The 72,089-nt window shown below is 42.7% G+C and overlaps 1 protein-coding gene and 1 long non-coding RNA gene across 2 annotated transcripts; both read left to right on the top strand.

The window, feature by feature from the left end:
* The first annotated feature begins 18,324 nt into the window (after positions 1-18,324).
* Positions 18,325-24,790, top strand: MSX2 (msh homeobox 2). Its single transcript, XM_007066299.4, has 2 exons — positions 18,325-18,802; positions 22,850-24,790. The coding sequence occupies exons 1-2, from the start codon at positions 18,451-18,453 to the stop codon at positions 23,272-23,274; spliced, it is 777 nt and encodes a 258-aa protein (XP_007066361.1). The 5' UTR covers positions 18,325-18,450; the 3' UTR covers positions 23,275-24,790.
* A 7,727-nt stretch (positions 24,791-32,517) lies between these two features.
* LOC122461520 lies at positions 32,518-60,987 on the top strand. The gene is made up of 3 exons (XR_006283462.1): positions 32,518-32,702; positions 57,865-57,926; positions 59,277-60,987. It is a non-coding gene; the product is annotated as an uncharacterized LOC122461520 (long non-coding RNA).
* Positions 60,988-72,089: the final 11,102 nt, after the last annotated feature.

Raw genomic sequence — 72,089 nt, 5'->3', positions numbered from 1 at the left:
CCCCCAAGGTGTTTAAAGAAAACCAATTACCTTGGTGATGACACTTAGTACGCCAAGATTCAGCCTGGAGCAAATTTTTACTGCTGAGTTATAAACTCCAGAAAATACAGTTTATAATGGATACAATGAAACATTTTTCACTGTAGCAGTTCTAACAGGAACATGATGCTTTCATTGGCATCTGAATATTTGTTTGAACAAAATACAAATAAGCACGCAAAATAGGGGATTACACAAAAAGGCTGCCTTATTGATTACCAAGTTGTAGTAAAGGGATTGACTTTTGTTTCATTTTTCAAGCTTATCTTTATTTGTTTTCTGAGCAGATTTCCCCCTAATTCTTCTTGGGTTTTTTTGTTAACAATGAAAATGGCATCCACCAACTGGGAAAAAAGGGAGTGCTGGTCTCTCTAAATTGTATTGTGCCATGTGGTTAAAGTCACTGAACCATAATATTGTAAGCAACAGCAGTTTATTCTCAGCAGTGCTCTGCTTAGCTAAGGGTACGGTCATGGCTGAGGGCCTGATCCTGCATGGTACATCTTGACGTCAGTCCAAATCCTATCCTCCTCTGAACCATCAGAAGGGTGGTTCAGAGAAGGATAGGAGTTATACAATGTAAGATTGCGAGGTATTTGCTTGTGGAACCATATTAGCTACTATTTATATCAATGATTGATTATTAATACTAACTCTATTGGTTCAGGAATTGGGGGCAACACTGAATAGCTAGCAACTATATTAGGCCTAGAGGAGGGGATTTAATTTGTTCTGGGGTGGTCCCCCCCCCCCCACAAAAATTAGAGGTGGGTTACTGTCCAAAATTAGATTTAGAATGGAAATCTCTCTCTTCCATGAAACCATGACCTTGACTCTACAATCCACCCTCCCTGAATATCTTGATCAATATTCCTGACTTCCTTGTGTTATTTTAAGTAACCATAATTACAAATAATGTGTCACTCTAAGAACCCACAAGTTGCAACACTTAATAGCCACTTTTTTTCACCTGTGCTTATACTGTTTACTTAAAGGATATATTTAAGTGTATCCTTCTAATTGCTTCACAGAAAAACAAGCTTACTTAATTATTGGAGGATGTAAGTATGTATGTATCATGTTACCTGTATACTCCTATTAGCGTAACTAGCCAAATGGGTGTGATAAGCTACTGAGAATGCAGAAAGAAAAGGAGGACTTGTGGCACCTTAGAGACTAACAAATTTGTTTGAGCATAAGCTTTCGTGAGCTACAGCTCACTTCATCGGATGCATTCAGATGAGAATGCAGAGTTTCTGTTAGATGTTTCTAGAAGCTTGGGCCATCTCAGTCAGAGCAAGGGCATAGTTTTTAAAAGGGATTCAGGTGCCTAACTCACAGTGGTTATCTGGAACAGAGGCCTTGTCTACACTACCGCGGTAAGTCTATCTAAGTTACGCTACTCCAGCTATGTGAATAATGTAACTGGAGTCGACGTAGATTAGGTCGATTTACTGCAGTGTCTACATCATGCTGTGTCGATGGGAGACACTCTCCCATTGACTTACCTTACTCTTCTCATTCTAATGAAGTACCAAAGTTGACTGGAGAGCGCTCTGCCATTGATTTAGAGGGTCTTCACCAGACCTGCTAATCGACCCCCACTGCATCGATCACCACAGTGTCCATCTCCGGTATAGACATGGCCAAAGAAGTCATTCCAGATTCAAGAGACAGGCCTTTCTTTTTCCCTTAGCTTAATAAATTACACCAAGCAATTTGCCACATGAGATACCATGGGATTTAAGCACCTAATCTGGGCCTATGTTCTCACACATTTCATAGAAGTGCTGCATAGTGCTAGCTGAAATTTTTCAAATGAAATATTTTTTGTTGAAAAATGGACATTTTTCAACATCAAATAGTTTTGTTTTGTTAAATGTTCTGGACATTGTAATTTTTTTTAATAAAAATGTGAATATAAATATTTTGGAGTTTATCAGTTCCTACTTTTGAAATTAAAAAGTCGCATTTAAGAAAAATTGAAATATATTTTTAAAATCCCACTGTATGACTAAAGTGAAAAAGTCAATCATAGAATCATAGAATATCGGAGTTGGAAGGGACCTCAGGAGGTCATCTAGTCCAACCCCCTGCTCAAAGCAGGACCAATCCCCAACTGAATCATCCCAGCCAGGGCTTTGTCAAGCCTGACCTTAAAAACTTCAAAGGAAGGAGATTCCACCACCTCCCTAGGTAACGCATTCTAGTGCTTCACCACCCTCCTAGTGAAAAAGTATTTCCTAATATCCAACCTAAACCTCCACCACTGCAACTTGAGACCATTACTCCTCGTTCTGTCATCTGCTACCACTGAGAACAGTCTAGATCCATCCTCTTTGGAACCCTCCTTCAGGTATTTGAAAGCAGCTATCAAATCCCCCCACATTCTTCTCTTCTGCAGACTAAACAATCCCAGTTCCCTCAGCCTCTCCTCATAAGTCATGTGTTCCAGTCCCCTAATCATTTTTGTTGCCCTCCGCTGGAGGTTTTCTAATTTTTCCACATCCTTCTTGTAGTGTGGGACCCAAAACTGGACACAGTACTCCAGATGAGGCCTCACCAATGTTGAATAGAGGGGAATGATCACGTCCCTCGATCTGCTGGCAATGCCCCTACTTATACATCCCAAAATGCCATTGGCCTTCTTGGCAACAAGGGACACTGTTGACTCATATCCAGCTTCTCGTCCACTGTAACCCATAGGTCCTTTTCTGCAGAAAATGTTTTTTAAATTCTTGTTTCAAAAAGAAAATAAATTATAAAATGAATTGATAATCAAATTCATTAAAATATTTAAAAAGACAGGTAAATGGTGGAACTTTTTTAAAAAAGAGAAAATGATTTTGAAATTTTTAACATTTCTGGGATAAAAGAAAATTTAAAACTATCTTTGTGGTGCTGTTGCTTTAAACCAGCCTGCTTCCCAAATATTTTCTAAACATTATTCAGGTTTCAGGCTTCCTGATGTAGTCAGACAAAACCGAGCTGGACTCATTCAGCACTTCAGCAAATAAAGCCATTATGCATGAGATTAACCCATTAATTTTCAAGAGGCTTTATTGTCAAATGCATCAGAACAAATGAGCATTAAATGAAGCAAAGTTACTAATTATTGCATTGCATGAAGAACTCATTCCAGATTAAAGTGGCAGACCTTATTTTTCCCTTTAGGTTAACAATGCATAAATTGCACCCAGTGATTTGCTACATGAAATGCAAATTATATACCAGTGCTGCTAAAACTATGAAGAAATTTGGTCTGATGGCAGAGTACACTTGTAAAATTGCAGTACTGTATCAAACTACTTCACTTGAAATACTGTTAGTTGACCAAGTGTTGCATTTCCTTTTGGCTTAAAATCAAACTGAGATTAAATTGGCACGTTCCTCTCCTGTTATTGACTGATCAAAGGGAATGTGATGCCGCAGTTCAAGAAGAGGAGTGGATTCTATTCCTGTTTCAACCACTGATTTGCTGTGTGACCTTGATAAAGTCACTTTATCCCTCTGTGCCTTAGTTTGCCTGACTGTAAAATAGATATAATAAAATTTGTCTACTTCAGGGTTTTGGTTTTTTTAATATTTATTTAGTTAACTCTTAATAAATTCATGGTTTAAATGCTTTGAGAGCCTAGTATAGGAGATTCTTTACAGTGCAACTGAAAAATATTTTATAAAAATATAGGGGACCAGGTTTCAGATTGTGTCTCCTGTCATTTCATTGTGATTCACACTGAGGCTGTAATACTGATGTCATTTTGGGAACATAATTGGAGATTCCTTGTTTGAAGGTAACCAAAGGAACCCTGGAACTATCCATCTTTTAACTCATAAAGGGACCTTGAACCTAGATAGTATGGCAAATGTTTGCAGAAAGTGGCCACTGATACTGGGTGCCTCAATATTGAGGTAACAGTGACTCAAGTTGCATATCCAAAATAAATTCCACTTTTCAAAACTCTGGCCTCTGTTGCTATTATAGTATTAACATGATGGATGGATGGATAAAACTGTCTCTCTCCTCTTTTATATGATTATAAGTATTTTATCATTCTTTATTGCATTGATCCAAAAACTTCAAAGAAACACTGTAAGCTTGAAAAGTATATATGGTAACAAACACATCTTTATTTATGTTTTTACTAATAATGTGAAATAATTAAAACGTTTCACTCTTTATGCTGTCTGGCTTTTTGGCATTTCTCTAGTTTGGATTATGAATAAAGTTGCCTGCATTTTTATTTGTACTTCCTAGTTCTGAATGCTGCTAGATTCCAGTTGCAATTGCAAGCATTTGGGGATGTTTAGTTGTTTAGAAATCTCTTTCATTTGGAATCTTAAAGCACAAACATGGAAATATTTCTGAAGTTCTTAGGTTTGAGAAGGAAAGTCTTGTTTTTACTTAATATGAATTTTGGTCCAAATAAGCAATTAGCAAATTCCTTTAATAAATTATTAGAATCTCAGGGAGAAGCATAAATATAAAATTTTGCAGCTCTCCCCACCCCCACCCCTGAGTGACATAAGTTACACCGACCTAAGTGCCGGTGTGGACAGCACTATGTCAGCGGGAGAAGCTCTCCCACCAACATAGCTACCACCACTCATGGGGGCTGGAGTAGTTAAGTCAATGGGAGAGCTCTTTCCTGACAGCTTAGAGTATCCACTGAGAGCATCTGCAGTAGCAGCCCTACAGTGGCACAGCTGCATCGGTGCAGCCGTAAGCTCTAGTGTTGCCATAGCCTGAATGCCTTCCAACAGAGCAGTAAGCAACATGACAAATATCTGTTGTATGTGGTTCTCTCATCCTGTGCCAGGGCAGAGAATTGTATGTGCAGTGGAGTGTTTTGTTTTGGCAGGGTTTTGTTCTTGGGCTGGTTTGTTTTTCGGTTAGAAGTGAGTCAGAAGACTTTAAAGCCATCTTTGTGCCTTCCATATCCTCAAGCCAGCTATAGGTTTACCCAGCCCCTCAGTGTCAATCCCAGAACACTCTAAGGGTATGTCTACACAGTAATGTAAGCCCATGGTTAGTAGAACTCGAGTTAGTAGACGCAGATTTTGTTAACCTAGCGCTTGACTATCTACACATGTTTGTAACCCCAGGTTAGGAACGGTTGAACCCTGTGTCCCAGCCTGGGCCTCCAGCATCTACACTGCATTATACGGGCCCAAGTCCAGCCACACATATCCCAGACTTCCTAGTGCCCTCCCAAAATATGGCCACTCTAGCCCTTTCTTCGTGGTGCAAAAACACTTGGCAATTAACCAAACTTCTCTGTCGAGAGGACAAAGAAAGTTGGCCTGTGGGATTGGGGGATACTGTGAGCATAAGTCCAGTCGGGCTGCATCTACACTGCAAATCAATGGGCTTGAACGCTGAGTCCTGGCTTGACTCAGTCTTGGACCCTCCACCTACTTGGGGTCCTGGGACTCTGCACGTGAGCCCTAGTTTAGCACGATTTATGTGGAGATGGCTTGAGCCTGAGTTCAAAACCTGGGCTTACACTACAGTGTAGATATACCCTAACATACACTCTGCTTCAGTCAAGAAGAGCCAGAGTGCAGCATGCTCTGGTCATGCCCCCTTCCCAGTATGCTCTCTGTATTGGGTGCTTTGATTGGAGGAAGGAGGCAATGTAGAGAAATTATAGACAGTACTGTGCTGCCCCCTTATGCAGGGAATATTGCCTAGGGGCCATTTCTACTCCTGCATAATCCTTTTACACTACCAGAATAGCATAAAGCAGCCAGGATAGAAATTAGAATTGGCCCCTTTGTTTCTTTAGCCCACGTTGCTTCGGCCACACCTTAAGCAATAGTCCATATATTATATCTGGAACATCAGCTCATGTTAATGGGCATTCCATTTGTGAATCAAGGTCACCTTACGTTGTCTGACTCATATTGTTCTGTTTGTAGCCCGGTTCCTATAAAAGAGGACTGTAATGAATTGTTCTCCATGTCCACTGAAGATAGGGCAAGAAGCAATTGGCTTAGAATGCAGCAAGGGAGATTTAGGTACGATAGTAGGAAAATCTTTCTTACTATAAGGATAGTTAAGCACTGAGACAGGTTACCTGGGGAGGCTGTGGAATCCCCGTCATTGGAGGTTTTTAGGAACAGGTTAGACAAACATCTATATGAGATGGTCTAGGCATATTTAATCCTGCCTCTTTGTGGGGGGGTGCACTAGATTACCCTTTGAGGCCCCTTCCTGCCCTACATTTCTATGAGTTCTATGTTTATCACCTAAAAAGGGATTTTGAATTCAGTTGTAAATTGATCAGCTGTACAAAAGGTACTCTTAACAAAAACAACCAGCTTTTATTCCATGCCCTGGTAATAAAAATGAGTGGTAATCCCCAAAATTGTTATATTGCCAGAGAATGGTTTCTAAGTACAATGTTTTTCAACATTTCCCAGAACGTGTCAGAAGTTCTGGTATATACTGAGCATAATATGCCCCTTACATGATCTCCTTTGAATTCTTCCATGCCGACAATAACTCTAATTGTGTGATTAGCAAGGTCTCCTCCCAGCTCTCCTTTATTATTAGCTAATAAATGTTCACAAAAAGGCAGGCTTCTTCCCTTCCTATAATCATGCATATCACCTATGGTTGACATATCTGAAGCATGAGTAAAGAGATCAAAATCCCAGCAAAGAAGCACTAGGTGTTTAGCAACACAAGGGGAGGAGATGTATTTATGCATACAACAATAACATTATCTGGAGCATAAGTGAGAGCACTCAGAGATGGACTGTGCACCATCTTTCTGACTACATCTGTGCTATGGCTTTGCAAAGGCTGGGGATGTGTTATGTCATTTTTTTCCCACAGCTGCTAATACTGGTCCTGCTCCACCAATACTAGTAAGATTGGGAACTCTAGTGTACACAAGACCTCTGGACTAGTCTTTTAGACTCTCTTCTTTAGCCCTGCTCTGATTAGATTTAAATGAGATGCTGACAAAAATAAAGGTGGCTCTGTGAGCACACACTGTAGGACCTACAGTGGTAATGCCAGAGGAGATGAACCAGCGTTAACAATTATAGGTAATATATAAAGTAGACCAAGGCTGCTAGTCCAATTCTGGCTAAGCATTAACCTATTTCTCTCCCTCAAAGTGCAAACATGGTTTCAATATGATTTTCCTGCCCTGTGTAGACCTGGCTTTTAAAAGTGTTCTAGAGATGGATTAGAACAACAACAACATCATCTATCACTGAAATGAGCCTCTGTACCAAATGACCAAAGGGATCTGATGTAACACTGATTTTTAAAAGGGCTCCAGAGGAGATCCTAGCTGTACCAGGTAAATTGGTAGAAACTATAGTAAAGAACAGAATTATGAGACACAGAGATAAACATGATTTGTTGGCGAAAAGTAACATGGCTTTTTAAAGGAAAGTCATGCATCACCAAACTATTAGAATTCTTTGAGGATAAGGGTGGATAAGGGTAATTCAGTCAATATAGTGTACTTGGATTTCAGAAAACCTTTGACTATATCCCTCATCAAAGGCTCTAAGGAAACAAAGTAGCCATGGGATAAGAGGGAAGGTCCTCTCATGGATCACTAAATGGTTGAAAGATAGGAAGCAAAGGGTAGGAATAAATGGTGAGTTTTCACAATAGAAAGAGGTGAAGAACAGGGTCCCCCTAGGGTCTGTACTGGGACCTGTGCTGCTCAACATATTAATTAATGATCTGGAAAAGGGGCTGAACAGTGAAATAGCAAAGTTTGCAGATGGTACAAAATTATCCGAGATAGTTAACGCCAAAGCTATCTGCAAGGAGTTACAGATCTCACAAAACTGGTGACTGAGCAACAAAATGGCCGATTAAATTCAATGTTGATAAGTGCAAAGTAATGCCCATTGGGAAAAAAATCACAACTATACAGGTTCTAAATTAGCTATTGCAATCAAAGGAAAGAAACTTGAAGTCATGGTAGATAGTTTTCTGAAACTTCTGCTCAATGCCCAGCAGTGGTCAAAAAAGGCTAACAGTATGTTATGGAAAGGGATAGAACATAAGACAGAAAATACCATAATGCCACTAGCTAAATCCATGATGAGCCCTCACTGTGAATACTGTGTCCAGTTCTGATTGCCCCACCTCAAAAAGGATATAGTGGAAATGGAACAGGTTCAGAGAAGGGCAACAAAAGATGATCAAGGATATGGAACGACTTCCATATGAGGAGAGGCTAAAAGTGAGGGCTGTTCATCTTAGAAAAAGAGACCACTAAAGAAGGCTATGACAGAGGTCTATAAAGCAATGAATGATGTGGCAAAGGTGAATAGAGAAGTGGTATTTACCCTTTCATATAATACAAAAACAGTGGTCACACAGTGAAATTAATAGGCATCCGGTTTAATAAAAACAACAGGAAGTACTTTTTCACACAACACACAACTAACCTGTGGAACTCATTGCCATGGGATGTTGTGATGGCAAAAAACATAACTGGATAAGTTTGTGGAGGATAGGTCCATCGGTGGCTATTAGTCAGTATGGTCAGGGCTGCAACCAATGCTAGAGGCGACCATAAGCCTCTGCCAGCCAGGAGTGGAAGAGAGGGATAGATTACTCCATAATTGCCCTGATCTGTATACTCCCCTTGAAATTCTGGTATGAGCCACTGTTGAAGATTATGCTGGGCAACATGGACCATGGTTTGACCCAGTATGACAGCTCTTATATGTGGGTTGTGGGTTTGGAATACCAACTCCAATTCAGATCCAAATTTTACAGTAGCCCTCTCTCTGTAAAGAACCAAACTAAAACTCATGATTCAAATGCTCCTGAGCTTTCCAGTGCTTGAAATCCAGATCTGAATTTTGTGGCTGAGGTTCATCTGTAGTTATAAAACAGAACCTCCATTAACCTAACCTTTATCCAAAACTCCCCATTATCAGAAACAGAGTCATGTCCCCAGTATATATTATGAACACTGAAAATTCCTTGATTACTACAAATATTGATTGTCTGCATGTCATGGAGGCTGTGGAATAAGACTGGATAATCAAGGCTGAGCTGTAAACTATTTTTACAAACCATGGCCCCAGTCCTGCAAATTGTTGAAGTCAATTGAACATAGCTCAACCATAATGGGTCAGCCCACACCAAACCACTTGCAGAATCATGGCCCAAATTATAATCTAAATTGGTAATATTTGCCAGAGTTCTCATATGCTAATCACAATCTTTAGTCAGCCACTCTGATTTCCTTCACCAGACCTGCAGAAGAGCTGTGAGTAGCTCGAAAGCTAGTACCATCTGCCAACAGAAGTGGTTCCGTAAAATATACGACCTCACCTACCTTCTCTTTCTCATATTCTGGAACCAACAAGACGACAAAAACATTGTGCAAGCCACCATTGGCCTGGGAAGCCCTGTTAGCACCTTTCTGGAAATAACTGGTGTTTAAACAGCACAGTTTTGGCCAGTGTGGTATGTCTGTAGAGTAGTCAAGATCTCTGAAAGACAGGAATTGTGATAAATTGTAATCTGAGTCCAAGAAACATTCAAGATAAACAAACTTGGATTGTAAACACGGGAAGATTTACTGCAAAAGTGTGCATCAATCTATCAGAGAGTTAACTGGTCACATTTTTTTTGTAAGAACACAGACAAAAGTAATACTTTCTCCATAAACATGGATATTCTCCCAAGGGAAGTGGTGGACCTACTGCTGCTTGGGACATTTATAACTAGTTCGGACAAAGCACTGGGAAAGGAATAGTAGGAGGCAAATCTGCATTGGCAGGGAGTGGAGAAATGTGCACTAGGTTTGACCAATCAGTTCTTTCCCTCTCTAATTCCTATGGTTTGATGCTAAATAAGACTATAAAATTGCAGCTTGTTTTTTTCCCTCTTGGGTTTAATTTGATCATTTGTTGTATGAATTCATTCCAGCATCAGTCATAGTCCAAAGGATGACTCATTTTGATTATTACAGCACAACAGTTCCCTGAGCTCTCCAAAAATACAAATACAAAATGTTGCCCTCCTTAAAAAGATTAGGTGGAAAACACCCTTCATCTGATGAGAAACTTCAAAACAAGTATACCCCGAGCAGTTTAATAGTTCCTGTACCTTGATAGTATTCCCCCCTGGATCTAATATCATCAAATGTAATGGGTTTGAATTAGTCTATAATAATTGTGAAAATCATGGATCACCTTGAGGGAGTTCTGAATACAATTAAATGAGGAATGGTTCAAAGAAAAAGTTTGTAACTTTGGACAGCTGTCTGGAATCCAATCTGTAGGTGCTGGATAATGTATAAACTATACATCTAGCTAAGATACTAAATGGGTAAAGGGCTGTCACTGACCAGGACAATAGAATTTACCAGACAAATGCCAGGTTGGGATGTAAAATCAGCTGTGGGGTGTGAATTCTGAGTGCGCCTGTTCCTTGGATGGAAATCAGTTACCAGAGCATCTCAGGAGCTTGGCATCCAACCCCTGTGCCACGCAGGACAGCTTCCAGGAACCACAAGAGGGTTAAAAACAGGATCACACAGGAAGTGAATTCCCCCAGTTGGAAGCTCAGGCTGAAATAGCCCCGAGAGCACACAGTGAAATAAACGAGTTAAATCCCTCCCTTTCCCAAGGCTTAGAAAAGTATTTCATAACAGAATTTAATGTTCATACTATCCCACTTTCCCCGACAAGTATGGGAGAATCAGCTAACTTGCCTTATTATGCCAGTTAATAATAGTCTTTGATTGCAGTGGTAAAAAAGCGAGATTTGCTGCTACTTGAAACGCACAAGTGGGTGGGTGGGTGTAGATATAGATCCAGTTTATGACGAGGTTACCAAAACAAGCAATTGGTCTGATAGTTTATCCCTAGAGTCGGGTTCAGTCGGAGTCAGTCTGTATAAAATTTACTCTGTAGTTATATATATATAGACACACACACGCCAAAAAGGAGTGGGCAGCTACAGAAAAAGCTGCCACAATCAGGATTTGAATTTCCTTTTGCAAAATGAAGATTAGAAACAGTTGAGGATAATACAAGGTAAAAGCGCTGGGAAGGGCAGAGGCTGTGTCCTTAATTTCTGATGGCTGTATTAACCCTGGAATATGTCTCTATATTTCAAAGTAAATAAGAAATGTATTGGGACCATTACGTGATCCGAGTGTGAAGGAGGGGCCTTTATTTTTGCTCCAAACCATTCTGTATTTCTAATGTTGAGGGTGGGAATATGCGGGGCGTGTAAAAATGAAAGTATATGAAAACTGACAGCAAAAAATAGAAAGTAAATATGTATATCAATACACACACGTTTGTGTGTGTGTGGATGGCTACAGCTTCAGCTCGATATAACAGGTTGTACGAATCTAAATCAATGCACCGCCTTTTCGCCTCGTTTTAAAGGGTGGTAATACTTGCTTCGAACAACTTGCTTCGCAGGGATTGTTAATTAAGTCATTTTAATGGTAGAATGTGTCTATACGAGTTAAAAGTGTGGTAGGGCAAGTTCGGATGGAAACGAGCAAATCGCTGGCGTACAGCAAAGTGCAAAGAACTTTGGCAAACGCTGTGTTAGCTTGCACGTTTTAAATGGTTTGGATTTTTGTTGTGTGTTCCTTGAAAGTCATAGATTTAAAAAAGTGTAACCGGCACTAAAAGGAAAATGCTACAATGTAAGTGTCCAAGGTTCTTGGTTACCTTATTAGCAAAGTTTCAGAGTGGCGGCCGTGTTAGTCTGTATTCGCAAAAAGAACAGGAGTAGAACTTTCCTCTGCATCGCTGAGCCTTAGTAAGAAGATGCTATGTCCTCTCCCCACCCCATAATAGGATAAAGGGTTGTTTAAAATCAGGAGCTGGGAGGGGACCCCCATAAATAACGGGGGGGGGGCGATGTAGTGCTCTTGGCAGACTGAAATCCGCGTTGTGTTTTGGGCCGATTCCAAAGGGCGCTTTTACGGGGCCATTTATCGATCGCCTATTCTAGTACCTGTATGAGATGCTCGGGGATACCCCTACTCAGTAGCTCAGTTGTAGCCGGGAAGGCTTAACAGGTGTTCAACTTTATTTTCAAGAGCCTTTTCCTGCTTCAGTTGGACTCAACAACAATTCTTCCATGGACTTCAACGGGATCAGGATCGGGCCCTTGGTCTGGAAACAGACCAAGTGTGGTGCGCTAGGCTAGACAAACGTTCTGCATGCTGCTTCGCCTCCTGAGCCTGATTTCCCAGTGGGGAGATGGTCGTGTAAACGACAGTAGGATTCACTCTGGAACGCTCAGTCCCATTTGTACCACAGGAAGCAAACGAGTAATTAATAGACTGTGATCAATATTATTATTCATTCGCCGTGAGAAATAGAGCTTCTGAAAACAAAATCTTCATCTCTTTCCACCCGATCCTTTTTATGATGACTTCTCTCGCTTTACTATTACCTAACAAATAGTGCCCCGCCGCCGCCGCCGCCGCCCCCTTTGAAGGTTTCCCTTTTATTTATTTTAAAGCCATTACCCTGGGGGTGGGGAGTGGGAATCATTTGCAGTCCTTAAGGGCAAAAAACTGTCAGCAATTTTCAGGAACCAGACGCCTGATCTCTAAAAACAAGCTATCATCTGACTCTTGCCAAACAGAAAATACACCTCTCATTTTTGCTGATACAGACTAGCGCGGCTACCACTCTGAAACCTGTCTCATTGTAAATATACTGCTACCTCTTGGGAGAAAATGTCCGTTTGCGAGCGGGAGGGGAGAAGCTCGTATCAGAAAAGGTTATTATGCAGTGACACCTTTCGATAGCCAATGAATGTCATTTTTGACTGGCGACCGTCACTGATCAGATTGTTAGACGACAGACCCAGGGAGGAATGGTAGCAAAGGATTGCACCGGATTCGAGCTCGAAAGGAGCGAATTTATTAGAACCTCTTCTTTACTCGTTCGGCTTTTATGTTCATTAGCGGTCCTCTTCGGTTTGGGTCTGCAAAGACCCTCCCTGGGCAGGCTCTTTCCCAACACATGCAGGAGCCCGATCCTGCCCTGTTGAGGCTTTGCCGTAGGCTCGAACTTGGAGGGAGCAAGGTCTGGGCCTTAATGTACGTACTCAAAGCTAAGGGTAGGGCGGCTTTTAGACACATCTCTGTAGCTGGACGGGAAACAAGAGCAGATCGTTCGCAGGGCTTTTCCACCTTCCCAGGGGGTTGTTCGCCACCCACTCCCTGGCAGTCAGGGCTTCAGAAACGTAGTCCTAACAAGAACCTAATGAGAACGGCTTTGAAAACGCATCTATAGGATGCTGTGTTGGTAACCAGCTCTGACGCTGTGATGTTCTTCGTTCCTTTTTCGGTGTCTGAAGATAAAGGCAGATGAGCTAGAATTCAGACTCCTTCCTGCTGGCTCCAGTTCTCCCTTGGCAAGGGTGATGATACGAGGAAGATCTCAGACATCTAACAAATTAAAGGCTTGCAGCTGCATACAGCTAAATTGGAGGTAACGTTTCCACTGTGTGCAAGTCTGAGCCCATTTTAGTACCTTTATTGCCCATCAGAGTTGATGCTTTAGCCTCTTTAAAAAAAAAAAAACTTTTTAAAAGGGCAGTGTTCCCTCAATTTTTTCCCTCCTGCCAGCTGCACAATGCCTTGTTTTAAAAGTCTGTCTCTGTAATGAGATATATTCAAAATATCTGAAAGGGGGATTTTTGTGTGCTGGAGTTGGGGGGGGGGGGAGTCACTTGCGTTTAACAACGTAGCAGAAGCGTTCAGTCCTTTCACAATAAATGCAAACAAACTGCTTGTAAATTACATTAGCTTGACTTCGTTCGCAAATGTCCTAGACCTAAGTGATTATTAATGCAATGACTGTTTTCATGACTGATTAGCAGCTGTACAAAGAGGAAACCCGACTTCATGGAACACGAACTGGGCCGGATTCTATCCTCCCACCCCCTTCCACTACTCTAGCTCCAGCGGTGTGGATGGAGTTTTTCCTGGTTTACACCAGATCAGAATCGGGCCCGGTACTGCCAAAAATTTAGTGGCATGACAGGGAAATCTGAGTTTGGCGGAGGAATTGGGCGTTCACATATTTCTTATTAGTTATCGTTCAGGACAATAATAAAATAATTATTGTCACTCATGTTCTTGTTCTTAATAAGGCTGATGACAGTATGGGCACAGTAATTATGATGTTCTCGATCCTAGGCTGCTGCTGGATTCCTCCTCCTCTCCCCTGGCCGGAACAACAGACACCAAGGCAAGATCAGTGGCCAGGCAGCTGCCCCAGGGTAGGCGGGGGGCTGGCGGGGCGGGTCTGCCTGGGACAGGCAGTCGCTGCTGTTGCTGCTGGAGCCGGTCAAACTGCACAGCACTTCCCCCAGGAGCTTCCCTTTCATCTCCCCGCTCCTGGCGCCTTCAAACAGCCTCAGTTTGTCTGCAAAGTCTCTTCCCCCCCGGTCTCCCCCTCCCTGCCCCACTCTCGAGGCTGAGTCCCAGGGCCCAGGCACACCCTTCCCGGCTGGTGCAGGATAATAAGCGATGAGAGGGGAGAGCTGAACCTGCGTGTCGGAGAGTGGGTACAGGTTATGTTAAGCCCCAGACGGCTTAGCTGGGGCCAAGCCCGTGGGGTTGTTGCTGTGTGTCTAACGATTGCTCGCTCCCAGCCTCCCCTCCAGAACTCTCCGGTCCATCCCCACCCCGCACACTTGGAGGAGGAAGGTGCCCCTGACCTTGGCAGGGTCCCTGTCCTTTTCTGGGATCTCCGAGTCCAGGCTTTCGGACACCTGGGTGGGGGTACGCCAAGCCAAAGGCAGCCCCAGAGCCCTTAAGGCACAAGCAGGGGTTTAGCCGGCACCCCCCCCCCTCCCCCGGTCTCCTTTCTAGAGCAAAGGTTCGTGACATTTGCTTAGGGATCAGGAGATGTGACGTGTGTCTCTGGGGAAAGGAAATTATACAGCTGAGACAGGTTGTCGGGTCTCTTTGATCCCAGCGAGACCTGGGCGAATAGTCAAATAAACGGACTTGTGATTATTTTCCGGAATGAAAGAGAAGTTTATTTGGGTTCGCAGGGGCTCCTGTGGCTGTATTTTCCATATTTTCACCAGGAGCTGGACAGCCACCGAGCATTCCTGAAAATGTTCGCAAATCCCAAATTCTAGTGCGGGTATTTATTCGTCCAAAATTCTGTCCTAGGAAGTTAGTCATCCTCTTCGCCTATCTTCAGAGATGCGGGCATCTAGTCGGGTTGCAGAAACGAATCCCTGTGATTGAAATAAACAATCAGACAAATAAAGAAATGTCTAAACTAACCGTTAGCGAACAACCATAGGCTTCGAATTATCCATCCAGACTATTTGCCAGTAACAGATACCTTCGCAGAACATCGGGGATGGGTTCAGGAAGGCTTTGCTAACCCAAGGTGGTACTAAATGGGTAACGAATATCATCCACGCCAAAAGTTACGCTCGAATAGCAGCAGCCGACCCAATTGTTGTTGTGAGACATTTATGTAACCAAGCCTTAAATGTGCAGTGTGCTATCCAAGCGCCTATAAAGGCATGTTTGCTGCCCCAAAGGGGATACAGTCCAGATAATGCACACCAAACACACACATACAACCACGCTCGTGATATAATGTACGGGCCACAGCAATGCAGCAGTGAAAGGAATTCGAATAGAATATTCTGTCCAGATGCAGAAATACACCCAGTGTACTCGATTCTTGAAACAGTGTCACCCTGACCTACCCCCCAGCCAGCATTCTTTCTTTATGGATATTTAGAAGGTGCCTTGACTTTGTGAATACGGTGTAATTATCTGTAGCATTTAAGCCACTCGACAATGGTTTACACCGGCGCTTCATTGTTCCCTAGACACACATTGTTTCATTATTTTCATTAATTCTCATTTACTTGTCATGATGCAAGGGGGGGAGGGCAAGAGGAGATACGAAGTAGACGAACTGCAGCAGGATGGTTTGCAAGACCATAAATAGGAAGTCACAGTATGTAATTTAAATTGCTCTCCAACCCATTCTCTACACACTGTGTAACCTGTGGTTTAACTTAATGAGAAAATGACCATGGATCATATGTGCTGTTTACTGAAGTGGGAAGAAAAATAATAATTCCAGCCTATTATTAATGCATCTGAAAGCTTCCTCAGTGTTCTGCCTCTTAATAGTTGCTGAAACTGTTTATGGCTTAATGCGAAACATCCTGATTTTGTTCTTGTAAACTAGATCTTTGTTGAAGAGGTGCCGATGAGGATTGTGTGTAGAGGAAAGACTGTATGTATTGCTACTCAATCGATCTGAATACCCTGTATATTTTACAGATGCTGGCCGGAATTTAGGGGAAGGATTAACAGCTCCTGTCTCGAGAGCTGAAAAGGTGGCTAATGGGCTAGAATATCCGAAGTGGCATACTAGGGATATTTCCTACCATTTTGCTATTTTTAACCCAAGGGGACCTGGTTTTTTACTATATGGCCCTTTAAATAACTTGAGTTTAGTTTCATTTTAAACGTTCTATTCTACTCCCTTTCTGAGAAGTGGTAGCCCCTAACTGGGAGACAGAGAAGAGAGCTAATCTAGGCCAGGGGCATAATCTTTTGCTGTCCTTACCCAGGCAAAACGCCTCTTGCCTGATTAACAGCTACAGGATAAAGCCCTGGATACCGCTCAAAGAAGAGTGCTCTCTCCTAAAGACGAACACGAGGTACCTAGTACATAGGCGCAAGAAACCAAGGTCAAGACCAAGTGGTTGTAACAGTCTGGGATATTAATAAGACCGGGATAAAAGCTCTCAAACTATTGAGAGGCAATGGGTCCATAGAACTAATAACTACTAACCATATTTTTAGTGTCAAAAATAAAACCACCCTTTAAAACAACAACTTTGCAATATAGTTTTGCTTTGGCAGGTCCCGATCCTGTATCCCACCCCTACCCCTATGCTCCTTCTGCAGTCAGTGGAAGTCTCGGCGGAATCAACCACCAAATATATAAATAAATATAGTCAGACTCGTAACTTTTGCAGGGTTTGTGTTAGGTTTAACTGCCCTCGCCTACATTTTCAGCTTTATTTTTTTCTGAGCGTTTTAATAGCAATAGTTCCCAGCATGTAATTAAATAATTACCATGATGAAATTACACTCGTTGTGAAGAAAATGTATTTGCTTTTATCCACAAGGTGATTAAAATAAATGCTTTTAATTAACACACCCTTATTCACACGAAAGGAGCCAAAAAGAGGGAGAATAACCCCCGCCCCCCGTAAAACTACGTCAATATGTTTGCAAACGGAGGACTGCAGAATCAGGTCCCGTGCTTATTAGAACCATATTTAGTCATCATTATTGTGCGTGTGCCATTTATGTGCGCAAAATAATCGTTAAAAATCCCACCTTTGAAGGGAGATTTTAACTGGCATGTGTCTTTGCACTAAGAAATAGAGCAAAAGTGCATTTGTAGTGAAAAAAATGTTCCAGCTATAAAGATCATATATTGATGTATTTGTTCTTGCCAACCTGTACGGAATTCTCCCCCCTGAGGTACGGGAACGCTGAACAAATGGTTACCCCTTCGGACCGCACTGGCATTGGATCCGAACGGAACTGCGTGTATTTGCAAATCAAATTATTCTTTTAACTTTCCAAAGCGTGTTGGGTAGGGTTCGGAGGCGCTGGCGGAGCAGCAGAAAAGGGGCGAGGCACGTGCAATTTACCGTAGTCTCGTGGGTGCGTTTTGACAAAAGACTACATAGCAGAAATTCACCAATAAGACGAGGATCGCTGGTGCCCTGCGCGAGCCACAGGTGAAAGCGGCGGTGACTGTCGGGGTTCAGATGTCACAGGTTTCCGTGTCAGACACAGACGCCTGGGATGGGATTGGACGTGGGTGACAGTGATGCCACAAGCTAGAGAAAATGAGTGTTTAAAAGGAGGGAGGGGGGCTTAAAAGAGAAAAATCTGGAATCTTAGAATCCTCTTAAATTAACCTGCCTTAATTACCCAACTGACTTTTCCTGCTTTGGCATGATTATAGCCCTGGAAGGCTCCTTAATAACACAGCTCCGTTTGCTGCCCATGTCATTAACTCCCCATTTATTTTTTTTTAAAGGGCGGGGGGGAGAAGCCACTCAGAACCAATCACAAGAGTGTTACCTTGACGTCATCCCCCAGGGCTGCTCTGATTGGCTAGCTGAGTTGACTCAACTTCCCAAAGGAGGAAACAACAACGGAGCACCCAAAAAAAGAAGCGGGGGAGGGGGAGGGGGGGGAATTGCTGAGTGGCTGGAGCTGGCGGGTCCCTGAGCAGTGAGTAGCAGGAGCCGCACGGAGTCGGAGGGACACACAAGCAGAGCTGTGTGTGTGTGTGTGTGTGTGTGTGCCAGGCGCAGTGCACAGGGATCTGTGGGGGTGCGCAGCGATGTCTTCTCCTTCCAAGACGAAGGAGGTTTTCTCCTCGGATGAAGAGGGCCCAGCAGCTGGTGCCGAGGATCATCACAAAATCAAAGTCTCCAGTTTGCCTTTCAGCGTGGAAGCGCTCATGTCCGACAAAAAGCCCTCCAAAGAGGTGCCCGTCACCCCCGGCGGGGGAGGCATGGAAGGAGCTGGCCTGGGCACCTCCAGGAACCTGCTGCTGCCAGGGCACGGCTCCAGTGAAGCTCACAGCCCGGGGGGGCTTACAAAAACTTTGGAAACTTCGTCGGTCAAATCGGAGAATTCCGAAGACGGCAGCTCCTGGATTCAAGAGGCCGGGAGATATTCCCCTCCACCAAGTGAGTGCTGCCCGGCGCTGGGGCTCTGACACGAGCGGGGCTAAATAGAACAGATGGGGGCTGTCCGAGTTAACAAATGCTGCGTCTGGGGGCTGAGTCGTGCGCGTGGGAGAAGGGTCTGTATTGGGGCATGAAACCAGATCTGTGTCCGCCTAGCTTCCAGGGAGGGCGCTGACTCTGCCTTTAGGAACTGGCTGCTGCTTCCTGGTTTAATCTATTCCTTCACGTCCAAGAAGGAGTCTTGGAGCGGTAAGATGTGGATGGAGGGTGGCTGGCTAGACGCTGTGTGGCCCCGTGTAAGTGAAGAGCCGGAGTCCCGCAGCAGTTTCCCAGACACCGCGCATTTGTCAGGAGAGATTTTAGAATGAGGCCGCAAATTGCACTGGACGGAGCGTCGCTTCCCAGGAGAATTCCAGTGTGGTTATGGGGGATACGGGCTCCTCCACTGTGCGCATGAATGAACCCATCCGAGCTGGCTGCGCTAAGTGCCTGCCCTAACGTGTGTGAAACTGGGGAGGACACTGTCACGTCTGCGGCATCCTCTCACTAGCGGTGTTTCCACCCCATTCAATGGCCCACGATCCACAGGCGGGGAATGCACGCCAGGAGCATGCATGCCGCTGCCTTTGCTGGGGCGAGTGCTTCAGAGCGGCATTCCATGTGTAGCTACACAACCGCGTGTGGACACTCGTGCATTTCGCCATTGAACTTCGCAGCTAGCCCGCTTAGATCCCATCCCGCCTTTCAAGAGCCAGTGTTTCGGCCCCTTTTTAACTTCAGGAATCTGGTTGACCTAGTATGACAAAAATATATTTTAAATGGCCATGCAGCGCCATAGTTTCCCACACAGAGAGTAGCCAGTGGTGTTACGCACCTGTAATAACAGCTCCATCAAGACACCTCGAGCTTGCTTTAAGTTTAAAAATTAAAAAGGGCTGCTTTGCTTTGATCTAATAACTGCTTCCCGACATATATGATCTGCTCAGTCTAACTATCTTGGAGGCGTTCAGTTTGTAATCTAGTATCACGAAAAGAAAGTTTTAGCAAAGCTACGGTGCTAACTTTTCCAGTACCCGTGTATGTTCCTTCCTTCAATTCTCTTTGAGCCCCCAAATTAATGTGATGTCTGGGACGTTCTGAAGAGATTGTGTGACAACAGACAGAACAGTGTAAAAGGCAAAAAGACCCCTAATAATCTTGCTTCATTCTTGTGCAGAAAAGTCTCCCAGTCTCGATGTACCCCAGGTTTGCTAGGGAAGGGTATGAAAATACCCTAAACAAAACGCTTTTGGGGTGGTGGTGGTGTTGCTCTTTCTATATTTTACTAGTTATAGCACACAGCTTCGAATACATTATGACCTAGAAATAGACAAGGCCAAACATTTTTACCTAGACACTACTCCACATATCTCTTTTCCACGATCATAGGGTCACTGAGCTCCCCGCTTTTTTCCTAATTCTATTAAAAATTGCCAATAATCCAGAGGTCACAACATTCTACAACTTTAACATGTCACGGAAAGTACATGCTGGGATTTAGAAGTATTCATGGCTCTTCACGGAATTCACTATTTCGGTGGAAATTTTGCCTGCACGGGGGTCCTAGTGTCTGGTCCTAGGTTTTGGTAAAAGAAGGCTTAAGACATCATGAAAAGTGGAGCTTGCTACCCTTATTAGTGAGGGTTCCCTTCCTTTCCAGCCTCTATTATCCCTGTCAAATAACTGTTGACTCCCGACGCTAGATAAGTCTTAGAGGGTTGTGTGTAGGTCAGTGACTTTGTTTGGGTTCTTACAAGAGATGATATAGGTCATCATCCTGCTCACTCTTGGCATTTAAAATAGGTTATTTGAAAAGTTATGTTTGGTCGAGGGAGTGATCAGTGGGACCAGAGAGGAGTAGCTTAAACTACATGGTTGGTTTCTTTGTCACAGGTAGGATTATGCAGTCAGGTGACTGTGTCAAGGATTTGCCAGAAAATCTAGTGAAAAGCACAAGTGATACCTTTAAAATAAGCTATTTCACCAAATACTGTAGACTGTCCACAGTAAAGATAGTGAGGTGTGTTCTAGTGCTCTGTTTATTATCACTGCTCTACACTCAGGTGACCTATTTGAAAGGATGCCGAAATGGTGAAAGATACATAGGTTAAAGTTTGCAGGTATTTGGCAGTAAACCTTTGATTGGGATTTTATTAAAAAATAAGTACTTATATGAGGTCAAAAGTCTCTCCCCCCGTCCCCCCCCCACACACGTGGCAGAAATCTTGACTTGTTGGGCCAATTCCTGATGCCATTTGAAGATTTGCTTTTGATTTCAGTGGAATAAAACTGTCTCGTTTTCTGTGATTGCAATTTCGAGATAAACCCTCCATCTACCTTTTTAGTCTTCACATGCTTTGTAAGGAGGGAAAAGGCATAAGTCTGAAGCCCCTCGTCTAACCATGCCTTTGGAGATCTTTCCTGAGAAGCAAATTCATAGGAACATCTAATCATAATTTCATTTTAAAATGTGGCATAATGGAGTGTATTAAAAGCGTAGCAATTCTATGTTCACTGTGTTTTAGGAAGTTCTAGGACTGCACGAAATACCCACACTGGCTGCATAGTTATGAAAACGCCCCCAATGTATTAACCACACGTTGTTTTGCATTAGAAAATACTCTTCTCTTCAGTAAACAGAATAGGGATTAAGAATTTAAGGTTTGCTTTTATTCTGGGCAATCCTTTCCTTGCTCTACTTTTCGTTTTCAAACGGTGAACCGTTCTGGGGGTTGTTTTGCAACACAAGCATTTCAAACTCTTTGGCCAGTCTATTTTAAAATTCAAAACGTCCTTTGAAAAAGTTGAAAGAGGCAAAAGAAACATATATTAACAAATGGAGTGCACGGACACTGACAAATGTGTATGAAATAGAGCCAAAAACGTGTCTAGAACGCACCAGCCATTTAGGGCAGGTTGTCATTTTCGATACCGCACTGAAGAACGAGCTGCCTATTCAAGACTTCGAATTAAAGCCAATTAAGCGTCCCAGGTTTCCCACTTGCTCACATTTTAGTCATTCCTTTCAACCCAGAAGGTTACTACTGAAATGCAAAGTGTTCTAAGAAAAATCAGTGGTCCTCCTTAACATAACAATGCAAATGCTGTGGCCCGGATTACAATGGAGCACGATAGGTAACAAATTCCACATCTTGCATTGGCCAGAGATGCTGCAGTTATACGGGGTTTTTAATTAGCCTATGTCATAAAAGCTACATGTTGAAAAAGGGCTCGCCTTCTTTCCTTCCTGTGCTTCTCTTTCATTGTATGGTGGGGGGGAGGAGGGGAGCAGAGTGAGAGGGGCTGGGAATAATCTAAAAGAAAAGGTAATAAAACTGCCTGATCCTTCCCCCCCCCGCCGCCGATTTCAGTGGAGGCAGGTAGAGGTGTCAGCAAACACAAAGAATATTATCCGATCCCATTCTATGGCTGTCCGGCAAAACGCCTACTAGGACTGCAGGATTTGGCCCAAGATGTTGTTCCCAATGGAAAAATCCCTGGAGAGTGGTGATGATGGTGGATTTATTTCTGTCCCTTGCTAGACATTTTACTTCTCAGAACGTATTTCTTTGATAACACGTTACACTTCGTTGTACACAGAGGGTCCTAGGAATTCTTGTTCTCCCAAGCTATTAAGACATTTGCACGGTACTCTGCATTTATGTGGTCTGACCCCCTGATGTCCTCACATGTTGTTTGCTTTTTGTTGTTTTTGTCACGTAAAGGCTTATAGGGGAATGGGGATTCTCTACCTGCCTTGTGTGAAATGGGGCCGGGATGTCTCTCCTTGTGCTGTGTAAAACAGCCCACGACCCAGACAGCAATGAGTTCAAGCACTGCTTATAAGTCATGTTCTTAGTACTTCAGATTTGGGGGTTCTCTCCAGGAGGGTGTGAATGAAACAAATCCCAAACATACTTTCAAGCTTCGTTTTCTTCCCTCTTTCTTTTCTTAAGCATTCCTCCTCCTCCTCCTCTTTTTTTTAACTGGCCTTTTCTTTCCTTCCAGGACACCTGAGTCCCACAGCATGCACACTGAGGAAGCACAAGACTAATAGGAAGCCCAGAACCCCTTTCACCACTTCCCAGCTGCTGGCTTTGGAGCGCAAATTCCGCCAGAAACAATATCTGTCCATCGCAGAAAGAGCAGAATTCTCCAGCTCTCTCAACCTCACAGAGACCCAGGTCAAAATCTGGTTCCAGAACCGGAGGGCCAAGGCCAAGAGACTGCAGGAGGCCGAGTTAGAGAAGCTAAAAATGGCAGCAAAGCCCATGCTGCCTTCTGGGTTCAGTCTACCTTTCCCCATCAACTCTCCCATCCAGGCGGCCTCACTGTATGGACCATCTTATCCTTTTCACAGACCTGTGCTTCCCATCCCACCTGTAGGACTCTATGCTACTCCTGTCGGATATAGCATGTACCACTTATCTTAAGAAGATCCAAAGGAAAGCAACGGCTCTAGAGACTTCCTGGCGGATCTTGTCCAATCCGAGAACGCACTAGAAAACCAGTTCTGGTCATTGTTTCTGCCGGCTTCTATGTGCCATACCAAGTGTATAGGAGTTTGCATTAGAAAAGTAAAGCAGCCTGTATGCTACAGGTTGGGAACGCAGCCAGGGTCTCCTCTCAGCTTGATCTGAGCACTCAGACTCTGATCCTGAAAGAAAAATATAAAAACATATACAATTAAATAAATATAGTTCTCTTTCTATACTGCACATGAGACAAAGGAATCGGTAAACAATAAATCCTGTATTTTCAAGGCATAGTTTCCTTATCCCCTTCCTAGAGGAGCCCCAAGACCTGTTTTAAAGTAGGAGTGGTTCCTTCCCTAAACTGAAGCTTAAGTCTTGTCACTTAATATTTGGGCGGTTAAAGGTATCATCGAGTTTTGTTTTTAAAACAAACCCTAGAAGACAGAGAATCACTGTAAATAGGAAGTAGGCCCCAGTAGAGTCAGACTGAGGCCAAAGGCAGCAAGTTCCTGCATTTTCAAACGGGGCCACCCTGCACCCAAGCAACAAAGAGCGTACCCGGACCGCAGGATCGGGCCCCTAAATGAGTAAAGTCTATAATAACTTTACCCACCCCATTATCGGATCATTTATTCCCCCCCCCCCTTTTTTTTTTTGTAGAACTCGCTTAAACATTTTTTTCAAAGCACTGTGGGTGAGGAGGGATGCACAGAGAGGGCTCTAGGCAAAGAGTTTTGTCTTTATCCCTTCCTGCTTTGCGTGTTTAATAATTTCATCTACAGCCAGGTGTATTTACGCTTGGTTCTATGATGCTATTCGAAGCGGGAGGGGTAGAAGCATACTATAGAGATATGGAGAAAAGAGGTGGGCTTTTTTTTTTCCAGAGTGTGCAAGGACTATCAAACCATAATGCACAGTTGTTTTTTTATTTGCAATAATTTGTGCTTTAAAAAAAAATCACCTTGTAAAGAATGCCAATATCGTGAATCATACTTAAGCATTTCTTGAAAACACCAATAGATTCAGGTACCAAAAAGAAACATATGGGACAATAGGATGCCACTGCTCTGCAAACTGATCTCCTTTCCTGGATTTCACTGGGGGAGTTCTGCTTACAAACCAATGGCACGATATAGCCCAGGCTTATAATCATTATTGTTTTATTATTATTATTATTATTACTAGCGCTAAACTTTGTGGTAAAGTTACTATAGAGGATGCAGCTCGCTGAAGGCAGAACTTCTCCTGGATGCATTTTTTTAAAAGCATGTTGTGAAGAGAGAGAAGAAAAAAAAAAGAGCCACAAAGTTTTGACCTACTCCAGGATGTGTTGTCTTCCACTGTAGTTCAGTCCCCCACCTGTCTCCACTCCCATTATATTAAAGTCCCTTTGAAAGGGATGTCTTGTACAATTTTATATATTTTATTGAAGATTTATTATTTCTTATCTCTTTCGAATTAAATTAAAAAAAACCAACCTTGTTTAATTGTGTCTGGGTTTGTCAGTGTTCGGAGTTATTTAAAGATAATTTTTCGCTCTGGTTGTCTGTCCTGGGTAATGATCAAAGAAGTAATCAGAACTCCTCTTTAGGTTGCCTTTATTATTCGCTTTCCCCACCCCCACCCCATAAATCTTAAAGTGAAAAAAAGCCAGATATGCAGTACACAGAGTTGAAATTGAGAGCCAAAAATTCACAACGGAAAGCCTAACCTGTGAGTTGCCCTTGTTTTTAATAACTCTTCCTATGCGCTTCTGCTCTTTACAACACGTCATTTTACATAATATTTAGATCATTTTGGTTAGCGCTTGGTCCCCATTTCCCTCATACTGGCATCTCTATTCAATTCTGACTCCAGTAGAGTTCCTAAAGATGTACACCCAGGGGCAGATGAGCATCAACCCAGTCAATTCTCCCGTTGTAGTCAGTGATAGGGAAGGTTTGAAGGGTGTGGATCTAAAAGATACACACATCAGGGAAGGGTTGAAATAGTCTAGTACACATTTTAATGCATTCACCCCATCTACACTGAAATGATCACCCATAAGTAAGGAGAGCATCCACCTCTCACTTCATCGGAACAGGTAGTGTGTGACCCCTTAGTTCCTGAAATTGACTAGTTGGCTTCGCTGTCATGGAGATTACTACATGGAGATTGCATGCATCTGATGAAGTGGGCGTTAGCCCACGAAAGCTTATGCTCAAATAAATTTGCTAGTCTCTAAGGTGCCACGAGGACTCTTCGTTCTTTCTGCGGATACAGACTAACACGGCTACCACTCTGAAACCTGTCTACCCTATGTCTTGCCTAAGATAAAGTACAATGTTATATTAAATAGCTGAGATAGTTTGGAGGGCCTGTCCTCCACAGTGATGCTTCTGCATTTTGCCCTGGGATTTGTTCTTCTCCTTGGCTAGGGAACGATCCTGCATTCGCGATGGGTAATATAGAGAGCACTGGGACCCGAAGCAATATATTTCCTTTTCTACTTAAAAAGAAAAGGACAGGGACATGCCCATTACCTAGCAATGACTGTTTAAAATTTTAAAAATGTAGACAGATGGGTTTCTCCGTTGGTCCCGGCCTGAGAGCTCTTCCCCACCTTTGGGGAAATCGATTATTTACGCTGGGAAATACCAGCCCATCATTTTGTAAGCAGGACTCTGCATCCGATGAAGTGAGCTGTAGCTCAGGAAAGCTTATGCCCAGATAAATTTGTTAGTCTCCAAGCTGCCACACGTCCTCCTTTTCTTGTTGCAGGGAGAGTTCAGCTTGAATATGGATGGGACAATAGAGCCCCACATGTTTTAAACAACCTTCTTGGTGGCTCTTGGCTCCCTGGCTCATTCAGTGCACTTAGGACCCGAGCCAGTGGGAGGTGAGGGAGCGCAGCCCTTGCTAGGAAGTGGCCCGGAAAGGGACAACAATTAGGCACAGGACCTAGGTTGCAAAACGAAGGGTACAAAGGTCTAAAATGCCTAGGTGCCTAAATTATGTCACTGAAACCAAATTATAATAAGATGATGGTGGAATATATAATATGATGGTGGAATCAGGACCCCGCGCTCTAGCTAGTGGGAATTTTACCTGAATTAGGGTTTCAGGATCAAGGGTCCGATCTAGACATCTCAGTGGAACCCCTCGCATTGAATTCGGTAGATTTTGGATCAGACCCCAAGGCCTGAGCCCTCCCCCTCCCCCCGTCCCAATGCAAGGGATAAAGCTGGAGGAATACAATCTCCAATGCAGACTTTTCAAATTAGCATTTACTGCCACATAAAAACTTGAGACAACCGCTTCTCTCTCTCTCTCTCTAACTGCAGGAGCTTCCCCCCCCCCCGCCCCCGCGCCCTACACAGCCCCCAAACGTTCCTGAATGTTTTTTTAACTGAGTTGGGAGGGTTATAAATAAAGCAGCAGTATTTTGAACCTTCAGCATAAATCATCAGTGTCAGGGATTATGTCTAAATCGTTTCACTGGAAACTCTTTGAGCACCGGAGCTTTGTGTGTGTTACGAGAGATCCTCAAAAGGGCTACAGATTTATGGCAGTACACAAGGGTGTTGAAGGAAAAGCCTCCAAAACATGGGTGCTCCCTTATTATGACAAAGCAAAGACGGCGTGTGACACTCCCTAAAAGCGAGCTGGGGAATGGGCAATTCACCCTGCGCCCACTATTCACGTGTTCAAATTAAAGCCTCCAGAAAGGCCAATGTAATTGAGTATTCTGTTTTATTAGAGGGAGGTGTCAAGCTTTGCTCATCACCGGCCTAATGGGAGCTGCCCTGCGGGCAGATCTGTAACCGAATCAATTACAAGACGTCAGGGAAATCAGAACGCTGTCATTAAATGCGAGGCAAGCCCCCGCCCCGTTCGCAAGAGGTGTGTCTTTAATGAGTTACTCTAATGCAAAGTTAAATTGCTCTCGAAGTATTTTCTGACACAAAGCAGGTGCGATGAGTAGAAACCAGCGAGCTGGCAACTGTTCCGGTTGCTTTTTGTTAAGTGAACGATAATTGGAACAATAAATAACAAACATAAAAATGCTACCTTATAAATTATCCCGGTCCTTGAAATTCCAGCTTGCTGGACTGAGAGGCAGGCCGGCAAAGCAACGGAACCCGTCTGGGTCTTTAATTCACCATTGGATTTGTTGACATAAACAGTTATAGGGAACGCGGTTTCTGACACGGAATTCATTACCCACGCCATAGGCACATGGAGTCTGTATTTCATGTTGTCACATTTCCTTGCCAACCCCTGGAATTTCCCTGGCTTGCCTGCATTTTATTAGGGGCGAGTTGTTACTACCGGGCATCTATTAGTCAACGGGTCACCGTCCAGAAGTTTTATTTCAATCGTCCGCTCTGTTGCTCGCCTTATCCCGCAAGCCCTTACGCTCGTGAGTAAACGTTGCTCAAGCGAATGATTATGGGATCGGGCTCCAAATTATTTTAGTTGGCTGGGCAAACAGCTCAGAACGGGCTGGCACGGGAGATGGTGAGAAAGAACCTGATCCTGCCTCGACAGCCAGGAGGAACGTCAGGATCGGGCCCCAACCAGGTTCAATTTTGTTTTCGTTGGAGAAGAGAAAAAACACGCTAGCTAAATACCTACACTGGGACCCAGGGGCCCGATTCCGATCGGAATGACATCACTACACAGCCGTTCAAACGGAAGGCGTTTTTTTCGGGCTGACATGGTGGTACTCAGAACAAAATCTGACAGACCCTCTCCTTGTCTTCTTACTCCCAAGGCACTGTGCGTTATGTAAAGAGGGGGCGTTTAGGGAATTACGCTACAGGTTATAAAGCATGTGTTCCTTTTAGCTTAAACTAGTTAATATTTGCAGTATTGGCCACCTGCTCTGTGACGACAAAGAGCTGGGATAGGTGGGGGGGGGAAGTCACCGATCATTAGAGTGAAAGCGTGGCCTGTTTTCAGGATAAAATGACAGCTATTATAGAAAGAATTTCAGGATCACAAAACGAACCAAGTTAGACTCCATTAGGCCCACATTTCTGTCCTGAAAGGACTGAATGTATATATCTTGCTATCATAGTGCACTTCTGGATTATGCATTTTATAGTATACATACACATATACCTGGTATATACACACACATACATATAATATAGATATGGAGAGCGATAATGTGTATCTGTCCCAATGTACTGTATTTCTGAACCACGTGTATACTCTCTCTCTCTCTCTCTCGATATACATCCATTTTAAATTTCAGAATAAATTCTATATAGCTGGTGGGAATTGTATATGTTTGCATTGGAGTTCTGGATCCTATATACGCGCACAAACACGCACAAAGCAAGCATTGTGCAGAAATGGAAACACAGTGGCAAACAAGAAAAAAAGACACAATCGAGAAAGCATAGTCCTCCCCACCCTCATGGGTCAGAGTAAAGAGGAACCTTGCCAAGTGAACACTTGCAACATTCGCTCACAACTCCAAATTCGAGAATAAACTTCTTGTTGTTTTCTTTTTCCCTACCGGGGCAGTTCAGCTGTTGGAAGAAGCACTGAACCACCAAGAAAATAAGGTCCTAGCATTTGAGGGGGCTAATTCTGAGCTCACTTACACTTGGTATATCAGGAGTAACTCCTTTGAAGTGAATTGAGTTATACCGGTGAAATAAGAATCAGGCTTAAGTTTTAGAGATTCTTTATGGCAGTAAAGTTATCATTTCTTTCCCTAATCTATCTTTTGTACTCATCTCTGATTTATGCCCCCCTCCTTCACCTCCAGACTAACATATCCCTTAAAAACTTTCCTCTCAACAGGACAAAATCAAGGAGGGATTGTTCCCATCCTGCACATTATTAATAACAAACATAATCATTTAAAGGCGAAGGCGCATCTATCTGGGTTACTTTTTAAAAACAAAGTTAACCCATATCCATCATTCCCAACGCTTACAATTTGGGTGTAGAAATTCCCCCTACAAAAAGTCATGTCTGTGAGTTTTTTCTCCCATCATCCCTAGAGCAGATGAGATTTATTTCACTACATTTATAGATCAGGGTACCAAAAAATATCGAATGAAGTGACATTTACAAGTGAAATATACTAAGGTGCTCAAGAAGCCTATACTCACACATTTGCATTCGGAAATCAAAAGAGGTGGATTACAATATAATTTATGTTCGCTTTCGATGTCAGCACCACAATATAAATAATTCCCCTCCTCCCCACCTCGATGCGTGTTTCCCACCCTCTTACATAAGGCATTTGGCTACGAACGTGCTGCAGTTCTCAGCTAGTTGTAGGAAAGGAATAAAAATCTTTCTATCCCCTTATATTTCACTCTCTTTAACACCACAGCAATTCTGTCCCTGCTGTTTTAGTGGAAATACCGGTCTATAAAGCTGCAACTGCAACGTATTTTTAAAATACTACCATTTAAAAAGGGGATTGGAAAATTCTGCTCTGCTTGGGAAGGAGAGAGACTCAAAAATGTATGTTCGATTAATGTTTTATAAGACTGTTCAAGGAAATTAAAACGTTCTGTGACAGCTTCACTGTCAAGTCAGGTCTTTCTGGCAAGTGTTCTGTATGTATTTTTTAGAGTGCTATGTTTTGAGTTGAATAAGCAAGAATCTCGTAAAGGAAAAAAAAAACAACCATGTTCCTTAAAAATATGTGCAGCCCATTTTATTAAACTGATTATGCCAGAGTTCAATTCAAAGTTTGTTTTAAGTAGAAATATTTTCCCAGACGTGTAATGCATTGCTTGAAAACAGATTTTTTTTTTTAATGACTTGTAATGGCCAGTCCAATCCAACTGCGCTATCAAGGTGCTGTGTTAAATAACATACTGGTCCTTGAAAACAAAAACAAAAAAGTCATAATGAAAAATAAGCAGTCAGAATAATCTTCCACCTCCAGCCCCTCCCCCCGAAAGGCAATACAATTAATTTAAGACTGTCAAAACATCAAAGCTGAGAAAAGGAGCTGCTAAAATAATGTCTCTTGATAAGGAAATAATAAAAACACTCAAAAAAGTCTACTCAATAAACTCCACTGGATTTGGGGGTCTGTGCCATATTTTATTTGGTGATGAAAGCACTTTGATGTCACTGTATTCCAAACAATTATTATTATAATTTTAAACAACCTGGTGTTTTCCATTACTAACGGCTTACGCTTTGAAGTTACACCTCATAATTTCTTAAATTAAATAAATCATTTTAAGTTTGCACTGGGAGCCTTTTAATAGCAGAGAAAGGAATATCATTATCTTATTGAGAGGCAATTGCAGTGGCTCCAGTTTGGCTGTAGCTGGGGGCGAAGTGGTGCACTATAACAGACATACTTTATTAGCCTCCCATAACTCTTGAAAGAACATTTTTATATTTTCTTTGATTCCCCCTCCCCCTCTTGTTTAAAAGCTGTCCCAACCTTTAATTACTGCCTAATATGAAAAGCATTATTTTTTAATGCTGTGTAATTTACCAGAGGCAATAGGCCAAGTTAACAATTGTTTATGAGGGTTGCTGTTTCACACAGGGCAAAGAATGCTGCTCCAAACCCAACTTTGCATGGGTGGTTGCACTAATTAATACAGTGTCTGAGACTCCTAGGGTTTTTTTAATATTAAAGCCTATGGGGCGGAAGGGTTTTAGAAGTCCAGCTCCTGCTGCCGCCCTCCTCCCTTCCCCAATGATTTCTGCTTTCATGCTGTTTTGATCCTTGTGTAAAGTCAGCACATACAGGAGGCGTGCTCTCTCTGCATCTCCTGGGGCTTAAGTGGTGCCCAAAAGAAAACGAGACACTGTGCAACATCAGAATCATGCGTGGGGAAGCCGATTCACCCTTGCAAAGTATAGAAAAATAATGGTGAGTGGGGAGAGTTGCTATATTTTTATGCTTTTCTAGTTTTTAAAGGAAACAAACCACCTCAACAACAGGGCAAATTGTTCGTTATAAAAGAATAAGATTGAAATCCCCCTTCCTAGATGGATCAAGTCTTATCCATGACATACACTTTTCTTTTAGTCTGATTTTTCCCTTGAATTCCCCTGTCCCTATTTATTAGAGGAGAGGATGTAGGTAACACCAGTCAGTATGCACTATTAACCAGTCAGTATACACTGCAAGGTTAAATTATATCTGGCATAAGGGAATTTCCCGTCTAAATTATCACGTAGCCTAGCCAGGACAATTTACACCAGCTCGGGATCTGCCCCAAGATGTTTAAAATATAGGGCTGAGACTTAAACACTGGCGCTAAAAGGGTTACATTAACTCATTCGTTTTGGAATGAAAAACACTAAAGCTGCTTTAACCAGACCAGCAATTTATAAAGGAGCGCTGTTGCTGAATTAAATCACTCTCTGTTCCAATGTTTGCCATTTAAACAAAAATCTTCTATCTAGTGTCCTGTTACCACTGGTGAGAAAGAGAACGTGTGGGCATGAGGAAGGGCAGAAGGCACGAGGTCTTTCCCCTTATTAACCACTACTGACAAGCTGAACTTTCAGAAATTTACTAGGAAGCGATGAGGAAATTGACCAGGAGCCAAAGGTGCCAAAGAACTGTGTCTAAACACACACTCCCCTAGAAAATCAATAACTTCTCCTGCCTGACAATGGCTCTCACAAAGAGGGGGACATGGAAGCTGCACATTCATCACTTTGATAAATGGTGGTTGCTCACTTCTGTTCTTTCAGCCAGTTTATTTTCTTAAACTACCGGGCAAAAGATCTAATGATGGAGCAGACAAACGCACTAACAAACAGACGACAGCTTTATGGATGGAGTTCAGTTCCCAGGGGATGATGGGTGTTAAAGACACAGCTAAACAGACTTTGCCTAACCTCGTTCTTTGTATATTTCAGTTTCACTTTAACCTGGTCATTTACTTGAAAATTACAGCGAGGGCTCCCCCCCCCCCCACTTTAAAGGAGAAGACACCTCAAGGTTTGTTTTATGGGCTGATCGGGTTTGTTCTCTCTCTTTCTCCTTTAGTTCAGCTCCTTTACAAGTCTAATCTGCCCAACTGCATTGCTATTTTTCATGTTGGACCCGTGCATTTCTCGGCTAAGCCTTTTTCCTTTTTGATGTAGCGAGTCAATTGAGGAATGCTGGTCTCGGTTATCAATCACCCAGCTGGGTCTTAAAGGGCTCTGGCTAATCAGATTTAATTGCTCATGTAGCGCCACTCCTGCCCTGGGCCACGACCGACTTGCTCAATTAAACCCCAAATACCTGCAATCAATAAATAAGGAATGACAACGCGTTTAAGGGATTTACCCAGTAAAGGAATTGAACTGGAAACAGATTACACTCAAGAAGCCCTTTTTGTAATTAAACATACACCTCTCCCCAATGGAAGAGGCATGTAAAGGACAAGTCTTGGAAAATCAAGGTACATGTGTTTCTGTGGGAGAGCTTTTCAACAGCTATAATTATATTTGTATTCTGGTAGAACCTAGAAGACCCAGCAGAGGTAAGTCTCCATTTTATGGGCACTGAACGCACATGTAATGAAAACACTCCCTGCCCCACGGAGCTCACATTCTGTTTGACTTTTATTTGAAGGTAGAAGTGAGCTATTTTAGCTCCCTATCACTGTAATAGCTGAGCTTTCTGAACCAAGTTTCTCAGGCCCCTACCTGCATCTAAATTTTCAGAGGTGCTAAGCGCAATCAGTGTCCGGTGTTAGAAAATAGCAGTCCGGAACTGCAAACATGGAGGTCCTTCCCGCTCCTGTTTCTTGAATTAAACGTGGTAGGAACCGACAGTGATCTAATCACTCTGAAGATTCACAAAGCAGAACGCCACACAGCACTTGGGGCATGCAGACTTGCAATGTATTTATTGGTTAGTCTGTATTCGCAAAAAGAAAAGGAGGACTTGTGGCACCTTAGAATGCATCCGATGAAGTGGGCTGTAGCTCCCGAAAGCTTATGCTCAAATAAATTGGTTAGTCTCTGAGGTGCTACAAGTCCTCCTGTTCTTTTTAATGTATGTATTGCAACCCTTTTGCAAGTGACCGGCGGGAGAGAGGCTTATGGTTTACATAAGGCTGCTTGGGACAATCTCTGCAAGATCTTTAAGCTTTTTTCCTTCTTTATTATTCGTTTTGTGAAAATGCTCCCTCAGCACTTTTGCTGTCAGGATTCTGCAACCTCTTTTATTTTCAGTTTGTCTCTGTTGAAGGAGCAACAGAAAATAACTGAAATGAAGAGTCAAGTGGAACATGATCTCTAATGTGAAGGGTTTTGAACTAAGGTCATAATATACTGGGATAGGATATGCCAGGCTTGTGATTTACAGATAGTCGTGTTCCCTTATGTAATGTTACTTAAAATGCAAATGATTAGACCAGGGACCTTGGGGATTCAGTGAGTTAATGCTTGCACCTTTCTTGGGGGCAGGGAACCCTGCCAAGATGTGCTAGAAACCAAGCTAGAATCGTGTTTAAACATCATTTTTTTTTTTTTTTTATCTTGGTTCTCAGCTTATTGAAGATGGTGCTTAAGTCCACATGTCAGAAAACTACAGCAGAATTCAGGAATATTTGAGCGGGTGAATAGTTCATTGTGAACAGTTTATTTGATGATTTTTGCCTCTCTCCTTTCAGAAATAGTCCAGGAAGAGCTTACCACCATTGCTCTAATTCAGAAGTTTTTGCTAAATAATTTCCACAAATAATTTTTGGTATGTTGATTATTCATGAGCAGTTAATTGCAAGTATTGGATATTCACACTTCTAGCTGTGATGAGTACATTTGACAGGACACGTGTTAAACAGTATTCTTTCTGCTCCCCGATTGGGTAGGTACTGGTATATAGTCATGTTTTGAGTCCAAATGCTACTATTTATATTTTGAAAATTTGCTTTCTGTAAAGATTCCATAACATCTGCTTAACAGTTTGCTATTTCCATGGCCATTCCTGGCACTAAACTCACACAACAGAATATTTGTGGAAAGTGAATATAAAAAATGGTGCAAATATAGCTGAAGTGAACGTGTTTAAACATTGCAAATGGCTGTCTGGGCCATTTAATTTTTTTTTGGCAGTATTCACCCACCCTTTGCCACTCTCTCTGTATCAGTTTGGCTTGGGCTGAGACCTGTAGATTAAAAAACATTACAGGTCAAATCTGTACATTGGCAGAGCTGCATGGGATGGGTTTGTACAACACATGCTTGTCTGACTCCTGACACTGTCAGTGATGTTTGTTTCAATCAGAAAGGCCCCTCCATGTCATGTGTATTTAACGGACTGATGATTAAGCTCAGTGAAATCCGTGGAAACACTCCCATTCGTTTCAATGGGCTTTTTATCAGGCTCTTGTCCACTTTTCTTTTTAAAAAATGTAGCTGATCAAAATGATCTCTCTTGCTATTTTAAAAAAAAAAAAAAAAAAAAAAGTTAAACAACCAATAACCAGTATTGAGTCCTCTTTCTTTCTCCCCTTTACTCCAGCTTTGGAAAGAATTGTATTAACTCAGGTCTGATACTGTATGTTACTTGGTGTTTTCTTTGAAGTTAGACTGTATGTTTTGCCCTGGTTCCGAGGAAAATCTAAAGGCATGTACATTTGATGTTGCTAAAAGGTAGCTGGATCAGTACGCAGGCAAACAAAACTATTCAAAGTAGAGCCACAGGTTCCTAGCCCAGAGAGGGAAAGATCAAGAATGCCGTAGCGAGAAACAGCAGCCACTCTTATGTCTGTCCCATTGCTACAAAAGTAATGGGCCCTTGGTGGGCACAGCAGACCATGACCCGTTTCCTCCTCACACATGCTAGGTCAGACTGGGCCAGCTTAGCCAGACAGGTTGCTAGCTCCGCCTTTCTCTCACAGCTGTGTCTTATGCTTCACAATCTAAACAGTAAACTTCAGGAGTCTTGTTTTTGTTTGTCATGTCTCTAGCACTGATGTTTATGAAAATCTTTGCAACGTGTATGGATTTAGTGATACCTGGCCAAATCTATGCCTGAAATGATAGCTCTCAGAGAGGTGTGGCCTATTCTTAATCATGATATGAAATGTTCACTCTGAAGCCCAATGTTGCACTTTATAGGTCAAGCTGTTAGCCATTTCAGTGCTCCTCAAAAATGCACAAAACAAAAGATAATCCTACTTGAAGTTCTGAAAATCTATGGTAAGTGGCATCTAAATTTAGCATTATAAGCAAGTGAAGTCTGACCTGGGTTTTGGGGGGGACTCTAGGAGAATACTGTAATGTATTTGTTTCCCAGTTTGATTCATTCCAGAGGGCACCTCTGCCCACACTCACACCAGCTATCCCCTTAGTTCTGTTTCATTCTTTCCCCAAAGAGGAGTGTTTTCCCCATTCTATAGGCAGGGCGTCTTGTTATTGGAAGGGCCTTGGGAGGGTAAAAAGTGAGGCTGACATGAAACTCTGCTGCCTGGAGACACTTAGCTTCATTGAAAGCACTGAAACAATAATACAGTGTTATGCACTGAGAGGATAATTCACCGAATGCTGGTGATGTTAAAGGGAGTCCTGAGACTCTGACATCCCCGTACGGCGCTCTATATACTACGTTGTGTGATTGTAAGCTCCTGGGATGGTCGGAGGTGAGGAAAAGACTATTTCCCACAATACTTTCCTGCAGAAGACAGATCAATAATAATAACTCATGGTGCAGCCCCTAGTGAATGGTACTGCTGAGCTGCCTCACCCAAGAGAAAGCCGCATGTGCTGCTCCGCCTCGGAGAAGTAGAACATTTCCCAGACCCCTCAGTGCACAACCTTCCTGAATGCCCTCTTAAGAGGGGCAGCTTAGTAGCCTCCTCCTGGATATGGCTAGCCAGCTTCAGTGTCTGGTGCATAGGATTCACCTCCTTGCTGCTCCTCCCTTTTGAGTGCCATGTGCCTCTGAAGAAGTAGAGAGGAGGCACTGCTTGAATTCTTCTGAGCATAGAATCATAGAATATCAGGGTTGGAAGAGACCCCAGAAGGTCATCTAGTCCAACCCCCTGCTCGAAGCAGGACCAATTCCCAGTTAAATCATCCCAGCCAGGGCTTTGTCAAGCCTGACCTTAAAAACCTCTAAGGAAGGAGATTCTACCACCTCCCTAGGTAACGCATTCCAGTGTTTCACCACCCTCTTAGTGAAAAAGTTTTTCCTAATATCCAATCTAAACCTCCCCCATTGCAACTTGAGACCATTACTCCTCGTTCTGTCATCTGCTACCACTGAGAACAGCCTAGATCCATCCTCTTTGGAACCCCCTTTCAGGTAGTTGAAAGCAGCTATCAAATCCCCCCTCATTCTTCTCTTCTGCAGACTAAACAATCCCAGCTCCCTCAGCCTCTCCTCATAAGTCATGTGCTCTAGACCCCTAATCATTTTTGTTGCCCTTCGCTGGACTCTCTCCAATTTATCCACATCCTTCTTGTAGTGTGGGGCCCAAAACTGGACACAGTACTCCAGATGAGGCCTCACCAGTGTCGAATAGAGGGGAACGATCACGTCCCTCGATCTGCTGGCTATGCCCCTACTTATACATCCCAAAATGCCATTGGCCTTCTTGGCAACAAGGGCACACTGCTGACTCATATCCAGCTTCTCGTCCACTGTCACCCCTAGGTCCTTTTCCGCAGAACTGCTGCCTAGCCATTTGGTCCCTAGTCTGTAGCGGTGCATTGGATTCTTCCATCCTAAGTGCAGGACCCTGCACTTATCCTTATTGAACCTCATCAGATTTCTTTTGGCCCAATCCTCCAATTTGTCTAGGTCCTTCAGTATCCTATCCCTCCCCTCCAGCGTATCTACCACTCCTCCCAGTTTAGTATCATCCGCAAATTTGCTGAGAGTGCAATCCACACCATCCTCCAGATCATTGATGAAGATATTGAACAAAACCAGCCCCAGGACCGACCCCTGGGGCACTCCACTTGACACCGGCTGCCAACTAGACATGGAGCCATTGATCACTACCCGTTGAGCCTGACAATCTAGCCAGCTTTCTACCCACCTTATAGTGCAGAGCGACTGGACATTTGCCTGGCTCTTATATGGGCTGCACAATGGGGCTTGGAGGCTCCTTCCTACTTGCCCCCCACTCTGTGCAACTGAGTAAGACCAAGGCAGATCCTAGTCCCAAGGGACTTGCCCAAGTCCACGCAGTGGCAGAGGTCAGATTAGAATGCAGGACTTCCTGCACGGCAGTCTTATTCTCACCCCATTGCTTCTCAATTGATAACACATTGCATCTTAGCCAAAGGCCAGAGGTGATTGGCGTTCTTCCTCCTGGAGGCAAGACATAAAGGAAGATTCTAGGTATACTTGGTTCTGCCTCAGTGCAGGGGGCTGGGCGAGATGGCCTGTCAAAGTCCCTCCCAGCCCTACAATTCTATGATTCCTCTGTGCGTAACTTCTGTTAACGGGAAGAACAGGAGAATAGACCCCCAATGTATATTTGTTAATTAAAATTCATGAATCTCTATTTACTTATTATTAGAGTTAAATACATTAACTTGACAGTAAATTTGGCACCTGCAGAATTGGAACTGAAGTTACTACACACCATCACAAGATCATGGGTTTCCAAGGGTGTTTTTGGACATGTATTGGAACAAAATGAAGTTAGTCACTCCATGCAGTTCTCTGACTTTGTGCTGTTAGGGTTTTCTCTAGTGGACTGGAAGTTAAGTCACACCCCTTAGAAGTTGAGAGAAAACATTAGAAATAATTAATGGTGCACCTGTTGCCTTCACTCTAATGAAAGATCATGCATTTGTTCTATGGTAGCACCTAAGAGGCCCCAGCCAAGATTAGGTGGCCATTGAGGTTGGTACTGTCCTTGCCATTAAAAAAAACAAACAAACATACAATCTGAATAGATGAGGCAGAGGAAGTGCAGGGAGAAAGGAATACCATTATTCTTGTTGTACAGGTGTGGAACTCAGTTACTGAGAGGCTAAGTGACTTGCACAAGGCCACATACAAAATCTGTGGCAGAGATGGGAACTGATCCATCCTCCTGAGTCCCACTAAACAAAAGACCAGCTTTTGTATTTAATATGTAACTCTTATTTAGCTATTTAAAAGAGTCTCTTTTAAATCTCTTTTAAATAGCTAAATAAATGCACAGTGGAACCTCACTGGTCCACACTTTATCCACATGAAAACCTCTGTCTTTCCCCCATGCTCAGCAAAGACTTAATAGCTGAGAGCCTGTAATGAATTGTCATATTACGAAGACTTCTTTGCTTTTACTACAGTTTATTTGCTAGCACATCATGAAGTGTCACCATAAATAATTAAGACTGAACTATAACTGTCAAAACAAAACGAGCACAATATGTTTGGTCTGATGTATTATCGTTTCCTTTTTTATTGTGTTCATTCATTTAGGGGCTCAACTTGGCTTCCTACGTCAGTTCACCAATAATGGCTAGATCAAGCCTCGCTAATTTGCCATATTCAGTAATTCCCCATCATTTGTGTGAATTAATGAGCTCCTCCTGGAGCTACACTTTGGCTGGGGGTGAAAGGAAGCAAGCCTGGCAGCCACATAAGCATGAGGAGAAGAGAGGCTAGAGAAAAAGGGGCATGGCTTGAGGGGATGAACAAGTGGAAGAGGTTTAATCCAATCCAGCTGGAAAGAGTTGACCCTGACTTCACTAATCAAGAAATGGCCCTAACCAAGCTGTTTTGGAGTGAGGGAGAAAAACTAATATAGAGGCTGGAATAGGGGATGGGCAATCGGTTTAGATTAAATAAGACGCCCATTCCCTCTGCCCCAAAATGATCCTTCACCCAAAACTGGAAGCAAACACAAACCACCTTCCCCCCCTCTCCCCCTCCCCAAGTTGTTTGGTTATTTGCTGCTGCTGTTTTGTTTTCTTTTGTACGACTCTAGAAGCAGAAATCCCAAAGCACAATGCAGAAGGCTTGTTCTCATTGTGTTTCCAGCCCCATCCTAAAACCAATCATACTGGCAATTTCAAGAAGAAACCTGTTTCTGCAAGTTGACTAGATGAATTTTACAGCCCCAAAGGGTCATATAAGCCTTGGAGAAGCATCAAAACACTTATCAGATGGAACTTGCGAGCTTCGTTGAAGTCTGCTGTTGTCACTACATTGTACGTATCACTTTGAACTTGATTGATCCTGCCGAATCCAACAGCAGATGATCATCTGCTCTTTCTCTTGGTAGCGAAGGCGGTTTAACTGTGCATGAGTCACAGGGATAATAGCTATTACTTAAAAGACTCTTCAGGTAGAAAAAGAGATCTCATGTTCTCATCTGAAGTACATGTCTGTCTTGGGGGCCATCACAGAGAGCATTCCAGGTTAACAACTGCACAATGAATGCAAGTTCTTAATGCTGGCAGCTTTACCGCTCGCCCACCTATGGAAGGGAAGTGGCAACTTTCTAATAACTAGAACATTTGCCTTTATTTAGTTGGTGGTTTGGTACAAACAAGTACATGTAGAGGTAATCAGATAGGCTAGGTGGCCTGGAAATTAATAGCTGATGTTGGTAATTCTTTTTAAAGATGCAGCTGGATCAGTGAAACAACCGTTATTTAACAGGATGCTAATAATAGTAGTGTAGTGGCTTTGACGGCATATTTACATACTGCGTTTGGCATGGACCTCAGTGGGAGTAGAGACTGCTGAGCTTAGAACTCAGAACCTCCTGACCCTACATTTATCCCTCCAGACTATGCTGCCAAGGTTTCTATTCTGTTCAGAGCCTTTTCCAAAATGAAACCAAATGCTGCTCCATGCTTCATCGAACCACACTCCAGTTGTGAGAAGGGTGGGTTCTACTCACACAGTGGAAATGGAGACCTGATCAGTAATCAGTCCAAAGGCGAAACACGTCAGCCCTTCGGGACATTCATCATTAAGGGCCACTAAAGCCTGGATTATACTGAATGGAATGGAAAACAAACAACCAAACAAAAAAAATGGCACCCCCGTAGTATTTCACTGGGGCGAAATGCCAACACATAGCTGGCACTTAGGGCTGTATTCTGCAAGGTGCTGAGTGTCCTCAACTCCCATTGGTTGAGGATGTTCAGCACCTGGCAAGAGTGCACAGCACGCTCCAGGAATAAGCATTTAACAAATAATTACGGTCCAAACATTGTTGGATCTTTGAATAGTCTCCTACATCTCTGCCGACATGCCAATGACAGCCTTAGAGAACCATCTATAAATGAATAAGTTATTATCTACTTGTCTCGTTATATGCAGTATAGGTATGTCCAACAACATTAAATACCCAGGAGTAAAATGGCTTGCACATTAAATCGAAGCTGTTATTTAAAATGTCAGTTCCGTAAATCAGCATCCATTTGTTTCCGTCCATAAAACACACCCCCTGGGAATGTTGTTTAAATCTATCATTATTTTGTCTTTTCACCGGCAGGGAGAAAATAAGAAAACACGTTTGTCATTTTAGTAAAAAACCAAAAACAAACAAAAGAGAAACCACCCCCAAACCCCGTAAACATTAAAAACTCTTCATCTAAGAAGCCCCAGCAATCAGGGTATTCCAGGGGTAAGATAAGAAATACTTCCTACACAATCCATTTACTTTGTAGTTCACTTCTAATGGGCAGTTCGGTGAAAGGCACTTTCCAACATGCGTTTAAAATGATCCATCCAAAAGATAAGTAAATTGCAGCTGCTCATTAAACCCAGCACTTCATGGTGAACTGCAAACATATATTTAACTAGGAAACACTACTGTAGGCCTGCACTTTTTCCTTTGAGATCTAGAAATGCTATGATTCATCATCATTTCCAAAAATGCCTGAAAATTATAGGCCAACCACGATTGCAAAACACTGGGGGATCAGGGAACTGAATACACCAAAGAGCATTGCAAACATTTTCCATCCAGCTAACATTACTTGTTCCCTGATCACTCTATACAACAGTAGATTTTGGGGGGGGTTTTTTGAGGACATGAAGCTTTTGAATTTTAGCTGTTTCAGGATTTATGTACTGCAGCAAAATAACTCATTTGCTAGGAAGCTATCTCAAGAGTTAGGTAGGGGCACAGCCAGACAGCAAATGTGAAAAATCAGGATGGAGGGGAGGGTAAGAGGAGCCTATATAAGAAAAAGACATACATGTGCAAAATGTGACCATGCACTAACGCTTTTGGAGGCCATTTACATTTTTAAAATGTTAATGTTATCTTATTGGGGGTTCAGATATGCTCATATTCAGGATGCAGGTCCATATTGCCCTAGAGGAAGCAGTGGGAGGCATTCTCTCTCTGATAGTTCCTGGGAGTGCAGAGCCAGATTGCCATCTGCTACATCTCTTTATGATGTGCAAATTCCTGCCCCTTTTTCAGAGAGCTAGGTCCACTGGAGGAGGCCTGGGGGGTATAGAGCCATGGTGCCCTGAGTCCCCAAGGATAGGGACTGGAATACTACTTGATCCTGATGTGGGCCACACAAACTGGGGACATTCTTTATACCTAAGGGCTGGCCAGAATCTGGGTCCCAAAACAATTGCACAATTTTATAGTTCAGTGTTCTTCAGTTCTGTCATACTGTCATCCGTTAGTAACGTTTGTGCTAGGCGGCTTTAGCTTTTCAAACTCAAATGGCGGAGAACCAAAACTGATGTAAACTATTTGCATTTTTCTCAGTGACTGTCAAACACCACGTTTTAGGAGGTGCAACAGAGCTAATTAACAGTGATAGCTGCCCCCTAGCTGATCTGGAGCTTTGAATATGAATCTTGAAGCCTGGATGCTTGTTCAGAACTCCAGAATCTGCAACATTAGATTTTCTTCATGGGATTTAATGTTTCCTACTTCTGGCTGGGATGAAAATACCATGAAAAGAGCCATATTCAGGGTATTTTGATATTTCCATTTCTACTTCCTGCCCAAAACAGGAAGTACAGAGGGATACAACAAACATGAGCGGTAATGGGAGGGGGAAAGTTACCCAAAAGAAGAGTTTGGATCTGATTTTGCAAAAAGATGCCCCCAAAGTAAAAAATTATTTATGCATCTCTCTGAATGTTTTGGTGAGTGGTGGTTTCATAATCAGAACTTGAGTCTGGCTCCAAATTTCCCCTATTTCTGTTATGGGGCAAACAAAGACCCTAAATCTGAAAAACCTCAGTTTTAGGGGTGTTGAAGGTTGTGATGGAGACCTGAATTTTGTGGCTCAGGCCAAACCTCTAGGCCAGTTTTGGCTGAAGGTTCGTATCAATTCTTGCGTTGTTTGAGCTGATTTACCCATTTCCTTAGTAACAACAGTCTAGAAAGTCTTTATTTAAAAGAAAGAGTTTCATTTCTGTGACCTTTGGTTACTAAAGAAGATACCTTAAGCTGTATAGAGAATTTCACAGCCATCAATTCCATGCTACTAGAAGTGGCAAGTGGGCGTAAAAGAAACTCTAAATTAGACTGCTCATGGTTTGCACTTACTTCACTCTAATTTTTGCATTGGAGTGAATGACTAAACAAGGTGTCAAGCAACCAAGAAGGCTGTGTATGACCCACATTAAACCACACGAGCTGTGGCCATCCTAGCAAACCTCATAGCTGTAATTCACCATCAGTGCAATTCCAGCAGAGGAGTTGGAGACTGTAGTGTAGAGAAAACTTAATCCATTTGCAACCATTGTGAGATAACTAGCCCCTTAGCGTCTGGGTTAACCCTGCCAAGCCCATATTTAAGGTAGGAATATCAAAACTCTTTCCTCACATTCAACATTGTGGAAGGGAATCTTTTTTTTTTTTTTTTTTCAGGTTTGTGGTTTTGAAAAATTTGTGATGAAGCGATTTAGGAGGATGAGAATGTGATGCAGGGCTGGCAGTGTTGATGTGAGGCATCTTAGAGACTGTGGCACTCCGTGCAGAGGTGGGGAGTTCTGGACTTTCTATCACCAAATCGTACCTTGCAATTGCCTGCTTGGCTGTTACTCTGAAACCTGCTTCTTCTAGACACATTGGCCAGAGGGGCTTATTTCATTGCACATGATAACAGAGCTGTGAGAAACTTCCCTTCTGAAGCCTTAAGCCCCACAAAATTCAGCTGATTTTAGGTTTTGTTACAAATTAACAAGTAAGGCCGTGTTGCTTGAAAGGTTCAGTAGGGTTTGTGAACCTCTTAAGGCTAAGTTTCAAGTGGAACTGGGGCTGGTTTATAGTGTTGTGGTTTCAACTGAGATTCACTTTGAGTTCTGGACTTTTCAGAACTCTGAAGGCGCAAGGAGAAGCAGCTCAGAAACGAGGAAAAAGGATTCCCACAAATCTGTGTAACTCGGATTTACTGCTGAGGTTTGCCCCACTCTGCTTATCAGCAGTCATTGCAGTTTTTCACGCCTATGGGGATTTTGCACAAGCACTTTGTTCTCAGCCATGTTTCATGATAAGACCTGTAGACTGCTTCCATGCCAGGAAGTTCACACTCTACTTGGGATGCAATGAAGAAGGGAAAATAGCAAGTTAGAAGTTACTGCCAACAGTGACTATCATGGACCCTGATACCTTTAAATAGCCGGGGGAGGGATAGCTCAGTGGTTTGAGCATTGGCCTGCTAAACCCAGGGTTGTGAATTCAATCCTTGAGGGAGCCGTTTAGGGATTGGTCCTGCTTTGAGCAGCAGGTTGGACTAGATGACCTCCTGAGGTCCCTTCCAACCCTTATATTCTATGATCAGCTGGAACAGTAGCTACCTCTGAGCTGGAGTATAATGTTCAGAAGTCTTAAAGGTCCATCATCTATAGGATATATTTAGTCTATTTAAAATAGATGGCTAGTCTGCTCTGGCAACCAAACTCTACTAACTAAATGCTCTGGCTCTTTAAATGTAAGTACATATTCAAATAGTGTGTTGTTGATATACTTAGCTGTATATATGCTACTTTTGATCCATTCACATTATAGGCCTGATTTTTAGAACTGGACTATGGCTTTTGCTCCCACGGTTTTGCATCTGTTGCTGATTGTGGGCATTATTAAGTGTTGGTGCAAATGATAATGCTTCGACACCTAGTTGATTTCCAGGTGTTGTTAAGTAGTTTGTATCTGCACTTAATGGCACCTAGATTTTTGCAATGCACAGCCAATTAAAGGTGCAAAATTGCAGGCTGGCTTTAAAAATCAGGCCCTTCGTAGTCCGGTATAAGCCATTCTATATGATTGATCACTTCCCCATCATGTATGTGAATTGTGAAACAACACCATGTCTATTTCAGGACACCAAGGCATTGTTGCTTGTGCTTATAGTAGAAATGACAAGATGGGCCAGGAAGAGTAACTATATCAGGAGTCGGTTGTACTCTGCTGGCTGAAAACTAATCAGATTCCCTTTTAAGATTCTCTCCTGCTTGTTACTGTTTTCAACTACTTGTGAAGGGTAACTTGAGTCTGAAGGTACATTAACAACCCAGCTAATACAGCCTATCCCCAGTCTGAACTCAGGCTGAAGCCACCCAACCTGGCCACATAATCATCTCAGCTCTTACAACTACCAGTAAATAGGGCTCGGTTGGGCCAGGCCAATACGAGGGATGAATTCTAAGGAACATCCGCATGCTGCAGGAAGGGGCAATTGTGGTTGGGCGGTAGTACTATTCATTCTGACTTAATACAGAACCAGCATAGTGCTAGGGGGCACTGGGCTGCTAGGGTGGTTTGGTTTAGGATGAGATGGGACATGAAGGCCCGTCTTGGCCACTTGTGGTTGCTAAAGATGCCATCCCACTTTTTGTAAGAGTAGAGGCGTTTGCTCCCGCATCCTGCCAAATTCTAACTTGTATAATTGCATTCCACTTACATAAACCTCCCCCAGTAATTTAAATTGGATTTATTTTGGATTACAAACTCGCTGGGGCAGGGACTATGCCTTCCTGTATGTTTTGCATAGGAAACCAATCATCATATAGTGGTGTTCTTCCTTGTGAGTCCTAAACACTTTTTTGAAATGTTGCTCTCGCTGTAAAGCAACCACCCTAGAAGTGGTTGGATTCCAGCCATGGATGGAGCATCTTTTGTTTTCCATAGTTCTTTGGAATGAAAAGCCCTAATGCAAATGTGAAGTGAATTGTTATTGTTGCAGGAAAACGCCTTGCTCTTCTCCCCCCACCACCCCTTCCTTTGGGATAGTAACATCGCCATGGAGGTGACTGTACCTGCTTCCAGACCCAGATTAATAGGATGGAGGAAAATGGAACAAACTGGAAGTTTTCAAATTCCACCCTGATGTCTGGCTGCCAAGGGAGCCTGCCGTGCTCAATTCAAGGGCTAATCCATGACCATCACTCTACTTCAGTAATTATGGAACATTAATGAGTCTGTTTCCTTATTACAGAGCTCAAAATAAGAGCATTGGCATTCCTTTAAGCAGGGAACTTTTAAAGTCTTAGCCCAAGGATTGTAAGAGGAATGGATTTTTTTAATTAAGTTTGCATTCAAAACGTTGTGTTAAACCATCTGTTCTCATGCAAGGCTGGGGGTGGAGGAGAAGGGAGGAGAAAGAGCTAGCCACAGATTTTCATCAGCGAGCTGTTAAATTAGTCTCTTTACTTCACAGGGCTTGTTTTATTCAATCTGCCTTTATTAAGAACACAGGTTTGATTCTGAGAGGAACAAATTCTTCTGGTTCTTTAAGGAAAATGGTTTTAAGCAGGGTTTTATTAGGCTGCATTACTAGCTAAGTGATACAACATGTTACCAGCGTGAATCATCTGATTTAGAGTGACAAGAAAGGAACTTGAAAAATACCCACAGCCAAAACATTGGCAGGGAAGGCCTAACAGGGATAGATTTGATCTGCTTTTGCAAAGTTTTCTGTTGCAATTGGTAGTAACTGTCCAGGGCTTTTAGATATTTTGACTAAGTCTAACCACCATCCCTAAATTAAAAATCCGAGACGTTCGGGCCAGATTTTGACACTCTGACTCACGTTGAATAGTCTTGATGAAAAGTCAGCAGAGTTGCTGGTAGAATAAGGGACTTCTCTGTGAGTGAAAGTCTCCCAATCTGGCCCATTGAGAGGAAAGAGTAAGTCATCTTGCCATTCCTGGCAATACAGGATTGCTCGTTGCAGCGTGTTCTCAAGTGCCCTGTATAGTCCAGCTTAATCGTAGCACTTGTTGTAAACATCTCCTCTGAGGCTGGGAGCAAAAATCTAAAATTCATTGATCTCGAGCGTTGAAATGCTGAAATTTTAAGCTAGATCTGGGTGCAACTAGTGCAGCAAACTCTACAAATATTTTTTCACTATTTTCAGCGAATTCACTTTGCCTGCGTTTGTGCCCCTTTTGTACTGGCAATACACAGCTGTTCCCCCACATGAGCTCCTGGCAGTGGCAGGCAGGTTCCGAAATCAGCAAATACAGAGAATATTTATGGATCCATTAAATGACTATTTATATTAGATTTGGAGAGTTATGTTCAGCCAAACGGAGGCAAGACTATGTCATCTATGTGACTCTGAACAGCAGCTATCACACTACAGTCACAGCGTGGCAGCTGTAGGTCCTGGACTCAAGTGCAGTGCAGGGAAAAAGTAGAAAAGTCCATAGGGCAAATGGGATTTTAAATAAAAAATGTCATGTTAATTTACAGTTTTAGTTGCAGCTTCATGAGAAATAAATATCCCTGTATGAGTTCTTTGAGGGGGAAGCTTCTTTGCTTTTATTTTCAGTCTTGTCTTTGCTTCTAAATGAAGTCCGCCAGCATTGGGGCCTAATCTAGTCTGACCGCCTAACCCATTATGAGCTTCTAAAACTGGGAGGGGCCTTCAGGGCTGCAGTAAACTCCTAAAGCTGGAGCAGGCTCCAGAGCCAACCTAACCTGCCAGGCTGAAATCATCTCCTGAGCAATACTAAATCGCCAAGCTGAAATAAGGACCACATGGCTGGAGCAGGTTTCTATCCAAACTGGAATGAACGCCTTTTGATTAGTGACTATCTTTGTAGTCTTAGTTCTCCCTCCTCCTTACTGATAGGATGTGGCCAATCCGTCCCCTCTATCTGATCCAAATTGGAGTCTCTCAGCCAACAGCAAATACTGCAGCCTGTCCCAGCTCCAGAGAAAACTCCATGAACACATCACCCCAAGGTAAAAATACCTAAGGCTATTTTTTTCAAGATGGGAGGAAAAGAGAAACCATCTTTGCAGTGCAGACCCTGGAGTTGGGTTCTATTTATTCCTGGGACTCAACAAGGAACTTTCATACAAACAGTATGCACCACCCATTTAACCCTTTCACAAACCTACCCCCAGTTTGGATTTTGACCATGGAATATTCCCAAGGAGCTACTCATGAGCAATTTACAAGCTGAGAGTTATTCCCTGAAATTATTTGGAAAATTTAATCTAAAAGAATGAATAAATTTGAGAAAATCACAAGCTCCTTGTAGATGTTTTGAGACAAGAAGCACAACATTAATCAGAGAATTATTTTCTCTAAACTATCCACTCAGCACCCGTTTTCAAGCCTTCATTCTGCGCTCTCAGACAGAAATGTACATATCGGGGGTTGGGTTTTTTTATTTTGATGTCTTATGGCACAGGGAGCTCAACCCTCTGGCTGAACCCCAATGGGGACACCAGCACACACCTATTTAAAAAATGTGCTGCTCAAGATATCCATGAGAAACAAGAGTCAGGTAATGCCATTAACCCAAGCTGGCTGTGATGTAGAAAGATTCATATATTGGTACAGAGGGCAGAATCCTGAGACAAATCTCTCTTGAAAACATCCACAATGGGGACTTAACTGCATTCATTTTGGTGATATTCCCACAATCATACTTCAGGCTTGGGAGAGAAAAAAAATTTAAAGCAAAACAGCTCCCATTTTGCTTCCCAATCTGGAATCCGTTTTGGTATCCCATTCTTTCATTACAAGTGGTACTCTGTTTCACGACTTGGTGATGCTTCTATAGTATTGACCATCCAGTCTTCCCTTTATGGTGGGTATCACTTCTGCAAGGTGCCTTGGAAGACAGGTTAGTCATCTGTGATGTCCAACTCCTTTGCACCTCCAGGGAAATGAAACAATCCCTTGAAATTTATGCAGGTCCCCAGTTCACCTAGTCCAATTGGCCAGGATCAGTTTGAAGTTGGTGACCTTGTCCTTCTGCACATTATTACCAAAGAAATGCCCACTAGTCATTCTAGGAAGCGCTAGGGAGATCCAAAGATGCCTAGGAAAGAATACCTACCAAAGAAGAAACAATGTTGTTACAGCTTATCAAACATTTCAATAGAGAGCATGGTTTCTGAGTCCTGCAGACCTGCATCTCAGAGCAGTGATTGGGGTGGTGTGACTTTGGTAGCCTCCTCTAAGGGCTGTCTGAGGTGTATATTCATCCTTTTACACATGAACGTCCTTTTAATCTTGTCTCCTTTCTTCCTACTGAGTCACTTTCTTCCTGTAAAGCTTGCCTTGAAACCTTCACTCCCAGTTCGGTTTGTGGTTATGACTTTCTCTCTTTCTGTAACATGCTGTGCAGTGTAGCATATTAGAGCTGCTCTATAAATATTAGACATTTGACTGGGATTAGGTTCAGGCTGGGGCTTGAGGTTGAATCCAGGGCTAGGATCCGTGTTTGACTCTGAAAACTTGAGAGCTCTTTTTGCAATATTTTTGATCCCAAATAGCAGAAATCTCCTGAAATCAGCTGTCCTCATGAGAATTCTGCCATACTGGGCTGAATCCAGTCTGGATCTGCACAATTGGTCCATCCAGTGGATAGAATCATAGGGATGGATTCTCATCTGACCTGGGGATTCTAAACTAATCCCCTGTGATTTTTTTCAAAGGGGTTATATACCTGAAGTTCCAGTTCTGGCCTATCTCTGAAAAATTTAAAAGGTACACAGTATCTTGCTGAAAAGTCCTTTCTCCCATCTGGTCTAGAAGTGATAGAAATACCCATATCTGAATGCTTCCAGCATGGATGAGGTATGATTTATACATGGAGTATAGTTCCAGGAGTTTTCTGGCATTCCCTGAAGACTGTGGCTCATATTCAGGTCCACCAATTCTTTCATTTTATTTCCATCTCAGAGGGATGATGATAATTTGGGTGTTGTAGCTGTAGAATTTTTTTTAAGGGAATATCAGATTTTTATCCTTTTCTAAGTTACTTTTTTCCAGTGGTGGATCTTGATTCAGGGATCTTGACTTTGATGCCTTACACAAAGAGCTGGGGGTTTCTGTCCAATTCCAGGTGAAACTCAATGGTGTAGTTTAGGACCCAGGATATGTTAGGGCCTGATCCTGAGGCAGTTTACACCTCACATAGAAGCTAATGGGAACTGCAAATGCTAAGCAAGGCATCTCTCGGGATCAGGCTGTGTAAGCCTGCCTGGGACCCTGGGTACATACTTTGGTAGCTAAGCCATGTTGAGATCTGTGCTGTCACAGCTTCAACACTATTGTTGCTCATGCTAGCTAGATTAACTCTATGGGTATGTCTATGTGTGCTGCAATCACACCCCCAATTGTAGGGTAGAGGCTCTTCATATTGCCTGTTGTGTCCCATCACAATAGATGAGCTTTTCTTGGTAACTGGGCATTCTCATCTCCGGAGACATTCCCCAGCCACACCATTTCTCCATCTCCCAGCCCATGTGAGCCAAGGCTAGGAGGCCTTCTGGGCACAGCACAAGGCAAACCTTTTTGGTCTTTTCTGATTGATTTTGGAGCAATAATAATAATCCTTGCTCTATGGATTAAACTGACATGCCCACCAAGGGAAGGATAAGCCATCCCATCCTGTCACCATCCTTGCTCAATGATGAATGAGCAAGGATGGTGACAGGATGGGATGGCTTATCCTTCCCTTGGTGGGCATGTCAGTTTAGTGTTTAACATTTGCTTGGCTTCCTGACACCACATGGCAAAGGCACCAAATACATCTGTAAATAAATACATGAGTTAGTGAGGTGTTGGCATTCTGCCTCCTGCATAACCTTCATCGACCTGGATAGTCAGCTGCTGGGAAACTGGGGATTCCCATCAACTATCTGTGAGACTTGAGATGGTTAGCAGCTTCTCCACACATGTTTCCACCCTCTTCTTGGGTCCTACTCCTAAGGAGCCATTTATTCTCCAGCTTTCACCAACATACAATACATAACTTCCTTTTCAGGGTTAGTCTACGCTACCTCGCTACATTGGCACAGCTGCAGCGCATCTGATGAAGACGTGCTATACAAATGGGAGTGCGCTCTCCCATCGGCATAATTACTCCATCTCAGTGAGAGGCGGAAGCTAAGTCAGCTGCTTTAAGCCAACGTAACTTGCGTCGCTCTGGGGGGAAGTGTGGCTTTTTCACACCCTCAAGTGATGTAAGTTACATCCACTTACGTGGTAGCATAGACGAGCCCTTAGATGGCATCCACAGAAACAAAGATGAAGCCATGTCTGACTTTGCTGTGTCTCTGTCGTCCACATTTTGACATTTTGTTGCCTATGTTGTTTGCCTTGCTTATGCAAACCCCATGGCAATAATGATATTAATAATAAAATCACTATTCAATATCCTAACTGGCCTCATTACTAATTTATCGGACTTTACTTTTGCATTATTGATAAGCGTCAGTCCGAAAAAGGGTCTGTAGGTTAAATCTGAATTGCTTTGAATTTCTTTTATGTGCCTAATATCAGACGCTACCAGCACATCTTGAACTGATTTAATGCCCTAGGGTGTTACTTACTTACTGCCATTCAAAACACAGCAAGCCACTTTCCATGTGCTGGGGCCACTAGGGCTTGTTAGAATGGCATTTTTAATAAAAGTTAAGTGTAACTACACCGTTTTGTGGCTCGACTCTCCAGATAAACCACCAAGTATGTCATTCCCCACCTCACCTCCCCATTCTCACACCCTCCAGACTTTTGATTACAGGGCCAAATTCATTGCGGTGTCAATCCACTGACATCTATAGCATGCCACCCACATGAATTAGGCTTATATTAGCTTGAAGTTTCCACAATGTTGGTTTAGGGTTTAAAAACAAACAAACAAACAAAAACTTCTGTAGAGAACTAAGGCCTGAAACAAAATTATGGGTTCTGAGATTCAGGTAGGACCAAACAGGGACATGTAAAAATAGTTTGTTCCCAGCTAGTTTGCTGTCCTGAAAAGCCTTGTTGGCTGAACAATTAATAATGGTGTTGGGGGTTTTTCCCCTTCACTTTGTTTGAAATTAATACACACTGAAGTCAACATAATGACCATTGGATGAAGATTTGTCTAAGGTGTGCAGAGTAGCACTCTGGTGCCATGGCATGAGAGTGACAAAGATTGGAATTACTGAACATGAACGCAATGGGCTAATTCACCTAAAGCAGTGGGCCATTGGGGAGGCTTGGAGTGAGCGACCATGTTTAATACAATAGCAGCCTGACCCTGAGACATGCTGAGCACCTGCCACTTCAGCTGACCATCAAAAATAACCAACACAGCCCAAAGTTTCCTGCTCCTCCTGGAGTCCATGGGCATTTTGCTCAATAGCAAGTGCTGTGTTGCCTTTCTTATGGTGGAAAGGCTTCGCTGAAGAGGAAGGTTTGGCAGTGTTTCCTAGAGATGGTTCGACTTCGGAGTCGCTTGATCTCTGGAGGTTTATTTCATAGCCTGATCCCCTTGACTAAGAATCCTTTGCCCCACCCAGGTCTCATGGCCTTCATCCTGTACCATTGTCCTTTGCCTTTGTCACTAAAAACTCTGTGTCATACAGAAATTCCCTTCCCCCAGAAAGTTTGTCAGTTACACAGATTTTCCCTTTAACACTGGACAGTGTTTTCTGCCTGTTGATTATCAGAGGAGTTTCTTGTGTACTCTGTGTAGGCCTCCATGTAGGGTATTTAACACTCAACAGCCAGGCTCTAGAGTGGGCTGAACCAATTAGCAAACTCTATACTCTATCAGAAGGCTGAACTTATAGATATGTGTATCCTGTATGGTACCATGGTAAAGGTTTAAACATGGACTCTCATGGTCTGTGCATTGCATCTCTATTAGGGCAGCATAAGCCAAGCGTTTGAAGCAGGGGAATAAATGTCAAGAGACCTGTGTGACCTTGGGAAGTCGCATGAATTCTCTGTGCCTGTTTCTTCACCTGGGAATAAAAATCCAGACCCTCATTTGTAAAATACTTTGTGGTCACCTGCTGAAGGATGCTATATAAGCGCCAACTACTGTTGTTACCAGGTGTGCCTGAAAGGAACCTCCCTAGATCCAGCCAGTATGAAGCCATGCTGAGACTGTCTTGATATGTCCCCCTTTCGAATATTTGACACTGGAGTCTTCCTTTGCCATCAGTAATGCCTGTTAAATTGTAAGCCCTTTTGGGAAGGGAGTGCATCGTCAGCTATATATATGTGCCCCACCTAGCATGTTTTGAATGCTACTATCCTATAAATACATGATAAGAATGAATAGTTTGTGGGCACTCAGTTCCCACCTCTTTTTCATTCCTCTCCTGTCAGCAGCCTTCCAACTTGCATCCCATTCATGCAAAGCAGAAAGAGGGGGGAGGGATAAGCTCCTGAGTGAGGGGTGATACAGCATGAACAAAGCAAAGAGCCAGGGCTGCAGCTCCCAGGTTACACAGTCGCCATGTGATGCTGTTTAATACCAGACCAACAAGGTGAATAAAACCTACAAAAGTTTATGGTGTGTAAATTACTGCTGCACCCTGCCCTCTGCCTCAGCTCCAAAATGCATGCTCCGGAGGTGCGTAACTAAAAACAGTCCCTTTCTGTGCTCGGGCAGGAGGAGTTTTAGGAATTGTGGAAAATATTCAGGAGTTGTCAGGATGAGAAGTGGGGGAAAATATTACATACAGTTGGGACGTTTCTAATACGTACATTGACACCTTTGAATCCTGGTTCTTGATATTCTAGTCATTTGCTATTGCATTTGTTTGGAAGCAGACACCTATTTACTCCCATGCTGCTTGGACTGACCATGCAGATGTCCCAGGTTCCCACAGCACAAATAAGTGTTGATTGCTCCACGTTATTTTAGTCTCAGCCGCATGTTCAGCTTCTGGTGCCAGGCTTCACTCATCTTTCGAGCCAATTAAAGAGCTGCAGCTGCTCCCAGTTGGTAATGGCTGTCTCAGGTGAGTGTCCTGGTCTCAGCTACCTCCAAGAGAGGACCCAGCTTTGGAGACAATGTTGGGTTTGGCTAGCACTGGAGGGAAACGTATCCAGTCTTCATCACCAGGCGTAATTAATGGTGGCCACAGTGCCAGACCCGGAATGTAGGGCGTGCAAAACCGTTCATATTGGGGGGCAGGGAGATACTGTATCATTCTGAAAAGGCTATAGGGGGTAAGGAAAACTGCTCTCAGGGAGCACGGGGTGGATATTAGAAGCTCAGCAGCTGCATACATCTTGTTTGCCCACTTCTAAGCTTTCAAAAATGGCACCGTTGTGTAACCTGAATAGCTGCCGGCCATTTAGTAAATTACATCGTTGAGAATTTTGGGGAAAAAATGTATATAAAACTACCAAGGAAACCTGCCATAGTAGACAGGAAACACCATTTTAGTCCAACATGTGCGAGTCCCTGGCAGCTGCCTTGTTGTCTTTGGAGCTATTGCACAGTCAATCAAATCAAAAGTGCAACAAAACATTTGTAGTTAATGCTGAAACTTTTATGATCTGCTGGGAAAAATTAAGTACAGAGGGATAGATAGTCTATAATTATTAGTCATGCTAGAGTATGCATATGCATGTTAGAAATCGTGTACAATGTACGATCCCAAATTTGCATTAGTGTCTGCTAATGCAGACTCCTTTACCCACACAAAGTCTCTTTGGATCAATGGGACTCCGAATAGGTACATTTTCATGAGTAGTGGACTGTGATGCAGGATGAGGCCCCACAGGATATGTCTACACAGCCTGTAGTGGCCAGCAGCAGCCAGTCTCCCAGCCTGGGATGATGTACCTGGTATTGTGGGGCTCACGCTAGCGCTCTCAAAATAGCTGTGTGGACAGCTCAAGTTGCTCAGGTTTGGGATAGGCATGTCTCTTAGGAAGTTGGTGTGGACTTTTTAGGCAGTTGATGTGCTTTGAAGCAGTTGATACGCTTTATATATGCCCCATCACCTCTCTGTGCTTCAGTTTCCCCAGCCATAAAATGTGGATAATGAAACTGATCTAAAGTGTGGTGAGCTCCACTCATAAAAAACACTATACAAGAGCAAGGTGTTCATGTTATTCTATACTATATTCCCATTGCGGGTCTATAGAAACTTTTCCGGTCCGTTGGGTAAAATCATTTGTATTTTAAAAATCCTCAACCCAGAATCTTCCAGGGAAAAGGGTTTTAAAATTAATTGATATCAATTTATTGCCATTAAAAAGTCAATACTTGATGACAGTTACTGCACAGTGGTATTGGAAAACCCTCCGGGCCGGCTCTAGGTTTTTTGCCGCCCCAAGCTCAGGTGGGGCTGGGGCTCGCAGGCAGCGCTGGAAGCAGAGGGAGTGATGTCCCCTTCTCCCAGCGCCTGCAGGGGCTTTCCCCTCTCCCCTGCCTGGCCGCGCAGAGAAGCCCCGATATAGAGGGTGGCACAAGACAGCGCAGCAGCCAGCAGTTCCCCGGCAGGACTCGCCCTCTCCTCCCCAGGTAACGGCTGGGCCCTGGCAGCTCCACATCCTGGGGCTGGGGCTTCCCCTTCCCACTCCAGCCGGGGGTGCGGCGCCTTCACCCTGTCTAAATGGCACAACTGCCCCCCCCCAAAAAGGATGGCCAGAATGCCGCCCCTGGAAATGTGATGCCCCCATCACGTGCTTGCTTTGCTGGTGCCTAGAGCCGGTCCTGAAAACCCTGCAGCTAGGGACGGTCCTCCTCCATCAATGGGATTTGAACATTCTCAGTACCTTTCAGGATCAGGCCCAGGTTTACTGTTCAAAGACAGGCAAAAAAATATTGTATCTCACCTACTATTGCAAACGTAGCCTGTTTAATGGTGCCAACTGTATATGTAGTAGCATGAATGTGCACCCGTACACAATCTGTGTTGAAGCAACTTGTCCTGTTTGAACAGAACAAAGGCAGGAAAATACAAAGTGAAAGGCCCTCTCCCAATGATGTCATCTGCATGCTTTTCTCACAGCACGATGCCATGCTCATATCCTATGGTTTTGGTCGGGCCTTACATGAGTTATGTTGCTGTGCGTTCTTAGATACTTGCATGTGTTTCTGGCTGCTCTGCAGAGGTAAACAAAGTGGTTCCCGTATAGACAGTTGGCACAATTAGTTAGTTATTTGCTATCCTTTGGGATGAAAGGTGTTACAGGAATGGAAGATCATTATCATACCATTATCATTACATACCATTCCTAGGCAGGAATGCAATATGTCAAGGTGCTATGGGGTTAGGTAACGCTGAATGTCCTGCTTTTCCTAATTTAGAAATTACTCAACATTATTTTAAAGCCATGTTTTACACGTGCTACTTTATTGCTTTTATAACATCAAAAAGATGTTTCACAGGACAAATAAAAAGACTAAGGTCACTCACCTGAACCAATTGCAATGTAGTGTTAGAAGTGACAAAATGTGTGGGACTAACACAGCATAGGGTTGAGGATTTAAGATGGCTTGACCAAAATACAGTCGTTATTATTGATTCAGTTCTCATGGGTATCGTGGGAGAGATTAGTCTTTAGGAGGGAGTTGAATGGAGGGAGGTTAGTTTCTTGGCCGACCAGAACTGCGAGGTATTCCATGCAGATGGGTTGGCATGGGGAATAGGTTGGTTACATTTATGGTAGAAGTAATGGCTCTCTATACGTAGTACCACCCAGCCCCATATGAGAAGACCGAACTGAAATGGATACCACTCCTTCCATCTGGGAGCATCCTAGTCAGGATCTTTTCTGCTGAAGGCTGTTCATAGACCTTTAGGTTCAGGTTTTCAAAAGAACTCAGCACATTGGATGAAACTCTGTCAGTAAGTGTCACAACGGGAGTTTATGGGCCCCATGCACTTCTGAAAACCTAGCCCTTACTGAAGTGCCCCGCTGAGAGCTGAGCTGTTTTGAAAATCTGGCCCAACTGAGGGAGCTGAGCACCTGAAAATCTGGCTCTGCAAGTCCTGTGTTTGAGGATATGTGAAGCCTGCCCGTGCTAGTGCGCTGTTCCGAACTTTGGAATTGGACAGTTTGCCTACAACTTTGACGCCCTTCTCACGTTCTGAAAAGTGTCAGGTAAGAGACAGGAATACAGAACTAAATGTGACCCTGGGAGGGGAAAAAACACAGACTAATGTGAGCCCTCCTGGAGTGAGGGAAACCACATCCAACACAAAAGCGCTCTCTTGTGGTCACAACATGCAAATACACGTTTCTTCCCAGAGACAAAACCTGCTTTATAAATTACATGGTGAAATCCAAAGGTAGAGGGATGAAGGAATCCAATCTGGTTTTAAATTCCAACTAAAGTGAATTTTTCTATCCCTTTGTCTAAAATCTAGACATTTATTTTGGAAATTATCAGTCTCTGACTCTTTTAGGGCTAAATCCTATTCCTTGGGGAAACTCCCATTAGCTTAAAAGAGAGGTTATTTTTTCCAATAAGGAAATTGCAAATTTAGCATTACAACTTAAAATGTTTTAAGAAGCAGAGGAAATGTTTCCAATGGTAACCTTTATGTTGTGCTCAAATGGGCAGATTCCATTTACGAAGGTACTTTTTCTTTGATTTGCATTGGGTTAGTCCACCTTCTAAAAAACCACATCTGAAAAAAATATGATTCTCTGTGTATTCTGTGCCTGTACTCAGACACAGTGGGTGGAAGATTAGAACATTAGGAATTGGAAGGAAGTGCTTCTATAGAACAATGCACATAGAAAGCAAATTGCAGACCAAATTAATATTCAACCTTCCTGCCAAAGAGAGAGAGAGAGGTGTGTGTGTGTGTGTGTGTGTGCACACGTGTGTACATACACACACACATAAACAGCTGCAGTGACACACAGAATAAAATGGATTCCTAAATAGTATTTTTTTTTAACTGAATGCATCTGTATGTTTATAAATGGAGTTTTCAGCTCGTGCAAGTCACAAAAAGTTTCCATGTTGTCTCATGTTAGTTCAGAGGTTTATTGCAGATCTGGATCCAAAAGTATCTGAATCTCTTTGATCTCTGGACTTGGACTGGGATTCTCATGGGATTGGGTTTTTCTTAAACAGGATGGAATATCAAGTGAAATGGAATTAACAGTTTTCAACCCCCCAACAATATTTCCCAGGGCTTACAAAATCTTCCAGGCCGTGAGCCACAGTCATCCCTCCTCTTTAGCAGTAACAGAGGTGAAAATATTCACATACCTTTTCCCCTTACCTTATGTCTGTCTTGTCTGCTTGGATCGTAAATTCTTTGGGAGCAGGCACTGAATATTACTCTGTTTGTACAGTGCCAGGCACAATGGGTCCCCATTTTTGGTTGGTGCCTGGGCAAAATTGTAATAATAATAATATAATAATAATTATTATTAATAATACTAGGGTGAAAGTTCTTCCAAAGGATTTAATCATGCATATAAATGTCTTATTTTATGCAGAAGAAGAAGCCAGCTGGGAAGGAAGAAGAGCTCCTGTTTATACAGAGAAATCTGCCATAACAGTAAACAATAACAATTTATTATTATAATACTTCACACTTTTCTAGTGCCTTCCATTGCAGATAGAGGATCCTAAAGCACTTAACAAACGTTAATGAGTTTAGCTTCACCCCTTAGGATGGTATAGTTGATTAATTCCCATTGTATTGATGGGGAAACTATGAGAGAGAGAGAAAGGGTACGTGAGCTGCCTGCACTCTCGCAGGCTGTCTGTGGCCAAGCCAGACTACAACCCAGGGGCCAAAGGTGTCCCGCATAGAAACTGAGAGCAAGGAAACTGTTTCTTCTATGCTCTCAATGCTCCCCCTGCTGGTGTCCAGGCAGCGTGGATGGGAAGGAGGAAGCTGCCTGACTAGAATGTAGCGATATGAAGATTGAGTGGCAATAGGGGATAATAACCTGTGGGAAGGGCACAAGGGGTTAGGAGCCAGGGATGGGGGAGGATAGGAGTGTAGGCAGGAACACAGGCTGTAGCTGGGGACAGGAGCCTTTGAATGTTCCTTTTTTTTTTTTCTGGTTGTAATTTTTGTATTTATATTCTGGGTCAAACTAGTCAAAAACTGTAAAAACAATGTTGTTAGTTTTGAAAATTTCTCTTCTGAAAACTTCTGTTAATTTTGAAAATTGTGAAGTTCAAAATGAAATTTTTCTGAGAGATTTTTGGAAAACCATCAAAAATTTTGAATGTCCAAATTTCCAGGGTTGACCGCTTTCTCCCCCCTTTTTGCTACTGAATGCAATAAAAAGAATGCTGACCAGGGTGTTCCCCTGCCCCCCAACACACACACATTTTCCTTTGGATGCTTTATAACATTTTACAACTTCTCCAACTCTGGAAAAGTTAGTGACATAAGGAAACATGAAAAAAGGCCCCCTGTCTCCCCTGAACACCACTTTCCTATTGCATGCAGTGGCAAACCAAACCAAACACCCTCACCCTCCCCAAAAGAAAACCCCAGAAGAAGAGAGAAATAAAAATTTCAAATGTTTAGGTTTTGACCAAATTCTGCCCCCCCCCCCACCCAAAAAAAACCCTCTGAATTTCAAAAAAATAGCAAGTTTTGTGTGTGAAGTTTTTCAGTTCCTAAAAAGGCCATTTTTAATTGAAAACATTTTTTGGAATTATACATTGTGACCCCCCCACCCCAATTAAGGTTTCACTCAGCATCTTTGTTCAGGAGAAAACAGTGACTCAAGGAGCTGATTTTTGAAGTGAATGGAAGATTTGCTTGAATAAGGACAGCAGGGTCAGACCCCACACGGTCTTGTTTTGAAATCTGTTCAATTGTGAAAGTGGTTTTAAAATCTTAATTGAAACTAATACAAGTTTTATTTCTTCATTTTATTTAAAGACAACAACAGTAAAATCATTTGCAGTAAGATTATAAAAGGACCACTGCAAAGACTGGGACAGCTGGTCTACTGGATGAATACAGACACTTATGATTGTTTTGGAACACACTCATCGTTCACCACAGAGGAACAGTTTTAAAGATGTGAATGTTTATTTTAGGGTCTCGTCCTTGTGACGGGTTGTTCACAGCTGCCTCAGAGCTCCTTAGGAGTTGAGGGTGCTCACTGTCTTGCAAGAAATAGTGCATCTTCCTGCACGTGGGACCCTTTCTATTATATTGATCCAGACTGCAGCACAGATGATCAGGAATGGTTTAATATATAGAAGCCCAGCAGTGGGGTTATGAAAACAAAGTTAACAAAAATGCAAAGAAGAAAAGTGTTAGCATTGCTGACTCATTTGTTGTAAAAAATTAAAGCAGAATTGCATACTTAAATTCATTTACAAAAAAAAAAAATCAATTGAGGAAACCACCTTGATCATCACACTCTTACTAGGATTTTTTTGGATACCTGCTATTTAAAAGCATTCAGAGAAAACACTTTTATAAAGTATTATGCTCTTTTACAGTGCTCAGTGTGGCGGGTCTGATCCACAGCTTATTGAACTCAGTGGAAATTTTCCTATTGTCTTTTGTTGGCTTTGGATCAGGGTCTTGGACTGTGTCGACACGACAAGCCCTGCAACTGTACAGCTACTGTACTGCAGCACAGACGCTTGCTACAGCAATGGAAGGGAGTTTTCTGTCACTCGTAAATCCATTCCCTCAAGAGGTGGTGGCTAGGTTCTAGGAAGAATTTTTCTATCGATTTAGTGGTGTCTACACCAGGGATTAAGTTGGCTTAACTAGATCTCTCGGGGGTGAGAATTTTTCACACCCTGAGCGATGTAACTGGGTTGACCTAAGTTTTATGTGTAGACCAGGCCTTAGACATTAGGGCATGATTCTTAATTACCTCATTCCCAGTGCTTGGGGCAGGAACAGAGGGAGCTCTGCATTTGTGCTTCTCCTACTTTGGGCTCTTCTTAGGTTCATGAGGTCTATGGAATACATTAGAACTCTCTTAGCACTGCACTAATGTATGTTCTGCTTCTCAGGGCCACCTGTGAGGCAGAGAACAGCCATAGATCAGTGCGCTTGATTGTGTTCAATGTGAAGTTCTGCTTAAAAACTGATAGCACAATATGGCCCCCTGGGTGAGTGTGGACAGATGTGCAAATACATTTACTCTAATAGTATGAATGCATTTTTGGTCCTGATCTAAAGACCAAAAAATCAACTGGAATCTATATGGGTCAGGCCATATATGCCATTTGGCTTTTTTTTGTGATGATTTATTATTGTAATCACAAAGAAGGAACCAAAAGAAGTTGTTGCAGCCCAATGCCATGGTTTTCAGATTAGAAATACACCTCTGTTCCCCACTCGGAGTATTTTTAGTTCACCTTAGAGGAAAATCTCAAACTAAGCAAGTCTAATTTTCACAGGAAGCAAGTGATTCATTTAATAAGATCTGACTATTACTTAAATTGTTTCATGAAATATCTATATAATTGTCCTGGTGTCATTTTACTTGGCACCACATATGGGAATAATTGTGAATGGCATTGTTATCCTGTACAAGGGTTTTTTAAGTCGTTACTGCATACGAGACCTGATTTTACTTGTGGTCTCATGAGCAGTCAGTAGGTACGTTAAATTATTTGGTTTCATTTTTCAGCTTTGTATGGAAGAATATATAGTTTATATATAGAAGAAAAAATGTTCAGTTTTGTCATAAGAAACTGCAGATAAGTAGCTTTAAGGTTGGGAACATGCAGTTTGAAGTGAATGGTAACGTTGTCTTCAGCTTACATAATTGTTGACAACAGAAGGACTTTCAGAAAGCCTTTGACAAGGTCCTACACCAAAGGTTCCTAAGCAACGTAAGCAGGCATGGGATAAGAGGGAAGGTCCTTTCATGGATTGGTAACTGGTTAAAAGATAGGAAACAAAGGGCAGGAATAAATGGTCAGTTTTCACAATGGAGAGAGGTAAATAGTGGGATCTCCTAAGGATCTGTACTGGGATCAGTTTTGTTCAACACATTCATAAATGATCTGGAAAGGGAGGTAAACAGTGAGGTGGCAAACTTTGCAGATGATAAAAAATTACTCAAGTTACTTAAATCCAAAGATGACTGCAAGCGGGATCTCACAAAACTGGGTGCCTGGGCAACAAAAGGGCAGACGAAATTCAGTGTTGATAAATGCAAAGTAATGTACATTAGAAAACCCTATAAACCATACATACAAAATGATGGGGTCTAAATTAGCTTTTACCACTCAAGAAGAGATCTTAGTCATTGTAGAGAGTTGTCTGAAAACATCTGCTCAGTGTACAGTGGCAGTCAAGAGGTAACAAAATCTTAGGAACCATTAGGAAAGGGATAGGTAGTAAGACAGAAGATACCATCATGCCACCATATAAAGCTGTGTTACATCTCTACCTTAGCCCTGGTCTACACTAGGACTTTAGGTCAAATTTAGCAGCGTTAAATCGATGTAAACCTGCACCTGTCCACACGATGAAGCCCTTTATTTCGACTTAAAGGGCTCTTAAAATTGATTTCCTTACTCCACCCCTGACAAGTGGTTTAGCGCTTAAACTGGCCTTGCCGGGTCGAATTTGGGGTACTGTGGACACAATTCGACGGTATTGGCCTCCGGGAGCTATCCCAGAGTGCTCCATTGTGACTGCTCTGGACAGCACTCTCAACTCAGATGCGCAATTGTTTGCCGTTGCTCTGACGCAGGGAGAGGTGACTGACGACACGGCTTACAGTGTTGGCTTACAGGGAGCTAAAATCAACAAAGGGGGTGGCTTTACATCAAGGAGTATTTCAGGCAGGACTTCACGGAGGGTTCCAATAAGAAGTGATGCACCTAAGTTATTGTTCTTATTGGAACAAGGAGGTTAGTCTGGCCTCTGATTGATACACGGCTAGATTTACCTCGCTGCACCTTCTCTGTGAGTGACTGCAGTGTGACCTAGAGGAATGAGTCCCCTGGGCGGGGGGGTGTTTGCAAATGAGTACAAAACAAATCTGGTCTATTTCTTGTTTTGATCCACTCCATCTATCTTTTACATCTTTGGCTGGCAGCAGACGGTGCAGAAGGACTGCATGCCATCCACATCTCATGGCTGCTCGGCAGAAGATGGTACAATAGGACTGCTAGCCATCCTCATCTCTTGCCTGCCCGGCAGAAGATGATGCAATAGGACTGCTAGCAATCTGTATCACCTGCCTGCTCAACATAAGATGGTTCAATAGGACTGACTGCAGGACTAAAGAGAATGACTTGATCAAGTCACTCCAAATTTAGTCCCTGCGCCCATGTCTGTCCAGGCGCTCCTGGCCGACGTGGCCAGGAGCACCTCGGACATGACGATGACGGCTACCAGTCCTATTGCACCGTCTGCTGCCACAAGGCAATGGGTTGCTGCTGCTGCGTAGCAATGCAGTACCACATCTGCCAGCACCCAGGAGACATACAGTGACAGTGAGCTGAGCGGGCTCCATGCTTGCCGTGGTATGGCGTCTGCCCAGGTAACTCAGGAAAAAAGGCGCGAAACGATTGTCTGCCCCTGCTTTCACGGAGGGAGGGAGGGAACGGGGGCCTGACGATACGTACCCAGAACCACCCGCGACAGTGTTTTAACCGCATCAATCATTGGGATCTCAACCCAGAATTCCAACGGGCAGCAGAGACTGAGGGAACTGTGGGATAGCTACCCACAGTGCAACGCTCCGGAAGTTGACTCTCGCCTCGGTACTGTGGAAGCACTCAGCCGAGTTAATGCACTTAGAGCATTTTCTGTGGGGACACACACACTCGAATATATGAAACCGATTTCTAAAAAAATGACTTCTATAAATTCGACCTAATTTTGTAGTGTAGACACACCCTTAAAACTGCATGTAGTGCTGGTTGCCCCATCTCAAAAAAGATGTATTAGATTTTGGACAAAGTACAGAGAAGGGCAAATAAAATGATGAGGGGTACGGAACACCCTCCATGTGAGGAAAGAGTAAAAAGACTGCGGCTGTTCATCTTAGAAAAGAGATGGCTAAGTGTGGGGGAAGATATGATAGAGGTCTATAAATTCATGACTGGTGGGGAGAAAGTGAATAATGAGGCGTTATTTACCCTACCAGTGATCACCCAATGAAATGAATAGGCAGCAGGTGTAAGGCCAAAAGTATAAATGTGTTCTAAAAAGAATTAGACAAGTTCAAGGAGTATAGGTCGATCAATGGCCATTAGTCAAGATAGTCAGGGATGCAACCTCATGCTGTAGAAGTCCCTCAATCTCCAACTGCCAGAAACTGGGACTGGATGACAGGGGATGGATCACGCAAAATTGCCCTGTTCTGTGTCGTCCCCCCCGCCCCAAATCCTAAGCATCCGGCACCAGCCACAGTCTGAAGATAGAATATTGGCTAGATGGACCATTGCTCTGACCCAGTATGGTCATACTTATGTTCGAATGTATGAAAGGAGGCGTGAGAAAGGGAACATTTTTGGCGGGGGGGGGGGGAGGGCAGGAGCAGATGAATGGCTTTGCGGTCTGACACCACATGGGTCGCAGCAACACTCAGGTTTGGCCCCGAGGGTTTTAGTTTCAACAGGCTCAATTCCTTCCTTTGCCACAGACTTCCTGTGTTACCTTAGGCACTGACAGAGACTAACCATCTTGCCCATCTGTAAAATGGGGATATTAGTGGTTTCCTACTTGTGAGGACAAATACATTTAAAAATTGTGAGATGCTCAGATACTCTGCTAATGGGAGCCATATACGTACCTAAAATAGGAGAAGTTTTCCCTTTAAAATGCTGCTCATGATAACTCTGTCGGTTTATTTCATTGCCACTCCAAAGCCTGGAATCAAACACAAAGTGTATCAGATGTTTCCGGCAGCAACTAAACTCATGCACTCTTGTAAACTCCCTCGTAATATCCCTGCTGCTGACATTTTATTAGCGAGGCATTCCAGGCTGCTCTTTATGATGGCACCTTTAAGCGATTGTAGATGGGAATCAGATGTGCCACCAAATAGCTGTCTTCATATTTTCTGTGGTTTGCCTAATTTGTCAAATTGGTTTTAACCCTGTTGTGTTCAGGACTCTGCCCACCTCAATATTGGCCCCATCTGTACTGGAAAATGCCTAAGAAATGAAATGCCATCTACTCTCACCATAGCAAGACTTTAACTCTCTGTTGTATGAGAGGACACTCTGGTCCTAAAAGTGGAGCAAACTGGATTCAATCTATACACATTAGGAATGGATAAAACACTAGAAGTGTAGGGAGTGCAGGTGGGTCCCATCAGCTCTTTAAGACCCATAAGAGTGTAATCACAGAACCATCCTGTCTCCATCCTACACCAACTCCTGATCATGCATACTGCTGCCACCTACAGTAAAGAATAATGAAAAGTCAACCTTCTGTTCCATATGAGGATCTCTTGTCAGGGCAAATCCTACTGAACTCAGGTTGTGTGTGTGGCTGTCAACATGGCCCTTTAACTTGGGTTGTATGCTGCCAATCCTGCCCCTTCACAATACCTGTGCTATCATAAAACTAAAGGAGATCACTTATATTACTCTGGGCAAACTCTGTTCTCCATAATGACAGGTTTCAGAGTAGCAGTCGTGTTAGTCTGTATCTGCAAAAAGAAAAGGAGTACTTGTGGCACCTGAGAGACTAACAAATTTATTTGAGCATGAGCTTTCGTGAGCTACAGCTCACTTCGTCGGATGCATGCAGTGGAAAATACAGTGGGGAGATTTTATATACACAGAGAACATGAAACCCTAGGTGTTACCGTACACACTGTAACGAGAGTGATCAGGTAAGGTGAGCTCTTACCAGCAGGAGAGAAGGGAAAAAACAAACAAAAAACCCCACCTTTTGTAGTGATAATCAAGATAGGCCATTTCCAGCAGTTGACAAGAACATGTGAGGAACAGTGTGGGGTGGAGGAAATAAACATGGGGAAATAGTTTTACTTTGTGTAATGACACATCCACTCCCAGTCTTTATTCAAGCCTAATTTAATGGTGTCCAGTTTGCAAATTAATTCCAATTCAGCAGTCTCTCGTTGGAGTCTGTTTTTGAAGGTTTTTTTTGTTGAAGAATTGTGACTTTTAGGTCTGTAATCGAGTAACCAGAGAGATTGAAGTGTTCTCCGACTGGTTTTTGAATGTTATAATTCTTGACGTCTGATTTGTGTCCATTTTTCTTTTACATAGAGACTGGTTTGGCCAATGTACATGGCAGAGGGGCATTGCTGGCACATGATGGCATATATCACATTGGTAGATGCGCAGGTGAACGAGCCTCTGATAGCGTGGCTGATGTGATTAGGCCCTATGATGGTGTCCCCTGAATAGATATGTGGACACAGTTGGCAATGGGCTTTGTTGCAAGGATAGGTTTCTGGGTTAATGGTTCTGTTGTGTGGTGTGCGGTTGCTGGTGAGTATTTGCTTCAGGTTGGGGGGCTGTCTGTAAGCAAGGACTGGCCTGTCTCCCAATATCTGTGAGAGCGATGGGTCGTCCTTCAGGATAGGTTGTAGATCCTTGATGATGTGCTGGAGAGGTTTTAGTTGGGGGCTGAAGGTGATGGCTAGTGGCGTTCTGTTATTTTCTTTATTGGGCCTGTCCTGTAGTAGGTGACTTCTGGGTACTCTTCTGGCTCTTTCAATTTGTTTCTTCACTTCAGCAGGTGGGTACTGTAGTTGTAAGAATGCTTGATAGAGATCTTGTAGGTGTTTGTCTCTGTCTGAGGGGTTGGGGCAAATGCCGTTGTATCGTAGAGCTTGGCTGTAGACAATGGATTGTGTGGTGTGCTCTGGATGAAAGCTGGAGGCATGTAGGTAAGTATAGTGGTCAGTAGGTTTCCGGTATAGGGTGGTGTTTATGTGACCATTGCTTATTAGCACTGTAGTGTCCAGGAAGTGGATCTCTTGTGTGGACTGGTCCAGGCTGAGGTTGATGGTAGGATGGAAATTGTTGAAATCATGATGGAATTCCTCAAGGGCAGCTTTTCCACGTGAGGTCCAGATGATGAAGATGTCATCAGTGTAGCACAAGTAGAGTAGGGGCATTAGGGGACAAGAGCTGAGGAAGCGTTGTTCTAAGTCAGCCATAAAAATGTTGGCATACTGTGGGGCTATGCGGGTACCCATAGCAGTGCCGCTGACTTGAAGATATACATTGTCCCCAAATGTGAAATAGTTATGGGTGAGGGCAAAGTCACAAAGTTCAGCCACCAGGTTTGCCATGACATTCAGGGATACTGTTCCTGACTGCTTGTAGTCTAACGAGAGACTGCTGAATTGGCATTAATTTGAGAACTGGACACCATTAAATTAGGCTTGAATAAAGACTGGGAGTGGATGTGTCATTACACAAAGTAAAACTATTTCCCCATGTTTATTTCCCCCCTACTGTTCCTCACGCGTTCTTGTCAACTGCTAGAAATGGCCCATCTTGATTATCACTACAAAAGGTGGGTTTTTTTGTTTGTTGTTTTTTTCCTTCTCTCCTGCTGGTAATAGCTCACCTTACCTGATCACTCTCCTTACAGTGTGTATGGTAACACCCATTGTCTCATCTTCTCTGTGTATATAAAATCTCCCCACTGTATTTTCTACTGAATGCATCCGATGAAGTGAGCTGTAGCTCACGAAAGCTTATGCTCAAATAAATTTGTTCATCTCTCAGGTGCCACAAGTACTCCTTTTCTATTCTCCATGTAACCTATAGGTTACTTTAACTTCTCTGTGCAAATTAATACTGAATTGCAGCTCTATTCATTGTCTGTTTTTTAAAATCACTGAGTATAATCCATTCACCAGTGTAGTCCAGAATGACACGGATCACATCAAGAATTTCACAAATTTCATTTATGACCCACATTTGTTCCATCCAGACAAGCAAGCTCTGTAACGCTACTTCACTCTATAAACTAACTTGAGAGGAAGTAATATGATGAAAAACATCATCATGTAGGTCCTGAAAAACATGTGTCTTCCATATTGGCAGCTCAGCAACCCCCAGATTGTTAGGCAAAAGGTTTGGCCAGACTTGGCATATGTAGTGTTGTGGTTAATATGAATTTGTTCTCTACATATGGACAACACTCCACTCTCACATCTTGTACATGACAAGAGTTATTGTATTATCATAGCTGATTAAAAGCACATAAATTCTAAATTAAACATGCAGCCAACAGTGGCTTTTTTACTAGCAGAACGTTTTTGTTTGTGTGCATTGCAATACAGTAACTCTTGTCAAGTACAAGATTGTGCACCAAGATTATTAAGGCCATTTTCAAAACAGCTCAGCTTTTAAAGAGGCATCAAAATAAGTGGCCTCATTTTTAAAAGAGCACAGCATATTGGGTGCTGAGTAGGCCTGGAGGGGAAATGGTTTTCCCGTCCCACAAGAATTTGAGAATTTGACAAAAATTTCTAATCCTGAATCAAGATCAAAAGTCAAAATCTCAAAATTTGCCAACCCACAAACCAAAAAATATTTAAGTTCAGGTCCACTGAAACATTTTGTTTCAATAATTTCAAAGCATTTCATCTTGATTTTAACTGTTTTTGACCATGTTTTCGTATAAATTAACTGAAAAAGTAAAAGTTTTCATTCTGAAAATATCAAAATGGGATGTTCTGACAATTTGAAAACTTAAAAAAAAATTTTTAGTTGGGAAACTTGTTGAAATGGACCCTTTCCCATGAACTGTTTCAATTTTGACAAACTACCATTTTTGGCAAAAAAAAATTTTGTTTGAAAAATTCCCAACCAGCTCCAGTGCTGAATTCTTGAAAAAATCCAGCTATGACTATCATTATGGGAGTTGTTGGGGGCTGAGCTCCTTTGAAAATCTCGCCCCAGGTCAGGCTAAAGGAATCACAGGTGTTACGATCAAGCCAACAAAATGTAAAGCTTCTGCGACAGCCAGACATAGCAGTTCAGACCTTTTAAAGCACATCTGAGATTTTTAAAAGTCTGTCACATATAGTATTAAAATATTTCTCCCTTCACACTCATCCAATTCTATAAGTGGCAATATTTTTATTCAGAACTTCCTGTCACGTATAGCTTTGAATCAGTTGAAAGCTCTTGTCTATTAAATGCAGGGTTAGAATGGTATGCTAGCCAAATAATTTAATTGGCTGATCTAAAGTACTATAAAACAGGATTCAGCATGCTAAATAACTCTATAACACAGGTGACAAAAGTCCTCCTGTCATCATACCATTCCAGGTGATGATATCTCTGATATTCGTAGTTGTGGATTTATTACAATGTAATACAAATATGCATAAGGCAAGGTCTATACAAGAAACTTTTGCTGGTTTAATAACATTGGCTAGGGGTGGGTTTCCCTCCCCCCCACACCATATTTCAGACAGTTATTTAGGCAAAAAATTGTTTGTCAATATAGCTTATTTCGCTGGTATAAGCTGCAACTCCTCTAAGAGAGTTTGCCAATTTAGCTATGCCAATATAGCGATATCAGCAAACTTTTCCTAGTGTAGAGCCAGCCTAGGTGAGTCTTCTTCCTAGGCTTGGAAACAACACAATATATTACTGGTAATGTTAGTAGACTGGATGAAGAGTATTTTGAGTCTGATTGATCAACTGTACAAGATCATCTACATTTTTCCATACAATATGTCACACTCATAACTTTGTGTCTGATATCCACAGAAGAAGTGCAGTGTTGGAGATCAACGTCTTCCACTTTGCTTAGGTAGGTCAGTGGCCATTTTTATTTATATTTCACAAAGCTGAGTCTTTGTCCTGCAAGATTTTCCCAATAGGTCACTAGCAAAATCCTAATCATTTGATGCCTGAAGATTTTCCATAATTGTGGCTGGATCTACTAGTGCTCATATGGCAGTCAAAAATGAGACAAGAAGATTTCAGTCCTGTTGCTGCCTGGAACAAAGATGTAAAATAACTTTGTTTTGGTTAGTTATGCAAGTTATAACCACTAGTATCACTGACACTCCCCAAAGCTTAGCACTTGCCCTGCCTGCAGGTCAGATAATGAATGGAATATTCAAAGGAAAGTAACTCATCATAGGAAAATGGGGAATCTGCTTCTTTTCAGTCTCTCTTCCTTTGTATTTCTTGCTTTCCTTTCCCTTTCCCGCCCCTGCTAAAGACGTAAGGTATTGCCTAGCCAAAACGTTGCTTTAGTCAAACACCACTAGCCACCCAGAAACATCAAATGCTGTTAAACTATGCTCATTTCCTTTTTTTTTTTTTTTTTTTTGGGGGGGGGGGGGGGGGTTCAATCAGTTATCAAGACTGATAGAAGGGGTCAGCCAAGGTTGGGGTGTGTGCAAGTCTCCTGGCTATGGCTGCTGTGAGCTGACATGCAGAAGGTGTTGTGGAATTGATTGTTTTGGGGGACAATAAATCTAGATAACATGGGCATTTCAGTGACTTTTCATCTCTCCCTAAACATCATCTAAGTACAGTAAAGGGCAACATCTCTAACCTGCAGTTGATCATCAAGTTTGTTTGGGAAAATTAATTTTGTTTACAATTTGCATTTCTCTTTTGGTGGGTATTTCCCAATTTTCCTATATATTTGCTCCTTTCCTCCATGGCTATGCTGAAATCTGATTTTGAATTCTGTAGCATCTCTCTCTCTCTCTCTCTCTCCAGTTCCCTCATAATAGCAGGGAAGGATAGGGTACCTTAAATGATCTCAACGTGTGCTCAAAAATAGACCAGTCTTGTTCTGGTTGAAGTCAGTGGGAGTTTTTGCCACTGATTTCAGTGGGGATAGAAACAGGCCCTAAATTTAGCATCCTGTGCTAGATTCATACAGGCACAATTCAGCTGCAAGACAAGAGACACGTTCACCTGTTAAACCCAATATGTCCAGCAACTGGCAGATACCAGAGAGTTTATATTAGAGGCCCTACACTAACAAACCAGTGCACATATGGGATGAACATACACAAATTTTGAAAAAGGAAGAAACAAATTCCAACAGTAATCTCCTAAGAGATTGTTTATTATTAAAACTAGGAAGTGGAAACCTAATTTTAAAATGGTATGAAAAGTAACAATAGTTTCCTTTTAAATGCCAGTCAGAGAGTTCTGATTCATAAATACCAAGCTAACAACATTCCTTTAAAGGCCAGAGTCCAAAGTATCTCAATATGTAGATCTGATTACAGAAAATGTCTAATCTGAACCAGCCTTTGAGTTCAGATGTATACTATGAATTCCAGCAAATTTCCCACAATACCTTTATGTTGAAACCTTTCCCAGCTGTTGCAAGTGTGTTCATTTTTCAATGTTGTTAAAGGATACACCCTTGCTAATAACAATCAGATCAGGGTGAGACGCAAGAGGTTTGTGTTTCAACAGAATACTATTTTCCATTTGCACTTATGTGCAAGAATATGGCTGCTTATTTTCCTTGAGGCTGATCAATGCCAGCATTGATAAAAATGGTCATAACTTGAAAGCATTTTTAGAAAAAATGTCCCAAACCAAAGCCTTGAACTGAATATCAATGTAAACTTTAAAACAACAACTAAAATACATTTTAAAACCATTGGAAAATCAGCCTTGCCAAGCTCAATTAGCTAATAATGTCTTTTAATTTGGCTGTAATGGTTTTAACTGGATCAGAACAACAAGAAAAATAAAGGAGCGACAAAAATGAATCAAGTTAGCGTGGTGAGCAAGTCCATAGTTAAATGCCCAGGACCCACTACAATGGGCTCTCAGCTGACAAGTTGTTTGTATTCTGCCTGCTCAGAGTGTTCCAGATCTTAAAGGTGCAGTAACCAGATTACAGTCACCACATTTCATAAAGCTCACACGCTACAGGTCCCCCTCATTTAATTTCCTGCCAAAACCTGAGTTCAGGATTCATTTTTCCTCCTGAAAGTGCTGATAATGCAATAAGAACCTATATAAGAGCATTCCCCTGCATCCCATAAAACTATAGGCATTATTATCATTAGCTGTTGCAGATGGGAAACACAGGCTCTTGAAAGCTGATCATGGCAGGAATATGAGGAATTTCCCCTGGTTGGCTCAGTTTCTCAGACACTCCTGATGGTGGACATATAGATCTGCCTACCCATAAGAACAGCCCTTTTACTGTCTTTAACCCACAAGCACTCATCATACTAATGCAACTTGTATATAGACCAAAAAAATGTGCTAAAAGAATGCTAGTAAGGTTGCAAATTCAAGCACTCAGAAGTTAGGAAATGCCAGAATTAAGGGTACCCATGCAACCTCAGCTGGGCTATGTTACAGTCTTTAATTACATGATCATATACATTTTTTTCCTTCTGCATTCAAGTCCTCCACACTGAAAAAGGGAGAGAAAGCAGATGAAATATTCAGTAGTAATCCAAATGATGGGCATCGAAGTGTACATGGCTAATGTGTCACCATGCTGGTTACATTTGTTTGCAAATGTAAGTGCACTACAAGGTATTTATATACTTCAGGCTGGTGCAAGCTAACGTATGTGTGTAGTCATGTAGCTAGGGGAAGGAGGACTTGTGGCACCTTAGAGACTAACAAATTTATTTGAGCATAAGCTTTCAAATAAATTGGTTAGTCTCTAAGGTGCCACAAGTCCTCCTGTTCTTTTTGCGAATACAGACTAACACGGCCGCTACTCTGAAACCTGTCGCTAGGGGAGTGATCCTTCAAGATACAGAGCACTGCCACCCAAGCTGAGCAAAGTATGTTCCAA

Source organism: Chelonia mydas, chromosome 8 (genome assembly GCF_015237465.2).
Source record: "Chelonia mydas isolate rCheMyd1 chromosome 8, rCheMyd1.pri.v2, whole genome shotgun sequence".
Lineage (NCBI taxonomy): Eukaryota > Metazoa > Chordata > Testudines > Cheloniidae > Chelonia > Chelonia mydas.
Note: the sequence above shows the minus strand (reverse complement) of the source record. Positions and strands in the feature narration are given on the sequence as shown.

Coding starts and splice junctions, on each gene's coding strand:
- MSX2 (XM_007066299.4), top strand. CDS start 18,451: ATGTCTTCTCCTTCCAAGACGAAGGAGGTTTTCTCCTCGGATGAAGAG. Junction 18,803..22,849: donor GAGATATTCCCCTCCACCAA/GTGAGTGCTGCC, acceptor CTTTCCTTCCAG/GACACCTGAGTCCCACAGCA.